Here is a 60,948-nt window from a genome sequence, read left to right on the forward strand (position 1 = left end):
TATCCATGGCAGAGAAAACTAATTACAATAATATAAGACCTTTAAACCTTTAGTATGCTACTCTGTCACCCTATTTAATAATGCATGCACATTGCCAATAAATCTGAAATATTTCCTCCAAGCACTGAATTTGGATTTAAATTCCCTGCATCTGCCAGTACACTAAGCATCTCAGAAATGTGGCTCTTTGAAGGGCATTGACGGGTGCTGAATGGGAAAGCAGTCAGAGGCTGGCTAATCCCACTCTACTCTCCAGAAGCTTCCTTACTGCAGTTACGGATGCAGTGTCCACAGTGAAACCTTCCGCAGAGTACATTCTTTTCTCCAGGCATTGACCTCTTCTAAGGCTTACATATTCTTGGGGACAACCAAAAATCCTGACAATCACACCAAGAAGAAAAATTCACAATGCATCATGTTTCTTCACTCCTCTTCCAGCTTTTTATTTCTGGGTCTCTGATGATTGATCTCCTATCCAGCCCCCGGGTGACATTTTCCTGCAGTGGTTCCTGATTTTCTTTCCTCAGGTCTGAGATGCTCAAGTGGGCCTAGGCAATGGCTGCTGCCCTCCTTCTCTGAGTACTCTTCCACTTCCAGGACTGCTCCTTGGAATGGTATCCTACATGAATCCGCAGCCTGCTTTGGGGGCCCTGCTGGAGCAGGGGTTGGGTGCCCAGAGGTCCTTTCCCCCCTCAACCATTCTGTGAGTCTCTGAAAAGGCTGGTTTCTGCCTCAGTAATCATTAACTGAAATATTCCTGTCAATACAAAGAGGAGTTTTACCGGAATTTAGGTAATGATGATAACAAGATTCTTACCTCTGACTAGGAATATTTTGCAACAGACTCTACTCTGGGTGTATTTACCACTAAGTACCTAGGAAGTCAAGGGACAGCCCAGGCATTTTCTGCTTTCACTGTCACTAATATTTAGTACAACTCACACACTGCTGAAAATAGCACTGGAGGAGAAATATAAATAATTTCCTACCCATTTTTAATTTACTATGTCAAGCTTTATTATGCCAAGACTCAGCCAAAGTAACCTTGCCTGAGCTAATTGAACATAATGTCAGTGAACAGAGTGGCAATTTTAGAAATGCAGAATAGAATATTTCTGCTGGGGAGCTGTATAATTTTTGACATTTAAATTAGAAAGCAATTACTTTTGCACTGACGTAATTTGTCGTGCTGTACATCCCCAGATCAAAATCAGTCATCTTCCAATAAATTATCACTATTTCATTTACTTCCAGGTAGTATTTTGAGACTGTGAGCGCAAGCAATCCACACCAAAAAGACAGCAGATATTAATTGATTTTGCTCATCTTCTTTGAAGTGTTGATTATCTTTTATTGGCTTCAGTGTTCAGTTATATTCTACAGCCCATGCGCATGTGTCTTCCATCTCATTTATGTATGAGGATCTCTGTTTTCCTGGGGGATTGAGTAGAAAATAGACATAAACAGGAAAAGATAATAGAATTATGCTCATACAGAACATGTGAGCCATTGTGGCAGGGCTAGGGAGTGAAAGAGGACTCTAGAGCATCAGCAGGTTTACAGCCGGGTTTCCTTGACTTTTTGTGCTTCAGTTTAGTACTTACATTAGGAGACATCTCGGGCATTGGTAAGGATGTCTTTAACTTGCCAGGATTGTTATTCTCTTGGTAAATTGAGGTAGTGATATGTTGATGCTGGTGAGGTCTTTTTGTTTTTCAGAAAAGCTAATGAATACCTATTGATACACATAATCTGTACTGCAGGTATGTTGCCGTGTAGAAATGCTCTTTCTCAAGAAATTTGGAGTGATAAAATGACCGGATTATAAAAGAAAAATCAACTTGCTATAGTTCTGTTAAGCTAGAATGTTTGGACTAGGAATTAACAAAGGTAGCATGGTAAGAATGTTTTGGTATGAGATTGAAAAAAGTCTTGTCTACCCTAATGTATTAACTGATGTTGTGTCATGAAGGAATGTGTAAAACAGATGAAATGAAAGGCACACTTGAAAGAGAGGCTGCCTGAATCTTTCCTGCAGCTGAATATTTTGACCACAGAGCCCCCCCCACTTCTGCTAGTGCACATTAGAGTAACAACTGATTTGTTTTTCAGTAGTAAAGAATCTGCCTCTCAAGTTTGCTCCAAGCAACCTGTGACTTTCTGTAACCATGTTGCTATGACTCATCAGCAATAAACCCAACAAAAGGAAGGACGGAATTTCAATCTAGCTATGTCAATCTAGCCCAATAATTAGCATACTACAGGGGATATAAGATGTCTCTTTGCACTGCAAGAAGAATAATAAAGAATGTGAGAGGGTGAAGTAAAAAGTCACTAATTCTAGCAAACATATTATCCTATGTTTAAAAAGTTTGATCTCTTTAATTCACACACACACACACACACACACACAAAAAAAAAAAAAAAAAGAGTGAGAAGTGTCTGGATGGAGAATTCCTTTCATCAGAGAAGCTACCATTCCCCAGAACTCTAATTCCCCAGAATCTTCAGCACAGGATACAAAAAGAAGTTGCCGGAACATGAATATTGGCAAAGTTCAGATTAATTTTCAATAATGAAGCTGAGTAACAAGCTACTATGGGAAGAGTGGGTACTTCATTGACTGACGTTATCAGCGAGCATGAGGTTACCGGCCTTCCTGGAAAGGATGCATCAGCCTAGTGCACAATTCCAGGACAGAACAGAGCCATGATAGGATGAAACTGAAAAGCTGAAGCATTTGTAAGATCAGCTGAGAGACTATGATGACCCTCATGACTGTAAAATTTAAAAATATGATCTTATCATTCCTCCCATTCCAGGTAGGACATCTCAAATCTGGAGGTTAAATTGTTTGCCCAATGCCAAACAGCAATTCCCTAATAGGCATAGAGATGAATTAATACCTGCACAGTGCATTCGATACAGCTCAAAGGAAAAGGCAGTTCATTAATGAAAAAAGGATCATCAGTCCCAGAATTTGGTTAAACTTATAAAGACATTTGTTATTCTTTTACTTCTTCAAATGTCTGACAGTACTCATGAAAATTATGAGCTTCTGACAAAAAAATTGTGGAAACTGGCACTGTTTTCCTGGTTCCTGTTTTTAGCAATATTTTCGTGCAGGAACTGTTATCCTTATTGCTGTTTTGTTTATTTCTGTAGTCTGTGTTTGCCAAAACCACTGCTCAGTCCTTTCACATTGTTTGCCTGCCATATACCAAGCACATAGCCACACACTGGTGTTACCGAACGTCTGCCCTCAGGGGAAGCAAGGCTGATCTTTTTGGTCACCTACCATTGTATGCAGCACGTTATAGCACAAAAATATGGATCTTTATAAAGCATCATGATGAATAAATGTACTACCTATCCCAGTGACTGTTAGCCAGTTATATATCCCCTTTGTGCCTGACCCACAGTGTGATTTTGCTGATAGACAGGAGACCTTTAGCTCTAATTCCTACAGCCTCAGCTGCAGAAGTCCCGGGCCTGGTTGCAGTGCAGTACCATTGGTTTGGTTAGCATTTCAAGAAGAGTAGGAATGGAAAAAAGTTGTTCCCTGGAGTCTCCCAGTCCTGCGAGAGCTATTGGTGTAGCTCTCCTATCATGTATTTTCTGTGGTTTTGCTCCTGTCATACAGACATACTATTGTTTTTACCTTGTCACCTATCTTTGTGTTCTACATGCAGTGATTTTGTTGGATTAGCCAGTGCATTACTCCTTTCAAACTACTTAATAGGAAAGACCAGTCCGCTAGCACATTTAATTGCCATCTTAAGCCTGTGATATTGTTGTTAACAGTTTCTGAGATGCAGCCTGTTCTCATTATCTTCCTGGCAGGCTTTCCCACCTGAAGGCTGATCTCACTTTTCTACTCGTGCTACAGGACTCTTTAAGGTAAGAAAATGCCTGGGGGTCACTGTTTTGAGTATCAGGGAGTCTTCCCAGGTACATGCATGAAGGGCAGCCCAGATCAGTGGCGGTGAAGGTTCTGCCTCTGGCCGATAGTTCCTGCAGTGCTGCAGCTATGCCCAGAGTCCCATTCAAAACTGGTCCCTTATTGCCAGTTTCTAGGGGGACCCAGATCCACTGCACTATACACTGCCAATATGCACATAAACAAAATCAAAACCCCCTCTTCAAAGACTATAGCTTAGGTCACAGGTACTGCAGTAAGAATTTTGGACTGCAAAAAAGCAGGATAATAACTTTTTTTTTTTTTTTTTTTTTTTTTTTTTTTAATGGCTTTGGGGCTTTGAGAGTAAGATTTATTATCTTTCACATGTTTAAACCTTTGTTTCCAGGTTTTAGCTTTTCCTCTAGACCTGTAAGGGTTGTTGTTTTAAGGGAAAGTCAGCTTCATTTCACTTATGTCCCTATATGTGGGTCTTAGAGAGAGCCCTGCAGGGTGACTGTGGGGAGACTGAGACCCAAGTGAAGGGTGGGGGAGCTACCTGGGGTCAGCCAAGAAGAAACACGAGGCGTAAGGACCCAGCTGGAATTCGGGCTGTTTGCATTCGCTCCTACTGAGCCTCCTAACCCTATGAGAGGCCAAAATGCTTTAAATCAAACACTGTGATTCGTGGTAAATACCTATGGCCAAGCAATGACTGGCAAAGGGAACAGATCTTTGTGTGTTTCATTAGTTTCCTAATCTCCAAAATAAGTGCAAGAATAGCAGGCTCCAGTCAGGTTAAGTACATCAAAGGCTGAGGGAGCACGAATATAGGGGTAGTGGGGTCGCAGAAGTAGCTTGCATGGCACTGTGTGGTTCTGGGAGGGCGCAGCGCCGGTACCACCTTATCACACAATGACTTGGGTGCCTCTTGGGTTTCCGAGCAGTGCTCTTGGCAGTGTTTGCTATGGGCCTGGGGCACGATCTAGTGCATTTATCTTGAACAAGTTGTGACAGAGGCTCACTTCATCAGGTTGAAAGCTTTTTTTTTCAAAATTGGACATGTTTCAAGCTAGATTAGGAAACATTTCTTCCATGTGTTGGAAAAAAAATGCATGCTTATTTTTTCCTTTTATTTAGGTGTCTGTGAATTTGGGACCTTGTATTAGTTTGGGAGTGTTTTGGTTTACATGTTTGCAGCAGAGCAATTGGGTTTGGAATGATACTTGCCTGGTAGGGCATGTCTGTGTGGCATGTCAGATGTGTGAGCGTGGATAACAAAAACTTTTCTCCCTTTGCGAGTGCATATGAGCCATTGGTGTTCTGCCCCCTGCACCCTGTCCCTCCACCTGCAAATCCACAACATTTGCAGCCCCTTTTGGCAGCAGAATAATCAATGTGAGTGAAACCAAGTGATCATCAGGTCAATTATTCTCCTAATGGTAACTGTGGTTTATTGCCAGGTTTTCCTCTGAAAGTGTGGCATTTTACACGCTTTACAATGTGCACTGCCTTTTTCAAAAGCACAGATTGCTTTTTAAAGTTTTATTATGCAACCCCTGATAAGAACAGTAATCTTTCCTAACTAACATGGCTGAGAACACTGTATATATATATATGGATATCAGTGTTCCAGATAACAACAGGATGTTTCACTTTCCACTGCCTACAAATTAAATAACTTCTCTGTACATGATGGAGGAGGAAGGGTGCAGCCTGGCGGGATATGTCATGAGGCCTTTCTCTGCTTTCCTGGGCAAGTATATGCAAAGTTTCATATTTTAAGTGAATTTCTGAGTTATTCTTCCTGTGCATTTCTGGCTGCTGAGTGATACCTAGCTGGTAGTCACAGGGTTACATTTTCTTTTTCTGAGCATACGTCTAACAGGTCTGTGCTGCGGACAGTTCATTGCAACTTGATCAAACCATGACAATCCCAAGCTATTTGTTAATCATCTCCCCTTGCAGCACACCATACACTTCTGGCTTGACATGTATCTCCTGTTCTTGGGTCACGCCCAGAAAGGAACAAACTGCTTTCAGATAGCCAGAGGCATGGGAGGGCCTCCCTCTCAACTCAGATCATCCCCAAGTGAGAGGCAATTGCTGAAGGCCCTGCTGCCCTTGTGCCTCAGCCTTGTCCCTTGCCCCTCTGGTCCCATCCCCACTCCCTGCTGACTGGTATGAAACACATTCTGACAGTAAATAATGCTGCAAGTTTCCATACATCCTCAATTTGGGCTAAGCAGCCACACCACCCCCAAGGAGATGGGAGGGCCATACTCCTTCATTAATGCTTTGAAGCATTAAGGCAGCTTCAAAAAGAGGTAAGTTAAAAAAAAAGGTAAAAACTTTGGGAAGGAAGAACAGAACTAAAGATGAATTCTCCTTGGTTTGCTGAGTTAGTTCTTACTCTCACAGTTAAACATTCTGCAGAAATGCTTGTAAAATTATTCAATTTATTCTTGACTTTTAATTCATGCAAAAATCCCCCTCTTTTTTAGGAAGCAGCTTATTTTCATGTCCAGTCTGAGGTTAAGTAGAACGTGAAACTCAATTAACAGCATTTGCCATTAAAAATTTTATTAGAGATCTTCATTTGACAGTCAACGTTTTATATTACATCAGAAAAGGTACAAAAGTAAGCTACAAGACAGACTCTGTCTTACAGTCAGAAATAGCCTATTTACAAGTATTAAGGTATGTCTGAGTCAATGCATCTAAGCAGTTACATTGCAGAGTGCAAATAAGAATCATTTCAATTCATGTAAACATTATGGGCAAGGGCTTGGGTATGGTCAAGCTATGCCCAGTGCAGGCTCCTGTATTATAGAGCAAAGGTTTATCTAGAGGTGCTCCAAGTTATACTAGCTTGTGTGGTCACTAAAATACACGGCATTACAACCTTCTGCTTGTGAGTCATACACTGCAAGGCCTCACCTTTCGCCTCAGCACCTGAGGTCAGGGAAGACTCCTTGCTGCGGCAGCCTCTGGATGTTTGTCTCTATCCCAGTGGAAGGCCAAGCTCTGGCCTGAGGGGCCCTTTACGAAAGCTGGAAGGCTCACACTTACTGCTATATTAAGAAGAGAATGCAACCTGAACCACAACTATGCTTCCAGTAGGGTTTCAATGGGAATGCCTGAGTCAGTCTTGCTATTTTCTCTCCCCAGCTACCCACCAGATGTGTTCTTACAGATGCTGGCAATGCTCTGAGCAGCTTCTGGTCTCTGCTTGGCTCAGCTCTGCTGTTTCCCCATCAGCCACTTAGTGTGGTGCCCATTAGAAGCTAAGAATTGCTTTATCTCTTCCATCATCTGCTTTGCATGATCAGAGGTGCCACAGTCCCTGGGAGGAAGGGTCAGAGCCCTGCCTGGCTCTGCTTGACTCCAGGGCATTGCCCGATAAATGCAACCTCCAACCTTCAGATGCAGCTAAAGGAGGAGAAATCCCTGCCTCCCTTATTGATTCCCCTGACCTGTACAAATCATTGGTGTCTATAACCTGTGCCACTGGGCAATATTCCCTGCTGGGGGATATTCCATGTGCTCCTGGCATTTCCCTTCCAGCCTTTCTAAGGCAGCACACTGATCACGGCAAGTTGTGTCTGCACTGGAAACTCTTTTTGTGCACGCCCCAGGGAGCCCTGCCCTGATGCTCAGGGCACAATGGGAGTTGCACAAGAGGGAACAAACCAGAACAAAGCTTCTGCCCTCAACCATCGAACAAGTCCCTGGCCCTCCTGAAACAGTATGTTTTTTTGCTCATGTGTGTACAGGAATCACACATAAGGTACCACCTCCTGCTACTTGGCTGTTAGTATCACAGCAAGGACTGCTGGTTATTGGCTCTGTACACCATAGCACTATTTGTCCCTCTAAGCTACGTAGCCACGTCTTTTCCAGTTTTACACACAAATAATAATAAAAAAATCAAATAGTGTGGAGCACCCTGTTTCACGGAGTTTCCATGCTGCTGGGGCAAAGCCTGCAGTCCTGGTGGTCAGGATTATGTACACACTGAAGGAGCTGGACCGGCCTGGGATAAAATATAAAAATAAATATTTAGTCACCACATGCAAGTAAAACAGATAAATTCCACAGGTACTATATGCAACATGAAAGTCAAAGTGCATGTTACCTCTGTGTGTATCAAGTAGATGTCTTTTCTTAAGGTAACTTTTTTAGACACTGCTGCAGAAAGGTAACTTTGGTGTTTATAGGCATCGGGACAAGAGCTACGAGGTGTAGTGAGCTCACTGCATGCCAGCAAAGCTCTCATAGCAAAAATGTATGAAAAAGAAGGTATCTTTCACTGGCTATGGAGTTGCTGCCATGCTGGAAGTTCATCATCCTGCTTATCCTGCGGTAGCTCCTGCTGATACCATGTACACCTGTGACTAAAAATATTATCTAGGATTAGATGTTTTCTTACAAGTACATCCAGTGACTTGGGTTTTTGAGTTACTTGTGGAAAACTCTGCTGACACTGACAAAAACAAGAGGTAATTATCAGCATCAGTTTCTATGTGGCACCAAATACCAGATGCTGAGCTGATACAGATGCACACAGTTCTGTCTGCAGTGATTTCAGAGGAATTATGCTAACTTGTCCTATCCATCCTGAAGAGTTTTACTGCACGTGTAAGTTACTTATTTTATAATTGCTCTATATTCAAAATAATAATTAAAAAAATTGTCCATGTTGCTCTACATAATTGTTTATGCATTTGTTAGTTAAGTGCTGACTAAAAGCCCTACTTCTTATTCTATCTTCAGAAGCGAGGTGTGAGTCACAGCAACATACTCTTCATGAGGTGCTGAAGGTTTCTTTGTGTGCTGAGCCATGGGGATCTAAGTTACCACATATTTCTTCTTTCTCCCTGGTCCCTTAGCTTCTTTAAACTTAGGCTGAAATAATTTGCATTTGCTTGCAAGTCCTGGAAGTATTGGTTAAAGACTGCAGTCACCCAAAGAGAAAGGAAGTCCATGAGCATCAAGATTTGGCAGAAGTATGCACTACACCAGTGTTAGTTTTTTCACAATGTGCAAGAACCCCTTAAATCAGGTTCAGCACTACCTAAACAGAGGTATATTACTCTGCCCTCAAGAGTAACATCCTAGCACCACATAAGGTATTTGCTGGGCAAATGTCTCTTCTGTAGGCAAACTTTCCCTTATTTAAAACCAATGTCATGAACTCACTTATTTATAGAAATGTTTGTTTACTTTGGAACAGTTCTTATCGAAGTATGACTTCTTCATTCTGAAAAGTTGCTCCTAGCAGATAAGATTATAGAGCTTTATGAGTAAAACAACCCTGGCTGCTTTTTTAATATCACTAAAGAACATTCTTCTTCTGTGTGAAGGTCTCTGAACTGACACAGAAGGACAAAGGTTCTTGGGCTTTTGTAACTCCTCAGCAGGCAGAGATTTAAGTCATCAGAACTTGGGCTGTTCTGCTTCCCGGACGCCTGTTTTTATCTCCTGACAGTGGGGAATCACACTAATTAATAATACTTATGTCCTGTGTCTCACTCCCTGACAAAGTATCTGGATGGAAAGGAAGCTCCAACTATAGTGAAGGAAGTAAGGACCATCCTTGACACAATGTTATCTGCATGCAGCCAGGAGGAAAGCTGCCTGTTTGGTTTTGATTATCCTAGGTAAAAACCTGGTCAGATAAAGATCTGTTGAAGGAGGCTGGATTGCTTCTTCTCGGAAGGCAGCTGAGCATGCCCAACAGCAGTGACCTTCTGGAGTGCAGGGCAGAGAGCAAGCTCCAGGTGCAGCCAACAGGAGCTTTGCAGCACGAGTGGAAGGCCCTGAGAAGCACACAGCACAGGGAAGAGGTGTGGGGGAAGCAAAAGGGGAGTCTGCTCTAGTTTGCTGTAAACCAGGAAACTGGTTTACATATCAAGCAGGTTTACATATCAAGCAGAGACGGAGATGCAATATTAGTTTTACGTTAGCAAGTAGACACCAATGAGAATTACCTGTAATTGTCTTCACAGGTGATCGTAAAGTTTCTCTCTTCTAAGATGCGTTTTAACCTCTGTATGGAATGACCTGAGCATGACTCACTGGAGAGAAAAGTCTTCTGTTACTTGTGTTCCTCGAGTGTGCAAGAAGCTCAGCTGAATTCAATGCTACGTCACTTTATTTCAGATAAGATTCTTAAAAAGCAGGTATTAGTCTTATTTGCTAATGTGCTGTAAAGCCCATTTTGGTGTGTGGTGCTTTGGCTGCCATTGGGCATTTGCCTGTAGAAACTTATTTGATGTTCAGTTGTTCAACTTGTGCAAAAAGTTTTTTCAGGAAGCTATCTATGGGAAATAACTCAGTACCACTCACAAGTTCAGTGTACTCTGGAACTGCTCCAGAGGTACCGGTGGCCTCCATCCACAGCAACATGATATAAGGCTCTTTCAACTCCGTGGAAGGACAAAGGGATCAAGTCCTCTGTGCAGTGAGAGAGAAAACTTCAATCACAAAATCCAGCAGCTATGTCCAAAGTAGGACATAAGAACAGTGGAAACAGAGAAAAAACATTGGAGAAAGCAGGATATGATGGTCTCCTGTTTGTTTGGCTCAGTCTGCTGGATTCTGCTACTCTGTTTGGATAAGCGTCTGTTTCAACTACTTTTCCATTATTAGGAACCCCAATTTAGTTACTTCTGCTCTGCTCAGCTAATGGTGTTTCATGAAGCTTCTAGCAATGTCATACCTTGGAGATTTTTATCTTGATTTGCTTGCAATAGCCCAAGGGGCCCTTAAGTTGCAGGGAGAGGATTGCCAAGTGTCAGAGGCAGACAGAACTACTGCAAAGGACTTGTTACCCTGGGCAGAAAATCATCTCTTGGTCATCTCTGTGTCCCTAATGTATGGGACACACATTAGGGCAATAATACAATACTGGGACAAATCAAGGACTGTTCCTAACCCATAGCGTTAGTGGAAAACAGAGCCAGCTTTTCCTTGTTCACAAGACTTAGCATACCTTATCAGTGATTCAACATGAGATAAAATCAGAAGATAAAAGGAATAAAATATTCTTGGAGTCACCCTTCCTCTTCCTTGGAAGTAAGTTGAAAATAAAAAAGAAACTGTTGTGAACTTGGCACAGGAGGAGGATGTGTCAGGAAGGCTGGCAGGGCACCAGCTTGTTGAAGCTGTTGAGAAGCAACAAAGTGATGGCATTTCTGATGCTGGGAAATCATGGCAAAAAGGATCAAGTGCCACATACAGGGGAACTCATGCACAGATTACATATACTATGTCCTTTTCTTCAGCAAAACTGTGTGCAGGGGGACATCAGAATGGGACACCAGAATATGTCTGGCATGCTGACCACATGGTAGATGCGTGCTTTGACAGACACATCAGCTTGTCTGGCAGGGAAACGCTCCTGGGTGTCAGTGCTTATATTAGGGGAGGGCTTGCAACACTGGAGCTGGCACTGTCTGACAGAAACTGCCTGAGCATGGGTCTCTGCTGGGCCCATACTCATTCCTGAGACCACTACAGCCTCCTTCCTGACACACTTTGTCAGAACTGGTGCCTCTGGCATGTGGGGTCCTTGTTAACAGGAGAAACCACAGCAGTGCATTATAACCACATGAACCACAGAACCACAAAGACAGGGTTGAAAGGCACTGAACCTCATGCTTGGTGCTTGCAATGTGATAGCTCTGCAAGGAATCTGAACAGAATGAAAAATGTCACCCAGAAAGGCTCAGATGTGATTTGAAGTCACCGTTCTGGTATCAGTAATTCCATGGTAAGTGTTTCAACTACAGATTTATTACTAAAAACGACAATCACAGAATCATTTAGGTTGGAAGGGATGACTTGAGATCATCTAGTGCAACCACTGTCAGCTAGAACAAGTTGCCCAGTTGGATTTTGAGTATGGCCACAGATGGAGACTCCACAATCTGGGCAACCTGTACCAGTGTTCGAAATTACTTTGTCAAAATGGCTCTGGTCACCTGATCAGCATATTTATACTATTTCTGTGGGGAAAAAAAAAAAAAGGAGAAAAAAAAAAGAGAAAAAATAAAGTATCTTCCAGCTGTTCACCCTTGCAAATTTAACCTGCTTTGTGCCTTAAGTGCTGCACCCATAATAATGGTCTGTAGAGCTCCGTGGATTTTGAGTAATATGGAATTTAAAGGTCATGGGACTTTTTCAAAGCAAGAAGAATATAACTGTATCTTAGCTGTAAGCAACCAGCTGTAACTATGAAAATACTAAAGAAAACAACACTAAAAATGTTATTCTTTCCTGTAAAGTAAGCAGCTAGGAGATTGAATGCGGATCAGTTTTTTCTGAGCAGGTTTAAGACAGTGTCACTATTAGACAGACAGTCATTCACCTCTAGTCATTTTGTATCAGAGTGGTTTACCTTTGGGGTCCACCGATGTCATGCATAAGCCAAATCTGTATTTCAGAGACTTTATCTGGATTTAAGTTAAAGATCTCAATACTTCCAAAAATGCTGCAAGAATGGGACATGAAATATTCTTAGTGATCTAATAAGAAGTTCAGAGTATGTTCCCCAACTACTAACACTTAGTGTTGCTGTCATCCCCAGTGAAAGAATGTTAACTTTTTGCTGGATTTTCATAGACTATTTAATTAATTTGTTTTCCCCATTTTCTCCCCATTTTTATTTCACTTTCTGGAGATCTTCTGAAACTGCCTGCAGACAGAAACAAGCTAAAGTTTTTCCATCTTCAGTGCCTTTTCTCCCATTAGTTTTATTGGCTATGGGTTTGGTTTGGTGCAAGGAAAATGAATGTGGCTGTTCTCCTGACCAGCATAGTCTTCATCTTTCTATGTTATTCAAGACTACACTTCCTTCAGGTAACACAAGGAAGCACAGTCTAGAGAGGAAAAACCCAGTCAGCTCCATAAGCAGCTAGAAGTGTGTCACTCCTATGAGTGTACAAACCCAGATTACATGTGCTACTTTGTGTAGTAAGATCATACTGGAGATCTGACCCATATACCCTCAGAAGCATTTCAGTTAGAGATCCTGTATAGAAGGAATTAACGCAATAAGCATCAGCCAACGGTTTAGATCCCTATATCAATTCACCGAAATCCCACCTGCGCTGGGACTCACTGACAAAGATCTGCTGATCAATGCACACACCCAACAGAAACATGGATGCTGAGTAACTACCTGCTGCTTCTGAAAGCTCCAGCTTCTACCGATCCATTAAGCATCACCTGAACCACACCACATGCCGCTTCTGCAAACTAAACAGAACAAATGGGCATTATAATCTGGCATTGCAGGCAGTGCCACATCAAGATTCCTAGCTAGTAGATACTAGCCTAACTTCTTTGATGTCATCAGAACAGATTGACACAAGCAGAGGATCTGGCCAAGGTTTTTACAGATGTCCGTGCAAACACAAGCCTCTAAACACTACGGTAATACTGCCATAAAGCTGCATTAACCAGGCATTAATTGGCAGTCCGAGCTTGCATGGGAGGGTATAACAACTTTGCTGCCACTATTTTCAGCTTTTAAGGGGGGATGCAGCTTTCCAGAGCACCGGCAGCTACAGCTCTGACGGGGCTGCTTGCTCCCTCAGCAATGCGCAGAAATCCTCCAGCTGCCTTAACTCGAGCAGTGAGGACGAGCCAGAACAGAGGTACACAAGTTTAAGGACATGCAAAGCATGCAGTACTTGTTACTTTGTGACTCACACTCTTTTGCGGCTTGGGATTTTTCCCTCCAGTGGTTTTAGTAAAACTCACCACCAAGTTTTGTTTGATTTTTAAATTACTGGATCATCTAATCACTGTTCTTTCATTCTTTAAAACCTGTGTCCAAATATTTTAAGACTATTAGGTTACAACATAAAGAACCCACAGTACTCCAGATACATAATCCATCGGTAGAATAAATTAATTTTAAAAAGCTTAATATAGAATGACTGTTCTTATCAAATCCTCCAGTTCTTAATTATAAATAATGTGGCTCATACCCAGCTCTCAAGAGTTACAGGAGAGCTTAGTTATGTGTAACTTTCCAATGTAATAAGCATGAGTTCCAGTAGACCTTAAATTTATTTGGAGTAGAAAGCTTGTAGTTGAGCAAGCCTGACTCTGTATGGTGGTTTATCCCTCCCAGACTCTGGAACTGTACATCAAAACTGTTTTGAGCTCAGAAAACTTAAGTACACTAGTTTACCCACAAAACAGTATTTTACAGTGAGTAGACTTTTTCTTACATACACGAAAGCTGAACAATACATTGAGCTTGTTCTGTACCTGGAAATCATCTACTAGTAGTCACATCAAGGCTAAAATCTTCTGAGACATTAAATTAAATGGATCCAGGAGAGTATTTTTTCCTAGCAGGTAAGTGTGAAATGAGCATTCTGTAAAGTGCTGATTCCACAAAGCCAGGCAAACTGCTTAACTTGGATTAGCAAGGTCTCATGCATGTGATGGGAGTTGGCACGTGCGTATGGATGGGCACAGCATAGGAACCTTGGACGGTAACACTGTGGGAAGATGTCCTCTTCAGGCTTATGCTGGGAAGGTGCAAGGGGACTCTTGGCCACTTGGCAAACTTCTGTGCCAATCTGGGAGCTGCTCTCAACACTAACAAACTCTAAGATATTGTATTTTAGCAGTTTTGGCCCTGTGGTTTAATTGAGAGGGTTAGTATTATTACTGTAAGTCTTATTTGTAAAGCTCCAGCTGCCTGCCACGCATTGTTCCAGACACTGGCGTATAGCCTCTGTCTACAATAAGAATGCCCAAACCCTGATGACAACTCCAGTCCAATTTATGTAAAATACCGGACCTTGGAAATACAGATTCCAAACTTACATTTCTTGGCACCTAATACTAAAGCCCATGTGAACTTTTAGTATCCCACTTTTTAAGTCCAATCTGCAAACTCAGATTTTTGACAGTGCCAGCAAGTTAGTGCCTTTCAACATTCTCAGGCTAGGGGAGGTTTATTCTACATCTTACCCTCTTGGACGCTGTTTTCCAGAATACAGAGCCAGGGTTGCTCTCACATTCACTCCGTTTTGGACAAGATTCATAGTTGATTCCTGAGAAAAAGTACATTTATTTATAGAATAGCTAAGACTGGAGTGAGTATTGATACAACACTGATACAGTTTTGAAAGATTTGCCCCGTCAAAGCAAGATGGCTACATGAGGAAATGGCTCTCGACAGAAAGAAAATTTGCATGTGTTCGAAGGTCTTCCTCTTTACTCACACATGTCTCAGTAAGACATTTGGAGACCTGGTATGCAAATAATACTCAGAAAACTGAGTACGGAAAAGATGTATTTCTAAAGATGAGAAACATGATGGCTCTAGGCAAATACTTTCTGATTGTGTTGAAAACTTTAAATTTGCCCAACTTTTCCTGTAATTCCAGCCCAGCTTAGAACTTGCTAGCCTTAAGCACCAAACCAGGAATTGTGTGGGCAGCAGAAACCCAGGGTCCCTCCATACTGCCCCATCACTGTGAGTGGCCTATGGCCAGGACCTGTTTGAATGGGATTCTTATTTTGCAGTTTGTCCTACTGAATTTACAGGAACCTACAAAATGATAAAGACGGCTAGATGTAACCATTAGTCCAAGAAGCAATTTGGCATCTTAGTAGCAGCCCAAAGGTTTTTTTTTTTTTTTTTTTTTTTTTTAAATTAACCTCAGAACTATTATTTTCAGTTTTCCATAACATGGGCTGGTAAAAATAGTTAAGGCTTTAAAATAAATTATGTAAAAAAGAACATGCGAAAAGGGACTTTGCCTAGGTCATATACAAGAGAAAATAATAATCTAGAATTCTAGTACTTGTATTTGGTTTGCAAAAAACAGGGCTTGTTACCTGGGGCTGAAGGGTCTCCACACCATGAAACACCATCAAACATATAACCCAGCAAGGTGTCCTCCAAGGTCAGGAAACCGTGACTGGATTTTGTGTAACGATGAGCGAGGTCATTTGTCTTGCTCCAAAACAGCGACTGTGAAATAAGGTACAATGAGCAATAAGTGATACTTATGCTAGAGCTGGTAAGGACATTTTCCTGGAGAAAAACAGGAAGTTTTCATGCTAGTGAAGGAGTTTTAGTTTTTTACTGAAATGCTGCAAGTTCCCTTTAGTGTGTCAGTTCTTATTTCTGCAGTCCCATTTCCAAAATTCTTGGGGTGCTTATTTTTCATGGAAATGGATGTGCTCAGCCTGGAAAGTATTTTGAAATAAAAGTTTTGACTAGTTCACATAGCATATATATTTGCAATTTGTTGTGTGCTTCTGAACTACAGATGGAAGAGCAGCTTTTTGGCAGCAGCGTCTCTCTACCAGCAGGGTTGCGTACTCCTTACAGAGATCTGCATGCCCAGGGAACAGGGATTAAGCTCTGCAGCTTAACCAGGATGACCCTGGCAAAAATATCAGTCTTGTCAATCTACAAGCACCTATAGTTACCACAGAAAAGATCCTTTGCTCAGAGCACTGTACAGATTTGTCGTTCCACAGCAATCCCCCTTGTGTAGCCCACCCAGTCCACGTCATTACCTTGTTGCAGGGTATGGGATGACTTGCCAATTCCATTAAAGGCTGGTAATCTTCTGCGGTAGTATTACAGGGATTCTTGTAAATGAATGCATACTTTAACGATTCCCATATTTTAAGGCAATCCTTATCCCCGCTGAAATATAAAAACATATATTTTTTTTTAAATTAGTATTTATGAGTATTTATGCTCGTGAAAGGATCTCCTGTTGCATTCAAACACTATGGATAGATTTTAAAAGAGTTCTGATCATGCTCAGGCATCAACATACATCATGCATTAAAAAGTAGAGTAACTTCAGTGAATTAAGCATAAACCGAGGAATGAACAGTTCTAAAACATCTCTCCCCTGCATTTTGTATTACTGGTTATTGCAATACCTGACTGCCCTCTATGTATCTGTCCTTCAAAAGAGTGGTGCTAATAACTAGGAGATCAAATTTCTTAATTATTCATACTAACTCATGAGAAATCTATGTGGCAGAATATAGCAAAATGTGCCTATGAGCCTCCCTGCTGAGTGTTTGACCCTACCGGAACAGTATCTATAGTTTTATCTAAAACATAAGCAGAGGTCTGGATATTTTGGACCTGATGATATTCTCAGTTATGGGCGAGCTTGCAGCTATGGTCTCTGCTGGAGCCACAGGTGATTTACACACGTATGGGTGAGATCTGAATCAGGTGAGATCTGAATCAGGTGCTCAATCCTCCAGTGTTCTTTTTTTCAGTCTCTTTGTGATGCTCCAGCACGTTACCAGCTCTGCCCTTTCTGTTCTCCCTGGTGTGAACCAGGAATCCCCCTGAATTTACATGGGAAGAACCAGTGCATGCCAGGACACAACCGCGGCACCTCAGTCTACATTAACTTCTTAGCATGTTGCTTCATCAGCCCTGGAAATAAAGCACGTGTCTGCTGATGGAACCAGAGCTCCTTTTTGTAATACCGAGAAGAAACTGGTTGCACGCTGCTGACAAGAAGTCACCCTTCTGCACTGAAGTAGAGGCACGCTCCCTTGAAGCTGTAGCATATAAGGCATGGGACTGATCAGGATGTCTGCTTTCTTGTGCTAGTAGGAACAAATGAAAACTTTACATTAAGATTTTTAGGTAATTCCTAACTATTGTCTGCCTACACTGTGTTTTGGAGGCCGTCCCCATGGGTACAGGAGGTGCTGCTGCAAATTCAGGCCCGTTTTGAAAGCCTGCCCCTGTGAGTGACAGCCATCCAGCCATTCTGCAGCTCTCTTCCCGGTTCTTTATGTAAATTCCAGAAGTTGACTGCATCATCCTGCTGTCAGCATGCTTGAATGGAGAATGGAGGTATTCTGGCTACCTGAGACTCATCCTCTCTTTCTTCACTATTTGTAATCACCTCCCAGGGTGTTCCCACTGAAAGCTGTCTAACAATGGCCTTTTGGGAAGACACGGATGTCTTGTAAAAATAGCAGGGATCAGTTAGTAGGTGACACACAGATGCAGGCTTCATTACCCGCTGGCATTCAGGTAACAGGTAGGATGTGGAATTTGATTAGTCTTATGAAGGGATTAAGAGAACAGTTCGGTGGCAGTTCATTGAGAATTTCAGAGCATTTTACAAGTTAATCTTCACTGTAGCTATGTGATCTCATTCGCACTGCTTAACTTGATCCTGACTGCTATCGAGTGCCCGTTTGAGCATCAGAGGGGTGAAGGAAAACAAGCAGCTGAGCCTAGCCTGTGGGACCCAAAACCCCTTCTCAGCTGCCAGCCACTTCCTTGCTGTGCTGGGATGTGTCTGCATGTGAATTGCTGTTGCACTGTCACGTTGGGGAGTGTTCACATGTTTTACAGAGCAAGGAAACCAGCATCTCGTGGGCCTCTCTAAACCCAGGGAGCTGCGTCAGCCCAGAGCAGGGGGCTCAGGCTGGCTGAGGGGTGACAGCACAGAGCAGGCAGCTGCCCCTTTTGCACTGCATGGTCAACAGCACTGTAAAGAGAATTTGTAGGGCTTGGCAGTAAGCACCGCGACAGCTCAAAGACATTTTTATGGCCCATGGTTTCTCATCTGGCAGGTCATTTGTCCTCCTGGCAGGACTCTGTTTATTTTTTTAAAAAGTTACTCCTAAAATCTGACAGATAAAGCAGTGCTAAGAGCCACAGCTGGCCACCTGGCCATTTATTCTTTCATACGGCAAGGTTTTGCAAGCTGGATTTCAGTAGACAAAATATTTCATCTTCACTATCCTTGCACATCAACATAAATATTTTTACATCTGAATAAAAATAATTCATTGGTTTGCTTCTTGAAGGCTATTTCTCTGACATGAAGCACAGGTTTCACCCCACATCTCAAGAGCCTACCAGCCACACAGAGGTTTGGTTTTGGCTGATACATGACAGGCACTGAGAGAGCTTTATGATTTGTTAATCCCAGATCCAGGAAGAGATGGAATTCCTTCCAGCCTCACTGCTGCTAAAAACAAGAGAAATAAAAGAAAGAAAATATATGCCTGGAGTACGGTACTTAACTCATCCAGCAAAGGTAAGGCCAGAGACGTGCTGAAGCTCAAGTCCTCCTGAAAACTGTAAGAGAAGTTCTCTGGCATTTGGTAGGCTAAAAGTTCTAGCAGGAACACCTTCTGGTTGAAACAAGCACATCTTCCTTGCCAAAAAAATGCCTGAGTAATAGACAGTCCTCTGAGGGCTGCTCTGAGCCACAAGGGGTGCTCTCTAGGAGCCAGCTGGACAAGCACAGCTGGCTTTCCCAACATGCCAGGCACAGGGTTTTACCTGCCTGGTGCCTGTAGCCTCCACTTCACTCTCAGAGCATCCCAGAGGAACCAGGCAAGGCTTGGGGCGAGGACCAGGACTTCTCAGCGTACGGATCTAGGAGAAAAGAGGCAGCCAAGTTTTCAGGCTTGACATGGCAAAAGATGCAGAGATGCTTCTGTGCTGCCTGGTGTCATGGGGAACTGGCATGTAACTGGCTGATAGCTACTGAACTTGCACAGAAAAAAGAAAAGCTCATAGAGTGATGGCTGTGATACTTAGGGCTGCTTAGGAATTTTCTAAGAAATGTCTTTACCAGGAAAGTCCCGATCCAGCGCATCTAAGACTGTCATATCAGTGATATCCTCACTGGGAAGTTCTCTCACAGAACAGATTCATTTCCTTTTCTGTTTGCTAAAGAAGAACGGAAGGGTGAGAGCGAGCACCAGGAGCCCGTGGGGAATGTGCTCATGCACCACCCTGCTGCAGGACTCACGTGCTTGTTCTGTTTTGGGAGTTTTTTTGTGTATTTTGGATTGCATAGTAATTCTGCATCAAGCAAATATCATATCTTTATGTATTTATGTTCTTCCCTCAACGCTAACTTTGTTTATACTGAAAATTTTAAGGCCTTTATTCTTTTACAGAATCCAAAAGAAATAAGCTGAGTTCAGTAACAAATAAAATAAATATACAGTAATTTTATGTGCATTTTCCCCCAAATTTTTAAAATTAATATAGTTTGGGAAATGCTAGTAAATGTGAAATAATAATAATTAACAGGGAACACTGTGAAGCCTGCTGCAAGCTCACGAACTGACCCTGTAGGCCTTTCTCTGGAAAGCAGGGACTGCAGAAGTGGGCCTTTTGCAGAGAGAGGGTCTGCATCCGGCAAGAAATGAGAACTGAGATACCAACGCACAACGCCATTAAAATTCCATTTCCTTCTAAAATCCTAATGTTATGCATATGGCAAAGCATATCCTGCATTCTTCCTTGTATTTGGGTAGAAGTTGCATTTTTTCCCAATGAATTTGAGTATTTCTATCCAATTACATTTTATGAATACCATATTAATTTATCAAAAGGAAGCTGAGGCCAAGAATATTTCCATTAGCAGCTGTCCCAGCAGCCAAACTTTAATGCGTGTATTATAAAACTGAACAGCTTCTGCATCACTGTTTCCTGCATGTAAGTACATCGGTCTGGCTAACCTTGAGAGAGCACTCTTGCACTTAAAGGAATGGGATGGCATTGAGCTACCTGGGGAATCTCAATTAATATAATTTTTATTTTCTTTATTGTGCAATTGTATTTTCTTTTTAACCAGACGTGACAGAGCAAATTCATCTGCAATTGAAGTTGATTTAATCGGTGTAACAACAGGGATGATTTTCATCCCTGCTGACTTCAGTTACACCACAAACATCTCATTTTGAGTTCAGCACTGGATGCTAAAAACATCCTACGAAGGGCAGTGTTTCCTTGAGCTGTGTTGCCCCTAGTTTTTCACTCAAAAATTTGAGAGAGGACCCACATTAAATTTACAAGTGAAAATGATCCCCAGGCATTGCTCTGGAGGGCTCAATCAGTTCTGCCAAACCTCCCACAAGGCATGAGGAGCTTCCCTGGTGGGACACTGTCTCCTATGCAGTCAGTGGTGGCTTCCCAAGGTCCTGAGTTTCCTTTCTAACACAGAACGATGTCTTTAGGCCATAAACTGAGATTTTAATCGTGGTCTCTGTGGTGAGGCTCTGAAGGTAGCACTGGAAACTGTCCCCAGAGGTCCCGTCTGTAATTGATCTTCGCAGGGATGAAGCCTCACAGGCCAGGCAATCAACGGTTGCAATTTGCAAAGCTGGTCTGGGAGGCTCTGGCAGGTCATGCTGGGTCTCACCTCTGGCTCTGTGTGGCCTTGTGCATGCACTAACCCCAGAGCTCTCCTCACTTGCTACCACTGCCAGCTAAAGTAATAATGTAGGTATGCACCTGAGTGCTTAGAAACTTGGCTCTTTAACAAGTCAGCGAGAAGTTCTGTGGTTGTATCAAAGCTCCTGAAGTGCATCAGAACAGTTCACACCGTGCTCCAAGTCTAAGGCATCATCTTCATCTGTGAAAGATTGAAACCCAGGCATTTCAGAAGGAGACTGCACGCCTATGGAATTAAATGGGGTGCCAGTATTTCTGCATCAGACTTTCCCTACTTAACTGTTTTCCTGCCTCCTTTAGGTGACTCGCAGCAGCTGGAGACAGCGTGCAATTTATATGTTCATATTCAGTTTATTTTATCATGTGCGCCTATGAGTAGCTATGTATACGTGGCCAGAAATCATGCAAAATACACCTGTATCTAGGGGAAGCCCTCTGTAACCCCAAATCCTTTTGCTTCTGTTTTTTGCCCTAGGTATTTTAGGGCTGCCCCTTTCCTTCTTCCAGCCTCACCGTGTCCCACTTTTTTTGGAGTGGCTGCAAACCCCGGCCCAGGCGGCTGTGGTTGGACCCTCCCGCAGCCCGCGGCAGAGCGGGAGCCCAGGCAGGGTGAACACTGCCATCCAGCGGGAGAACTCCGCCGGAGCAGCTCCGGGTTCAGCTCCGGCCGGGCACATCTGCAGATCCCTGACCAGAAAAGGGGTAGGTGCATACATCGGATCAGATTCGGTACTGCGGTTCGAGCACCTGAAGTCTCCCAGCACGTATCTTGGTGCTACAACTGAGGCAAGTGGGAATGACGAGAGGTCAGCCCACGTACCGTCAGAGCTGGGGATGTGAGGAGGCTACCACCTGCTGCTTTTAGCACGGGGAAAACACCAAGGGGAAAAATTACCAGGGCAAAGAATGAAGGAAAACAATCATGGAAGAGCTGTCAGCCTCCAAGTATCCAGTGACCACTAGCATCCCACTACCCACTTAGCTTAATTATAATTGTCTGTCACCTCAACGTTCGTGCTAATTGCTTTTTTTAAATAAGAGAATGACATCAGGTGGTGGGTTTTTTTTGTTTGTTTGTTTTGTTTTGTTTTTGGCAGCTTGATTTTGTAAGTATTGCTCTCTGTTAATTAAACAGCTCAAAAGCTGGTAAAGAAAGCACTGCAGAAACTGCCTGGGGACAGAGGCAGGCATCCAAAACCCTGCCTCAGAAAGATGACATCTGGAAAGGCTGGAAAGAGAAGGCCGCAAGGGCAGCTGAACTTGTGGCTTTGGTTTGTAGCTCCTGCGTTATTTTGTGCAGTGGGAACTGGTGCTCCTGGACAACACAGCGCCTTGCAACCCTTCCTGAAAGTGCTGAGTCAAGAGGTGGCTGCTATAAACAGTGAAAAGTTCATCTACATTTATATGTATATTTATATATCTACCAGTCAGATTTCAGCCTTCCCAGGTGAAAAAAGCATGCTGCTTAAGCAGGTGATGATTTCAGCGATGCTCAATAGCCAGGATGCTGTCTGTAGAACGGCAAAAGTCTATCCTGGCCTGCATTTTGTCAGAGGGCTGCAGTTACTCCACAGCTGAAGTTTCCAAGTGAGGACCATGCCACCAACATATCCAGAGCCAACAAATGTACGCTGGCATCTTACCCCTTGATTAGAAAGCATATTTTTAGTATTGCTTTAATATTAATCTTGGAAAAACACTTCTATGAGGATCTAAATAAAAGTATGTGATAGCAAGGAAACACTCAATGGTTTAATGCAGCTGCAGAATTGTTTCCTGTAACGTGAATTTGCAGAACATTGGGGTTTTTTATAGCCCTAGAACTGCTGGGATGTGGCATAAATGCAGTAAGTCAGGAGAATTCCCTGCTTTGAGGGTGGCACGTGTCAAGGACAAGGGCACAAACCAGACTTATTACAACAGTGAGTAAGCTCCTTGGTAATATCTTACTTTGCTGTCATCTCCTAGGAAGACTTGCATAGTTAGCATCTCTTTTTACTCTTTGACACTTGAGGAAGCACTCCATTTGACCCCAGAAAGGAAAAGGATCTAATCCTCTTATCTCAACATACATAAACAAACGGGTACTTCCCCACAGTGCTCTGAGGTGTCAAACAGCTCCGGACCACACCTTGGCAGGGACAGCTGAACTGCGCCATCAGGAAGCCACCCCCGAGCTTGGCTCTTCCCACTGGCAGCTCAACAGGTGTAGAGATCCCAAGCACAGAGTGCTGGGAGGGAACAAGGTTTCCCTTTCATCAACAGCAAGGTCTTAGATTGGGTCATCCAAATACACGGTAATTTCAGTCCTAGTGTGTTGCTAGATTCAGAGAGCCCCCAGGCATTGCTCTGCAGCCAACTCTAAAATCGACAAAAAAGGGAGAAGGGAAGGAGCAGGCAGCTGACTCACTGAATAGCTGCATAAAGCTGCAGTAGAAAGCAAAGGTGAACAGCAGTTCATCAACAAACACTGATTCATTTGTAGACGGCTAGAAGAATGATAGCCTCTTCGGTATCAGGAGGGAAAACCAAAGGCTAACACAAACATGAAAAAATATTTGAAATACCAATGACTCTTGCATCAAGAGCCATTAGATATCTCACCAGTGTTAAGTAAGTGTAAGAAGTTCGGGTTTATGAGAGATATATAGTCATTACAACGAATAATGTAACTAGCTTTAGGTATTGACAACAGCCAGATGAGGAAACACACGGCTGCCAAAGCAACAGCTGAACTCAGGTCTCAACAGCACTGCTGTACCTTACAAGCATGTTGGTGGTGGCCCTGGAGAAAAGACACTAAGAAGGCATGAAAACCCAAATGGAGCCCTAATATATGGCCCAGAATAGTCAGGGAAACTTGCCTTAGACAGCAGGACACATTTACAGGATCAACAAGAGAACCAGTAACCCTACCTTTAAGTCTCGAAGTGCTAACAAACACCCATTTGTGCCTATTGCGTGATACATCCCAGTTCCCCAGAAAACTCAGTTGGCCATGTTTCAGTGGAAGTGTACCTCCGACCAGGGCTCAAACAGTTGTTAACCTTTGCAATGATTTTATCTCTGTTACCCAGAAAGGGTCAAAGTCACTCATGTACAAGTTAGGGAACAGCAATTCTAACAGACCTTGTTATAAATACTGAGGGCTGGAAGAAATGAAAAACCAAACTACAACGGCTAACAGAGAACAGGCATTAAAGGCAACACCTTGGCATATGAAATAGGAAGGGATATACTAAAAACATACACCAAAGCACTCTAATAAATGTTCTCACTTACCCATTTTAATGTTAGCCACCTTAACACTGAGAGACAAAGCAGAAGCACCGACAGACACCAACACCATTGCTGCTACAGATGAGCTGAGCTGTTTCTTTTCTTACTTACCTTGCTGACCTCTTGAAAGCCTAAAAGAATTATCAAAGGAATCAAAGAATAGAAGGGCACTCCTTAACATAAACCATGTTTTCTTTATGAAAACCCAAGTCTTGGGTAAGTTTGAATGTAATGTCATGATTACATGAAATAAAGCTAAGAATCTTTGTGACACTGAATCAAATCATAGCTGTTGTGAAGTGCTGTGCTAGACATGAAAGTGTTAACAGTCAGCAAACACAGGGAAATTAAATTAAAAATGCCTAGCGAAGCGTATACACAACACAAAAGTAAGCATACAAAAAAAAAAAAAAAAAAAAGATTCCTCTCTAGAATAAATGATGGTGCCAGTGCACTAGTATCTCACACAAAATCATGGTGCCATGTGTTATTTTTGACAAAACGTATCATCATCTCCACAGCCTGCAAAGGAATGGAAAGGAACAATGCATCCATGCTCATGCAGTCTGAAGACAAAGCTCTCCTGAGCATGCACCAGCTTTTACTAAATGTAATGGAACTGCAGACTGTTAAAGTTTGTTATAAGGGGGATTTGGGACCAAGTTTAGGAACAACATTATTTTTCCAATTGGATTTAAGGGGGATGTCTCTGTTGTACGTCCACACAACATTTCATGAAACTTTCCATTTGCATCTTAACCACAGGGCTCTGCACTGCAGTGCCAGGCGTGCGGGGATGGCTGGGTCTGCACAGCCACATACGCTACCTTCGTGGCTCCTGGTCCACATCCTTGTTGCCCTCTCACTGGCAGAGGTCAGGCAAAAAAATGAGCTGGCTTGCCTCTAGCCATTTTTAAGCAGTAGGTGCTCGCAGGCTTGGCTTAGCTTGATTGAATCAGAGATGGGTAAGTGATGGCAGATCTGAAGGTGGGGTAGTGCTATCTGGGAATGACAAACCTCTTGAACTGCAAATGTAAGCCGAGTTTACTTATAAACTGAAAAAGAAGCATTGTTTGTGTCTCCCAGACCACAACCTCCTTACAGATAAGGCTTTTTCCCCCTCCTTCACAAGGTCACAAAGTGCTAATCATATCTGAACTCAGCCTGCTAATTCAAAGAAGGGGCAAATCAAACCAGTGGGCTTCACAGCAAAAGGTTTTATGCTAGGTCTATAGCTACCTGTTCTCCCCCAGCAAGCAAAAAGGTGCAAAGCTCCTCAAGAACAGCTGGTGAGCTCAGGGTGATGCTGACCAGAGCTGCTCTGCTGGGACCCGGCTCTGCCCAGCTGTGAGGAGGGCTGCACAGAGCACGGCACCACAACGCAGGATCTGCACCAGCTGCTGGAAAACCACTCTGATTTCACCAGAGCTGAAACCCTGGCGATTTAAATGTGTATTCTGTGAAAACTGGAGTTTGAGAATTGTGTTTAGGTAGCCAGAAGAGGGAGCCTGTCTTCCTGGGAAAGGAGCAACTTGAGGTCAAACCCTTCCCTCAGCCAGAACTGCCTTTGGCTGTTACTCAGACCCAACTACAATGCATAGCAGTGGCCGTGGCGGATGAGCATGGGAATTCTGCAAGAGTTGTGGAAACAGAGTTTGCATCTGTTGTTAATGCTGAAAAAAACAAGACTACCGAGCTGTAACAGACTATTGCTTTAGCTGTGCCTTTTGGCAGCAGGCAGTATTTTCAGGGAAGCTGAAGAGAAATACTGCTCTTTAATGGGAACACCTAAATGCACAGCTCTGTGTGCAGGGTGTGAAACCCCTAAAGCCCACCCCTGTACCCCCAGCACTGTTTCCTGGAATTGACCACATGCACGACGAGGAGCGTTTGGTATTCCCTGCCTGCTTCTCCAAACTTTGGCACAACAGCAGTTGTACTTCAGAAGAATAGCTGAGGAAACTCTATGCGTACAAATGACTCTTGAGCACGACCTACACCTCTCTGCCAGGAAGCACGTGCTAGGTAAGCATCATCAGCACAGCAGCAGCAGAAATTGTGAGGATTTTATCGCACACAGGCAGTTACACAGCCTTATCACCAAGAGGTGCTGTATGAAGTACTTAGGAGTGGCTCTTTAGCAAGCAACTGCAATAAATACAGTGCCTGAATGTTTTTATGGTTCTGGAGAATATGCAAATCAATGGGATAAAATCTGATTGCGTATGAGGTGCTTATAAACCCATACCACAGACAGCAACAGTCCTTCCAGGAACCTCACTGACGTTGGCTCCAGGCCCGGCTTCTAATCAGAAAAGACAAGAGCACAAAGGGAGCCAGCTGACTGTGCTGTGTCCAGAGCTCCACCAATGTGAGAGGCTGTGCAAAAGGCACCTCTAGGATTAAAGCAGCCCCAGTGGTGCAGGTGTCATTCCTTGGTGGCATGTCCATGGCCCTGCCACATTATAGCACGCGTTTGCAAAAGCAGAGCCAAGTGGTGACTATAGACTCATGGCCCCCATCTGTGAAGCCCAGAAATTATAAAACCCATCTTACTCTGTCAACAATGCCCCTTTTTTTCCAAAACCAAACAGCTATTACAATTTCAGAATACAGCACTCCAAAATATAGCAATAGCCACGCTTTCTAACTACTCCAATGAACAGACTGCTACTTTCAAAAAACTGAGAACGTTGTCAAAGACGTAACTTAGATGTCAATGGCTCTGGTATAAAAAAGTTAAAGCATGAAAAAACATACACGAGTTTACTAAAAGCAGAGCTTTTTAAAGAAATGTGCATGTTGGTGTTAGATTAAAAGGGCACGAACCGACTATGAACAGATTTACAAGGAAAACAGATTTCTAACCATGGCAGTGAGGTTCCCGTAGCAGAAGTAGCCTAAGGCTACAAAACACCTAGCTGAGTACAGGACACAGCTTGAGCAGCTTACAAGTGTGCCCGAGCTTCTTCAGTTCCATGTTCCTACTCCGTTTCTTTGATTAAGTGCACCAAAGATCCCACGCAACGGAAGATCCAAGGCCTACATTAGTGATGAAAGAGCATGGGATGAAAGACAGAGGGCTCTCTGATGTGTCCTAAAGGCACTGGCTTTATTATCAGGAAGTGCCAGCGATAAAAGCAGCTAGTTACATTACAACATACACTGAGCAGGACCAGAAACGGGGAATATGAGGTTAGGTACCCAGAAAAGGCAGCACCTAGGTTTTACTTCTCTGTTCCTCCTGAGTTCTGGGTGCATGTAAATGAACATATTTTTTCAATTTTCAGTGCTCTCTCGGACAGATTTTACATTGTTTCTTTAATAAAGTGAAAGAAAAAAAATCCTACTCTAGAGAAGCCACTGAAACTATTAAGCATTGTTGGATTAAGCACAGCACAAAATGTTATGCCTTGAACAAAACACCTTTTAGAAAACTTACAGTCATGCGTTTGCAATTTTTTCAGAAGTGTTCTTGAAAACAAATTTAAACAAACAATTCCCTTGTGGTTCAGACTTAGACTGTTTTGTGAATGAAAACAGTAATTTCAATTTTAAAGAGAGTCTATCCTTTAATAAGTTAATGTGCACTTTTAGAAACCTTTATGTGGCTTTGCAAAGACTTCAGGAGGTTTTACATTTTATTTTACAAGAGAAGCCGCCTCACCTACACTGCAGCTACTCTGGTGTTTAACATAAAGCATGCACTGAAATCTCTGTGTGCTCAGGCCATGATTTTCCACCTGCCCATTCCCCTCCAAATTCTGAAAATCAGTTTTTTTGTACAGCCCTGAACAGAGGAACCGAAGAGGAGACCAAATCCAACAAGTTACGTAAAGCTTTGTTTCCATCAGCTCAGTGTCACAAGCACAAGAAGTGGCATTGATGTTTTGGAGCCCAAGACCAGGATGGTTTTGTCACTGGGCTCACAGTGGTGGAAACATCTACCAGAGGCTTACTGAAGATACAAACGGGGTGGCTGGTGCTACAAGAAACGATGAGAAGCCCTGGCTGCTCTGGAACCTGTCCCGAGGTGTTCAGCGTCCCCACTGCCCACAGGGGACCCAGGGCTCTCCTTACCTCGTGCTCTGCCTTTCCCTGCGGGACTGGCGAGCAGAAAATCAGCTCTCAGCCCTAAATGCTGGCTGGGACCAAGGAATGCTCTTCCATGAGCAGCTCAGGGTGTGAGGGCACCTGGGGCTGCCCGCGCTGGCCGTCCTGCTCCCAGCACTCCTCGTGAAGCTGTGCCGGAGGCTTTGCCCCATGCCAAAAGCATCTGTTTCTAATATCCCTAATACATTTCCCAGCACTCTTCTAACATCTCCGTCCATCCCAGAAGTATGTGACAAACCTCCTCCTTCCTGGGTAGCTCTGGCTGTGTGAATGCAGCATTACACGCTACAGGACCTTGGGCAGGTCAGATGTACAGCGAATTGCCTTTTCCTCCAAACTCCAACCTGTTACAACCCAGCTTCAGTTTCAGCTGGCTTTAAAGGGGTGCCAGTACATGTCCGTGGGCGCCTCCTGACCCGGGATAATTACAAATACCGTCCCTTCTGCAGCTCCCCACCACCCCAGCCCGTCGGGGTTGGCTCCGCGCCACCACCACTCACCCCAGCGCCGGGTGCCGCTCGGCCAGGTAGCTGTAGCACCTCCCCAGCACGATCTCCCGCAGGTTCCTGGTGGTGCCCCTGTCCTGCCACCTGAGCAGCCGCCCGCCGGCCGCCTCCCTCCCTGGCATGAAGACGGAGGCCAGCACGACGGCCAGGACGAGGGCGGCCAGCAGCAGGGCGATGCCCGCCAGCAGCACGCCGCGCTGCCGCCTCCGCGACCCGGGCATGGCGGCGGGAGGCCGGCCCTGAGGGGCAGCGGCGTGGAGGCCCTGAGGGGCAGCGGCAGCTGCGGGAAGCCGCCGGCCAAAGCCTCCCCTCCCGGCCGGCTCCCCCTGGGAAGCGAGGCTGGAGCCCCCCCGGCCCCGTCCCGCTGGTTTTAAGGGCGTTGTTGCCGGCCCCCGCCTCGCCTCTCGCCGCCCTCTGCGCGGCTCGCCCCCGGAGGTCGCCGGGGTGTGGGGCCCGAAGTCCTCTCCCCGGGGCGTCCCCCGAGCCCTTGTGGCGGTGCAGAGCCTCTTGCGGCCACCCGCCCTGGGCTGGTGTGCGAGTAAAAAGTGAAATAAGTGTGTTTCTAAACGCTAGGCTTTTACAGGAGGCGATTACTGTCTTTTCGATAGGCATAAAAGTACGGGGTAGCTCATCAGCAACCAACGGGACGCTTTCTCGGTGTCCCTACAGAGAGCCTGGGCTCAGCTGGCACACAAATTTCTGCCGGTGTGTGCGCTGGGGTGTCTGAGGTTTAGGGAATAATCCACCAGAGCAGCCAGCGCTCAGCCCTTATTCCCCCCTCCACACAACTCTGCTTCCCTGCTCAAAAACCAACATTAAAAGGCTAAAATCTCTACATCTAAACAAAGTAAAGTACTGGATGTCAGCATAATGTTAACTGCAAATCCTTAATCATTGAGAACAAAGCATCGACTTTAATGCAAGAAGGGGCTTTTGGGACACGGCTCAGCTAGGACCAGGCAGTTCCAAAAGACCTGAGAAATGCTCTGACCAAGCCCTTCACTCTTAAACAACATTTAAATATATCAGCTGATTTTGTATTTTTTATTATTTTCTATTTTTGACCCATCCAGTTTTCAGAGAAATGATGCAAACCTTGGGAGGGTTTTTCTCAGAACTGAAATTTCAGTTTTGGGGCTGCATACCTCTTCCTAACAGTGATGGCTAGAAAAGAAGTGGCCAAGAAAATGCTTCCAGTCAGCCACACACCTTCCTTCATCTGAAAACAAGATTGCCAGCCGATAATTAGAGAGAAAAGTTAAATAGCTATTGTGAATGTTTATTTTGGTAACTTTATAAAAACATACGAACAATCTGATTTATGAATAGGAAAATGGAATTTATTTCTCTGTAAAGTTGCCAGGATATGACCCATGGCCCATCCACCAACTGCTTGTGTGCCCTCAGTGGACCCTATTGCAGGTTCTGGGAAAAGGGCAGGAAGCTCTATATGAGACAATTAAGTACAAACGAGCTCATAAAGGAAGTTTTTCACCCATAATCCTTTCAGTAAGCACATGGCTTTTGCTTTGGCAGTCTCAAGTTATTATTCTTTTTTGTTCCTTGTTTACACTGATGATAATGTAAACACGAATGCCAGATATTCACATTTGAACTTTCTGACATTTTAATAAATTATTATACACGAGAGGTTATTCAACTGCTTTTATTTTCCTCTTCATGTTTCTGTGCATATGTTTCCAGCTTGTTGCTCTTCAGTTTCATTAGCTAAGGAAATGCCACACTGGAAAAACAAAACAGAGCAAAACAACTAGTTATCCTGAACAGTTTATGCAATAAAATTGCAGTCTCTGCTTGTTCAGGGTGTTGGAGATACTCATCTTCAAGAAGTCTAAAATCAGAATATTTTTTAGAGTAGAACAAATGGGACAGTTAAGCAGGTTTAAAACTGTTTAAAACAATATGAAAAAACTTTTCCTTCTGTTTGGATGTGATGCTGATTCATTAAGAATAAATAAATAAGGCAAGTGGAGGCCCAGTTTCTCTGGAAGCTGTCCTTGCTGTTGGTTTTGTGACACCTCGAGCTACAGGAGGGCTGGAACAGAGGAGGAAATGCCAAGCCTCCTTTCAGCAAGCCTTCGCAGCCTGATCAGCCTGAGTAAAGCGACAAACAGACGGGGGGGCAGCAGGAAGGCCAGTGAAGTGCTTGTGGTGTTTCAGAAAATGGTAGTTTCTTTCTCGGTATGAACATGAGAATGTACTCGCGCCTTGCAGATGTCCTGGCACAAGAGGGTTTCCACAGTAAGTAAGACGATAATGGTGCCTTAGCAAAGGAGGGGTAAAATGGTATTTCCTGAACAGGACGGCATGAGAGGAGCACAGAGAATGTGAGGTGAGGGAGGAGGAAGGGATGTGAACAGCAGTGTGTTTTACAAGGGCCTTGCATCCCCTCAGGTTTGTGGGTACCCACCTGGAGCTCAAAAAGCTCAAAACAGCTTCCTCAAGATGACCACCTTAACCTGCCTTTATCCCACCAGGGCATCAGGAGGTGAGCACCCCCAGCACAACTGTAAGGAAATGCACATTTAGGATTTCCCCTGAGATTGCAGTGAAGTGACCATGGATCTGCATCCTTCTTGAACTGGTGTGCTAGAGGCTATTTGTGTCTTCTGTAAGGAAAATTAATTACAGCTGTAGATAGTCCTAGCACCCAAAACATGGCTGAGGACACAAATAATCCTTCACAGCAGAAATATCATTTGCTGATAAAAGGTGGTGTGCAGTAGGTGGACAGAACCAGTCCAAAGCAACATTAACCTGCAAACATCAGTAAGAAAAAATATGTTGTACATCTTTTTGGTGCCAGGGGTTAAAACCTGCTTCCAGAACTTGTTTCTTCCACAGTGAGTAAAAAGTTTGATAGAAATATCTTATGATTGTGTGGTTTGCCTGTGTCCTGGCTGTTCCTCACCAGCTTCCATTTCTCGTCTAGGTGTGCTCTGGTAGAAATAGAAACAATGCCACTGCCTTTAGTGGGATTGAGCTTAGCTATATACTAGCAGTAAATTTTTCCATATGATAGGAAAAAGGCTCCTTCAAAGGCTACACAGTTTATGAATCATGAAGAATCATTTCAACATAATGCACTGGATGAGGATGATAGCGTGGTATGCAGTGCCACTAATCACTGTGGACACCTGTAATTGCTAGCTGCCAGTGCTCAGCAGAAATTAGGAATAAGGGAATTTGAACTGAAAAGAGCAGAAGCTGTTACAATAATTAAAGAAATCATTCCTTTCACGGCTTTTGTGGGAATAGCAATGATTAGTCTTATAGCTTCCCGTTTCACAGGGTAACTGCTGTCATAACATTTAGGGAAGGTTTGAGATGAACACTGAAAATAAAACGATAAATGGGCTGGGACAAGAAGAACAGCGAGTACAAAGTGACAGCTGTGAAGAGCGGCGTGCCATCCAACCACACACCCGCTGCTGCAAAAAAGGCATTTGTAACTCGGTGTCTCAGCACCCAGATGCCTCAGTCATGTCTTCTGCAAAGGCCATATCCACTACCAGGAATGACTCGTGAGCTTGTTTATTGGGTGAGCAGTCTGAAGATGGTTTGAACACCCGCACTCCCTTATCCCAAATGTTTTTTTTTTTTTTTTTTTTTTTTTTTTTTTTTCTCAGCAGATTGCCATTATCCAGCTGCCTTGTTCAGCCTGTTGCTATTGTCTTGCTCAGTTTGTTGTTACTTGACACAAATTTCTACTGACTGCATTTGCTTCTGCTGGAAGTTCTTTAAGATTTGTTATGATGACAAAATACTTTTTTGGGTGTTAAAGTCTGAGTATCAGACAATAGGGAGTTAATCTTCTCTGAACAGGATGGTGTAGCTCTCATTCACAGGAACAGGTACCTTATCTGTGCAGGAAAAAATCAACAACAACAACAACAACAACAACAAATACATCCAAATTAGATGAATGTGCATGAGTAAAATAACAAGAACAGAAGTTCTGCAGCCCACTCCATTAGACTTTGGTTGAAAATGGCCCATAAATTCACAAGTCTTTGGGAGGGAAGGGACTGACAGATGGAGGAATGGACAAGCAAAGGAAGTGATTGCATAGGCCTCCTTTCATTTGTAAACCAGGCTCAAGATAAATTATCTTCCCACTTCCCACTTGTAAGGTTGCAAAACCATTCTGCAATAGCATCTTTGCATCTTTACAAGCGATGCAGAGCTCAGTGTGGAGGTACAGAACAGTGTCCTGGCATTGCTAACTCTGCAGGTCAGTTCACTACAAGGCTCCTCCTGAAGTGCAATATAAAATCTAGCTGATGAACCAGATAACTGGATTTCATACCTTAGTCAGCCAATCTGATATTGCAATGGTTCATCTTTTTTTTTTTTTTTTTTTTTTTTTTTTTTATCTTCAGCATTTTTTTTCAATTATTTGAAAACAAATTGCATGCATTTATCTACCTACTTTGTTGCACACAGAAGATACTTGAAAATTCTTAAGGCCTTTCTGGCTTTCCGGTGTGGTTTGCATGCAGAACGCAGGGCTCTGAGGACATACAGCAACAACACTGTCCTACTTTAAATCGTGTAGCGTGTGTAGAGATGGACTTTGCTTCCTCTAAGCAACTGAAGCTGAGGGTTTGATTCATTTATCTTATGACCTTGTTCCAATGTGTTAAATAGCTGCCTTCTTTGAATGATGATCTAATTCGTACCTGACCTAGGAAGATCACTTGAACAATTGCTAACACAGATGGACAACTGACCTCTGCATTTAAAGACACGTGCATTTAGTTGCATTTTCACCTTTTTATTTTAGACACTTGTAGTTTTTCAAATCTATAAAGTTTCAGACCTGACCCTTCTTCTGATCATCCTGAACAATCATACAGAAATTAGTAGGCCTGGAAAGTGACAATGTTGTGTGTATGGGCGGATTTATTCATTGCTACTGAATTTTGTTTGAGGAGGTGCCCCTGAACTATTTAGTTGGAAAAATCAGTTACGTCTTAATTGTAACCTATCTCTGAGTTGCTAATGGACACCTCTGAGTTTGCTAATTCACTCATGTTTGAGCACCCAGGGGACACCAGTTCAAACGGAAACACCATTGGATCTTAGGCATCCTTACGTTTAAGAAACATCGGACAGAAAGCACTTTGAAGTTGCTCTCCCAAGCCCAGACTCCTGCATTTTTCATAAAACTGACTTTGCACTCCGTGGGTGTTCTGAATATGTCTGTTTCACTCTCATTTTTGCTGTAAATAAGGATACGATCTCACGATCAGTATACCCTCAAGCACTTTTCCTAGGAAGGCTGAGAGGTGTGCAGGGACACCACTGGCATCACCTGCTGTGGTACATGTTTTCGTGGGAGGGGAGGGAGTGCCATGTCCCATCACCGTAACAGCTGTGGATTTGTACACATTCTTCCATACTGATGGCATGTTTGGGGGGTTAGTCCCCCTGCAGCATGTAAGTTTGAAACTGCAAAGTCACCTGGCCTGCTTCAAACACAAGTGGTACCCTGGGTTCTGCAAGCCCATCGGTGCAAGCTGCTATACCTGGAGTGTGATAAATTACCCTGTAAAAAGACATCACCTAGTAATTATTTGCACTCTGCACACTGAGGAACCTTCTGTCTCTTTCATCTCTATCACTTCTAAGCAGCCTGTTTTTCCAATGGAAGTTACTCGTTTTGTTTCATACGCTGCTGAGGGCTTTAAATGGGGGAAATGAGAATACTAGATCAGCCATGCTGACAAGCACGATGCCTGCCTCTCCTCAATAAAGCATTCTGCTCTCTCGACCGGAATGTACTATTTATTCCCTATGTGTTCTCATGCGTCGAGAGAGTGTGGGAGGACCAAATGTCACCACTTTGTCTTATTTTGCCAGTGACCTTTTCATCACCCTACACACACACTTGACTAGATGCAGTGTGGCTTCTTCTAATCTCAAGACGCATGTGGGAAGTTGAGGGGAGAAAAGGAAGGAAGGAAGGAAGGAAGGAAGAGAAATAAAGAGAAGGAAAGAGAGAAAGCAGTATCAATAAAATCTATCAAATCAGTTTCTGCTTTTTGTGTAAATAAACATGAAGACACACACACATGAGGGGTTCAGTGCTGAAGGGATCCCAAGACTGATGCACTGTTTTTGAACTGCAGAGCATGAAAGGGCCTACACAACAGCCCAGGACAGAGCAACATCTAAAAGGAGAGGTCTTTAAGACAAAACATTCCTATATTTGCATAGACTCCCAGTCATTTCTCCCTCCTCCTCTTGTTTCTCAGACAAAATACTCATGCGCTCCTGAAGGGTGGGGAGGAGTACGTCTGAAGGCAACCAGCATGAAGCTATTTCATTCCTGTGTGAGCCACGGGACAGTCTGGTCCATCTGTATGTCACCTGTCAGATGTGCAACTGAGAATGAGCTTAGATGGACACAGGACGGTGCAAGAGACCTACTGGGGTTGCTCAGGGAGATCATCCCTCCCTTGTCCCTGTTCCCCACCTTCCTCCAGTCCCTGCGTCAGCCCCACTTGTACATTTTGTCTCTGTCCATGCAAAATCCACCTCCCAGGATACATCAGTCAAATGTTCTAGTGTTGGGCACCAGCACTTGTCCTTCAGTGAGCTGGTGCAGCTGGGGAGTGGAGCTTCACCGTGTTTTGTTAGGGATGAATTGGCCCCACGGAGTCAGAGGCGTGTTTCTAGATGTTAATCAGAATAATCCAGATGTTAATCAGCAGCGCGGCGAATTTTATGACTAGAACTGACAGATAGTCAGAAATGACTACTTAGGAAATGTTGAAAAATGGTCTTGTGAAGGAAAGAAAGATTCAGAACTGGAGATGTGCAGGAAGTTGAGGCTGTGGCAGGAGTCCAGCCTGGCCAAATCGGGAACTCCTAACTAAGCTTAAATCTTGGAAGAAAGTGTGTAGAGGGTGGACGGACTGTCTGTGAGGAATGTAAAATAATTAATTGCCCAGGCTGTTAGGTTATGTGATAAGGCTCATCTGCATGCCCATTGTCTCTTGTCAGAGAGACAATGGTGGGAGGGGAATCCCAAATAATTCCCTTCCCAGCTCCTCCCAAGCCTATCAGCTCATGGAAGGCCCACCTGCACAAGCCTTGGAGGAGCACAGGGACACAAAGGCAGGCAGGAACACAAAGCAGGGACTCCTGAGGATCAACTCCCTTGTTCCTCCCAGGGCTGCCCCAGCAAAGTACGAGTAGGCCTGCAGCCCTGGGGACTCCTATGTCCAGGTGCCAGCAACTGGGGAGACTGGGATCCAAGGGCCAGCTACTGGTTAGCCTTCTGAGGCCTGCTGTTGAAGGAATTCATGTCGTACACATGTACTTGTACACATATTCTCCCTAGCAGGCCGCCATCCTGCACATGCTGACATGGAGTGGCTGCAGCCTCGCCTCTTTGGGGCTGCTGGATCCAGCACTCACCTCTGACACGGACATGCAGGGAAGGCGTTCAGAGAGCCAAACATGAACTGAAGTTAAAACTAGTGAGATGTGGAAGGGTGATGTAAGAAGGGCTTCCACGGGCACATCCGCAGTAGGAGGAACACCAAGGAAAATAGGACCTGCTGCTCAGTGGGGCAGGAGACCTAGCCTCAAAGCAAGGGCAAGCTGGCTTATGTCACCGCAAAGCTGCTATTGCCTTTGAGAGGCCCTGACAAACAGTATGATTCTCTGATTTTGTGATAATACTTGCAGAATACGGCCAGATCTTTATGCTTTATAATGAATATGTAATGGAAGTAAATAACTTTATCAGATAGGTTTCCAAAGATACCAGGATTTAGGGAACAATACCGATGGAAATCTAGCTAATCTTTCCTTGAAGACAATACCTGAAATCAGTTATGTATAAAGGCAGATCTTCAGGTAGCTTAAGGTTGACTGTGAATGCAACATGTTGCGGAATATTATTTGTGCTGCTTAAATTAGAATTTGCAATGTCCTTGATAAACACGTTAGCTGTCAGGTTTTGAAATGAACACACCCAGTATGAGTGATTGCTAAAAATCTACGGACAGCTAAATATGTTATAAAAATAAAGCTGTCTTGCCAGTTAGGCATTTGTATTATGAAAACAAAAAGGGGGTAGTACTATGTATGACAGGCCTTTCCAGAAAAAAAAAACAAAAAACAAAAAAAAACAAAAAAAAAAAAAAAACAAAAAAAAAAAAAAAAAACATTCAGTGACTGCTGTTTTTGGAAAACTCACAGCATCATTGAACAATGGGGGTTGGAAGGGACTTCTGCAGGTCACCTGGTCTCACCATTTGCTCAACTCATGTTTAACCTCAAGCTTGCATTAGATTGCTCAGGGCATTTTCTAGTGGAGCTTTGAAAGCCTCCAGAGATGGAGAATCCAGAACCTCTCTCGGCATGCTGCTCCACTGTTTGATCATCTTCATGGTGATTTTTTTGATGTTTAAAGAGAATTTCGCTTGTTGTGCATTTTAAAATCATCCCTAGTTTTTTCATTGTGCGTTTCTGAAAAAGAGCTTTGCTTTGTCTTCTCTAAAATGCCCCTTTACATGGTGGAAAAAAAATCTATCCTTTCTGAATAGTTTCATCGATCTTGTTTTGGAAGATTTGTTGCTATAGCATACAAAAGTGTCTCACGGACATTCATGACATTCAGACTTGTACAGTAAAGTTTCTGACATCCATCCATCAGTCATTTCAAAAATATTTTAGGAAATATGTCCTCTTAGATAACTATTTTTGGAAGAATTGAGATTAAACAGCTACAGCATGGCTGTGAAAGGATCGATCCCTATCTTCTTTTTTCAATTGATTTCCATTTAAACTGATTTATTAAAGCAGAAATGGTTGTGGGCTCTTCAGTTCCCTTTGAGTCTGAGGATACAATCTCCATCTCACCCTATTCTACCCTTCCAAATGTCCTTACTCTCAGAGGGAAGCTAACAGAAAAATAAAGGAAGCCAAATGTCTTCCCCTCATCACGCATCATGTATTAGTATGGAAGATAAAACTTTTATCAGTAAGTGCTAAATTTTCCTTATTAGCAAATAACTTTTCCAAACCTTTCTAATTGCCCACATAGGTAAGGTTTGTTTGTATGGGAAATCATTGCTGTTTGTTTTCCTGTGAAGTTCTTCTGCAGTTCAAAGTAATAATTCAGGGATGTTTTGAAAGGCTCTTTTAGTTGTGGATATGTTATTTTTTCTAAAAACATTTCTGATAAGGAAACTCCTCCTAAACGCTGCATAGAATACTAGCTCTGATCTTTTCATGTTAGTGTTTCAAAGGAGACTACAGAGATAGCATAAGGGATGAGTGCTTTTCAGGCCTTATAACAGAGCTTAAGATCCTAAATTTAGTGGCCCGCTTTTTCCCTTAGTGTTGTACTCTACCAAAGTGGCACTGGAACTACTCAGTTTTAAGCTGCTTCTTCCTAGGACGTGATTTATGGGCTCTCAGATTTATTCAGCAGCATTAAATATCCGGTGAGATAGACTGACAAGAATGTAGATGTACTCCGCTCTTTCTCAGAAGTCATGGCATCTGTTCTGCAGCTCCATGTTTCAAACTGTGCTACAGTTCTGACTGCCTTACAAATTAACATTGTTACGATGGGAAGTGTATTTAAAGCTGACATTCTGGGGAGGAATGTTTGGGAATAGCTATTCTTTGATAACACAGCATACTCTATTTCCTTCCCAGTGTGTGATCAGTGATCATTTCTTTACTTGTTGCTGCGTGAGTTCGCTTGTAGCCAGTTGGAGTCACGACAGCTGGGGCTGTATGTTCAGGGTGAGGCAGGGTAACAGGCGCTAATGACCAACATTTTTCTTTGTCTATTGCGATCAAAGATTTCAAAGGGTCTAAACAGCTTTCTCCCTTTAGACCAAGCTTCTTCCTCCCATGTCTGTGTTGGTTTCCCTTGCCAGCTCTCCTGAGTGTCAGGCCATCTGCTTCTTCCCCTTCACTTTGAAAGCTTGGCACTTTTACAGGTGCTTCATAAGCTTTTCTGCTGCCTGGAGAATTTCCTGCTGTCACCAGTGCTGCTTTTCGCATTTTTCAGTTTTACAATTTCTTTTGCAGACAAAATGGCAGGTTTGTAACAAAAGAAATTAATAGTTAGGGCTTGTGCAATACACTAAGAAATCCCCTGCATACATACACATTGCTGGTGGAGTGGACACATGACCTGTGGAGTAGCTCCAGAACAGTATGAGGAAACAAATCATTCTTCTGTATCATCTTCACCTCTTTCGATAGAGCTTTCTACTTATCCATATCAGAAAATAATGGTCTAGATTATTTTTTTTGAAAATACATTCAAGAATATAGTGTTTAAAGCACTGGTCTGCAGAGTGGGAGATGCAAGTTTAATGAATTTTCATTCAGCATGAATCAAGCTATTGAGAAAATATTTTTTTACCCAAGAAATGTTTAATTTATACAAAATTGAACAGCTACAATATAAGGGATTTCAAGAAACTGAGAGCTATACCAAAACTATCATCCAGGAGTTAGGGATCTTCTGATTGTGTGAGCAGGCATCTAGCTTGGGGCTACTTAACAGTCTGATGAGCTTGCTGTACTTTTTTCTGCTTTTACTTTTCAAAGTTTAGCTTAGTGCAGAGTGAAGACAAATGGAGCAATCTCACCAACTTTCAAGTGCTTGTTTTCTGACCAGTACTAATTATTATGCTGCTCACACATTCTGGCACAAAGTACCCAGCTGGCTACCATCCACTGAGGCGGCCAACAGAACAAAGTTGATATAAAGGTATGTTAGGCAGGCACAGGATTGTATAAATTGCAGAATTCTCCCCCCAGAAAACTATAGGGAGTAGGTCTGCCACTTGGAAGGGATCCATGTGAAAGAAAAACTTGAAACCTGAAAAACAAGATCTTTACTGGTTGCAAGCTATTTTGTAAAATATGCTTTTGTAAATATGTGTTTAAATATTTGTCCAGGATTTGATGCTGTGCCGTGTTTACTGGTTATTCTTACTGTGTCTTACTGTAGATTCTTTTTGTATAATACATGCCATATACTTTGCTTTTAATCTCTCTTTCCTTCTTTTATTTAAACCCATGCTTATGGGCAGTGGTGACAAAAAGTTCAAGGTGACAGTCAAGTGACTTTATTCTTCGTCAAGGAAACACTAACTCCGGATTTTCTGTCATCTTTCATTAAACTAGAGGGAAAAGTAAGAATGAAGCATGGCATACATAGTCCAGCATGCCTTACAGCTGTGGTTTGAGACTGCAAGACTAAAATTTGGAAGGAATAGCTACTTCTGCTCAGAACAGCAGAGTGTGATGTAAGGAGTTGTTCTACATTGTTACCCTAACTTAGTGAGGAATACACAACACCAGCCATTTTCCTAGCACATCTCTCTTGACTACCTGTTGCAAACAGGAAAAAAAGTCTTCCTACAGTTTGGTGGTCCCGTGTTTGCCAAATTCTTGACTTATCATCCTGGTTTACACCTGCAATACCTGAAATTCCTTGTTAATTATTAATTGAAGCACTTCTCAGTACCTGATATCAGACTATATAATGTATATTCACTAACAGATGCCCAGGCAAACACAATTACTTTGTTAGTTACTGTAACTGATGCCGTAACTCAAGTTACTCCAGACATATGGTTCGGGAGGATCCCTTCTGTCTGCACTTTGGGAGTTTACCAAAGCATCAAGTGGAGGTATTCCTAGTCACAAATAAAGGACTAATTACTTTACTTTAGTAGCTATTACCTAAAGGAAATGCATATTATTATAAAATATAATTTCCTGCTTCTTTTTCCTTTTATTAAATGTCCAATGTCATACTTTTTCACTCATGTTCTGCCAAAAATACGAAGTAACTCATCTGAACTGAGACCAGATTCACCTTTGCTGCAGATGGCAGGAAAGAGAGCAGAAGGCAGGTGATGAGGGGGCTGCCCAGCTAAGGTGGATGCTCTGGCACGGTGTGAGGGCAGGGTCTGTGCTGTGCTCCCAGGCCCCAGTTTCCTCAGCCCCTCTGCCTGCCAGCCTGCCCTTGAGCTGTAGTGGGGTGACGGAGTCTCTTTGTGATTCACAGGGAACTACAGGAACTCAGCTACCTGCAAAAATCAGCAAATTATATTCTTCATTTCTTAAATACAATGACAAGTACATTTAGACTGGGCAGAAGCTGGAATTAGGAAAAACCTGAAAATCAGAAAAACCCTGTAAGCTGCTTGAACCACCCTAGCATTTGCCTAAATTAAGATGCCATGCCTCCCCATACTGAGCTATTTTAAACCAAATTTCTCGTCTGTAAAAAGCGCCCTTCTTCCAACTTACACTCTCTTGTTGAAGCAGAATACATCGGAATTATTTTTAGCAAATCTAGTTTTAAAGAAAACTATCATAGAAGTTACCTTCCTTTGAACAACTGGGTACTATGCAACTTCTTGAGGTTTCAGTGGAAGTTTCACTACATTTGAGATTGCTGATTGAAAGCACAGATGTGTCAGCTGAATATCTTGTCAGGCCAACACGACAAAAATAAACACCCGCAGTATTAAAAGGGCAGAGAGGTGAACAAGTTGTCCTTGCTTTATTCTCATTAACGCATACTCCAAAGCACTCAAGAGTTTGCAAAAGTAGACAGAGTGGGCATGAGTAGATGTATACATGTGCATGCACATACATGCTGAAAAAATAAGTTATTCTGAATCAGAGTTCTGCTTTTGTCAGACACAGTGACATGAACACATGCAGCAGAAACAAAAATAGGTTAGTGAAAGGGAGATTATATTTATTTGCATACAGGGATGAAGAGCGTGACATAACTGAGTTTTTGTGGTCCACAAAATGGGTGAAGATATGAAATATTTAGTATCAGTAGATTCCACAGGTCTGTCTGTGAAAATGCAAAGCACCCCGTAATGCTATTGCGCATGAGGCTTTCATTTGCTAGGAGTAGTTGGGTATTGACACATCTAAACAGAATTGTGGTATCAAACGGGATTCAAAATGAAGTGATACAAACAACGTTTTCATATGAAACATTTCTTCCCTTGAAGCATTTTCCCCCTTGCAGCATTTTCCCCCTTGAAATTCAGTTCCAGACCTGAATTCATGTCTGCAGACAGCTGTATTTGCAGTACTGCTAGTACAAATATCAATGAACAAAACATTTTGAATCTGTCAAAACATTTTGAATCTGTACTTGGTCCACCTTGTTGAGCATTAGCAGGCATTTAGACATGATTCCTCCAAATGTGCCACAGCCTTTACAGGAGACATTGCAAATCACAGCATTTACCAAGTGTTAAGACAAAGCACAGACAGGCCTCATTCTCACCACATACGTGTAAAATATATGTGTAAATAGCACTATTTGCATACTGTGTAGTTGTAGAAACAGAAAAAAAGAGAGAAGGGATTCTCTTGCTTACTTTTTGTTAACAACTGACCTTACTGTTTCTTGTTTTGCTTTTTGCCCTGCTGCTTCAGAGATGCTAGCTGCACTGCTCTTTCACACTAATTAAAAAAATTAAGTTAAACTCAGAACTGATCCATACTCAGCCTGACATCTGCTGCCTTTAAGATCTGAGGAACACTACGTATCTAAAATTTTGCCTTCTTTTCCCAGCTATATTAGTTGGTGAGCTAAAAAACTTTACAGATCTTCCCAAGCTTTTCCTGCAAGCTTGAAGCACTTTATTCAAAAGATATTGGGAAAAGTAAAATGCTGGCTTTGCTGCTGAGTCGATGTAATGGGAAAGGAGGAAAGAATATCAGAAATCAGAAAACACTGTGAGAGCTTTCTGGGTATGTTGGTCTCGATATAGGATTAAACAGTAAATAACCTCAAGTCATTTGCCTTGAATCTATCCTGCTATGCATCCTGCAAGTTTTAAAACAGAATTATTTATCACTTCCTGCAGTGTGTTTGGTACCATGCATAACTGCCAGTCATGTTTGCACTGCTGAAATTGATAGCGTCTGGAGGCTGCAGAGCTCACATGGGCCAGAAGGCAAAAGTTGGCCAGTGGGGACGCTTAGCTTGTGGGTGGCAGTTGCTTTAGAGGCGTATGTCTTGCTAATGATATTTAGTTACTCTCTGAATCCCCTCTACACCAAAGTACACTGGTCAGCGGGCAGGACAACACTAGACCAAAGGTGGCTTGGACGCCTGTGAGTCTCTCATGCACTTTATAGCCTGATGTCAGTCATTTTGCAAGTTTCTGAAACACAAGAATGCTTTGAGCTGGAGCCCTAATCCAACTCTAACACCGGCAAATGCAACTCTGTATGTAGTATAAATGGATTTGCACAGGAACCAATTTAAAGATTATTACGGGAATGGAAACCAGACAAATAAGCAACAGCAACATATTTCAAATAGTATCTTTCAAACATTTAACCTGATATAGTTGTACCAGGGACCAAAAGGATGCAAATCTACTACAAAGTCCTAAATCAGAAACACTGAGATAACAGGAACATTCTATCCCAAGTTCTTAGCAATTAGCTAATACAAACACAAATAAATAACACAGAAGCTAACAGAGAACGTGCAACAAAATTCCAATTATTTTCCAAAATAACAACTATTTTTTTCCAGAGATTTATGTGTCATCTTAATAGCTGGATGTCCTAATTTAGATGAACATCCATCTGGAACACTTGGATAACCCACAGAAGTAACTCAAGAGACCTTCAAGATGACAGCTGCTTTCTTCTCAATCTATTCTAGAACACACTGAGTCCACTGAAAGCAGACAAATATCTGACTTGACAGGTTCTTGTCTGAATTGGATATGCTAATCGCATTGTGCTAGAAAACCTATGGAGCCTTCTAGACCTGGTACTGCTGACCATATTACCCGTTATCCAGTGGCAGGGAGATAGCCAGCTGAGGAACAGCTGTGGGGGTGACAAAGCAATTGACAGTACATAGTAAATGGGTAAACAGAGTATGTGTGGCTTGCATATTCTGTAACTATCACATGTATAACAGTTTCAGTTAAGTTTGGCTCAAATACTAGACTATGAAAATGAGTTTAATTTTTCCACTGTCTCACTTATTATATTTTGTACCAAGTGAGCATCTGAACTCATACTTCCTGCTCCCACTTCCCTTTCTCAAAGCGTAGTTTTCAAGGCCAAAATAGTGGGATTTAGTTGTTTGGGAGATGTATGATAGGCATTGTTTAGGTTTTCTTTGTGAAGTCTATGAACAGAGAGAAAGTATTATTCTCAGTTTCATTCTGGAGGATTGGGATAAGATGAAACAGCAATGGATTTCTTCTGTTCAAGAAAAGGAGATGAAGGGTGAGGCTTTCTAGCAGCAGATTTTTTTTTTTTTATGCTATTAGTAGATGGTATCTAGATAGAATTATGCAGGGTTTTAATATGAAAGTTTGCCAGTCACAGAAGTAGGGTGAAATTGCAGTTAGAAATTAATTAAAGCCAAATTTATAGCCAGCTAAGACCATAGAGAATATGGATTCAGTTGATTATCTCAGTACTCTGAAGCAGATCTGAACAAAAAGCCTACAAGAGAAACAAACATGAGCTTGTTCCAGCTGCCTCCTCTGTCTGAAGATATAGGTCTTCTTTGTGCTGGTGGTGCAGATCTGAAGAAAAGAAAACAAACAGGATGTTCACAGCACAAGGCTGAGTTAGGATTCTTTTAAATACCAGAGGTTTGTTGCCAAAGATGAAGTCTGCAGTCCAAGTGATAAGCTAGAAGTTTCTTTATAAGCGCTTGCCACCAGATTCCCTTTAGCTGTCATGACTTTATAAATAGGGTATCTGTGTGCAGGACCCTGGGAACACTTCTTTCTACATTGTTTGTCCATGCTACCTGAGCCTCCTTATTGCTCCATGTCCATATACCATACCTGGCTTATGCCTGAGAAATGTATAGAGCTCTTCTAGAGAGCAGCAGTCCTAGAAGTCTATATTTTTAGAGTGCTTGATACAACAGGATCTGGATCCATTTCTAAGACTCCTTGCAAAAACGCAAGTAATAAATACCACCACTAATAGTTGCATTACGCTTCCTTTCAGCTTATGTTTGTAAATCATCTCTGCCATCTAGTGGGCGTCGTTTTACTTGCATGTTTTCATCAAATCGGGTGTCAAGTCAAAAAATAAGCCTGAATTTTGGCTCATCAGGAATACAGTTCAAACCTGGAGAGGAGTTAAGGGGCACTATCACCACCCAAGAAGCTCCAAGCAAACCACAGCACCTCCTAGGCCACCCCTCTGCCACAGCACTCTCCTCTGGAACGCCGATGTAACAGGAGCTGTGGTGACAAAAAGTCTCTTGTACAACTGGTGTTTCTTAGCTCAGGACATTAAGCCCTAGAGGATGAGAAGCCAGCTATCAGCATTGTAATAGCAAACAGCCATAGTGAAAGGGGATGCAATGCAGCCTGCATGCCTGCTGTCAGTATTTATTACTGAGGTATGAAAATGTCATATGTGTACACTCAATGCCTTTTCTTAATAGGTATCATGAAACCATAGGATCATAAAGTGATTTGGGTTGGATGGGACCTTAAAGATCATCTTGTTCCAACCCCCAGCCATGGGCAGGGACACCTCTCACCAGACCAGGTTGCCCAAAGCCCCATCCAGCCTGGCCTTGAACACCTCCAGGGATAGGATATCCACAGCTTCTCTGAGCAGCCTGTTCCAGGGCCTCACTGCCCTCATAGTGGATAATTTCTTCCTAATGCCTTATCTAAACCTATCTTCTTTTAGTTTAAAGCCATCACCCCTGACCTATCACTGCACTCCCTGACAAAGAGTCCCTCCCCAGCTTTCCTGTAGCCCCTTTTGGGTACTGGCAGGCCGCTGTAAGGTCTCCCCAGAGCCTTCTCTTTTCCAGGCTGAACAACCCCAACTCCCTCAGCCTGACTTCATGGGACAGGTGCTCCAGCCCCTTGATCATCCTTGTGGCCCTCCTCTGGACTCATTCTCATACGTCCATGTCCTTCTTGTGCTGGGGGCCCCAGAGCTGAATGCAGGGCTCCAGGTAGGGTCTCACGAGAGCAGAGCAGAGGGGGAGAATCACCTCCCTCGACCTGCTGGTCACACTACATTTAATGCAGTTGGCTTTCTAGGCTGCAAGCGCACATTGCCAGCTCACAATGCGTTTATCATCAACCAACATCCCCAGGTCCTTTTCCTCAGCATGGTGCCTCAGCACAGTTTCCAGGAGGATCTGCTCCATGATCTTGCCGAGTACAGAGGTGAGACTGACTGGCCTGTAGATCCCCGTGTCTTCCTTTTTTTCCCCTGTTTAAAAATGGGGGTTATGTTACCCCTCTTCCAGTCAGTGGGAACTTCAACAGATTGCCACAACCTATCACTTATGATGGATAGTGGCTTAGCAACCACATCCACCAGTTCCTTCGGGGCCCACAGATGTATCTCATCAGGTGCCATGGACTTGTGCACTTTTAGATTCCTTAAACATCCTTGTGCTAAGATATATGCTCTTAACAGTAATGCCACTACTGACCAAACTGTCTCCATGTCAGCTAACGGACCATCAGAGAAGGAGAATCCATCTACAAAGAAAACAGATCTAGAAGATAATCATCAAATGACCTATCTAACACCTGTTTAAGGCTCTTTCGGAAAGGGTGGCTAATTTCAATGAAGATGTTATTTGTTGCAGAGAATTAATTTGGGGAAGAGTGTAAGTATTCATTCGTGTTAAGTATTTCAGATATTTAAATTTCAGAGAGCTGCAATAATTTTTAGCATGCAGATTGGGAAGGTCTGTCTTGATCAGGGATAGCATAGATATGAAGCATATTAAACCTATTGCATTGCCATGCATACAAGAGAGAATCTGCGGCTCAGAAAGAAAAGAAGCAAGGAAACTTTTCCTGAGGAGGATGATAACAGCCAAGTCCTTGACACCTATGAACAAATGCCTTATCGTTCACTGACAGAACGAGGAAACCCTGTTTAATCCCCTATGCAAGTGGTATCCAATAACAAACAAATGCCTCAACAAGCCAGGAAGAGGTTGATTTTAGTATCTGCTACCTAAAAGGAGTCTAGAGCTATCAGTGATTTCTAAAATGCCACTGTTTTCATTGCATGTTTATAGGCTGGTGCTGGGAAATAATTTGGATGTAAATGTTGTTACATGACAAGATGTGTAAAAACTTTCAGTGACCTACAGAAACAGAAGAGCACTCCTTTTCTGTAAGGGTGTATTAAAAACTGAACGCATGCTATGGGAAGCAATATACATCTCCTTTTTTGTACTAAGTGAAGCACTACTGCCACACAATGTCAGTTCAGAGGCAGGCAGAATGTATCCAAACCTGAGCACAGGAATTGTGTGCTGCCATAACCAGGGACAGCAAATCAGGCTTTTGATAGCAGAGATGATCATTGCAGCATTACATGGGATTTAACATACAAAAGATTTGCAAGTGCTTGAATTAGGGCAGAAAGGGCAATAGAAGATAAGATGTAGACAAATGTATGGATTGTGAATAAAAATAATAAAACTAGAGAACAACTTCTATACATTTATGTATCCTACAAGTTTCCAAACTCTGATGAAGTTTTCATTTTCACATGTTCAAATATCTTATGTGTACCTATATATGTAACAACATATCATTTAAAACACAAGTGAAAACAGACCTTTCTTGTAATATTAAATGAAATACATCATAAATTAATTTAATACTCTTTACACAATAAATGTATATATATATATAAATATATATAGGAAGGGAAACAATTAAAGCCTAGTGGGGGAGTGATGCTTGCTAATTAAAAAAAAAATATCTTGGATTTAATCTGCATTTTCTGCAGATAATCTACTAATCTACTGGAGCAAAGTAAATGTATTAAAATGTAGAAGTTGAGCTTGCATGCAAAATGGGAGATTAAAAAAAACTTTCTCAAAACTTGGAACCAGAAGTTCCAGTAGTTGGAGAAGTGTTCTTTAGTTTTATTGTCATTTGACATACGATTTCATTATTTTTGGATGAATATTAATGAAAATAATTCAAAATTTTGAGTAGATTTAGCAGTAGAACACTGATATTTACAATCTTCATTCATACCATTAGTGATATGCAGTGTGATTGTGTGATCAAAGAGAAATGATTACCAGCTAATTTGCAACAGCAGTGACTCACTGAGAGTTTTGCGCAATTTGTAGATAGAAATTGTTTACTTAATACAGAGTAAGTAATAAACTTAAGAATAATGCATATTGCTTATGGATGCTATATAGATGGTTGATACGGAATCTGTTATTTGTTGACTTCTGCATTATTCACTTGGCTGTAATGACACTGGTGATGGATTGAACTTCTTTTACTTACGATGACAGAATACAGTTAGAATCATCAGGATAATCCACGCAGAGTAAGAACAGTACAGGGCTGTGAAAAGATTGTTTTATTTGTATCTTTCAGACAGAACACTAAAGAAAACAAATGAAGAAATGAAACAAACACAAAAGTATTATCATGTCTAAAGCTTCCCTTCACTGACACCCTCTGAATAACTAGAACTGTGAATACAATTGTTAATTAGTAATTCTGCAGACATTCAACACTTCTGCAGCTATTGCTTAGATTTTCGGTACACATTTTACTATGAATTGGTACACAAGGCCATCTTCTGTGTCTAACACTGGGTAAGTATAATGTTCCCCTTAATTATACAACTATACAATAAGATGCAGTGTTTTGCTTAATTTGTTGCTGGAAAATGGTAAGTCTGTAGTACTTAGACATTTGTACTTAGGTCTAGTACTTAGACATAGGAAGCTAAGCAATAATTTAAAATAGATCAGTCACTTCTGCAGATACACTGCATTTATGAAGGATTTTCACTTACTTGTAATTGTCAGTGCAGGTGACATCATAACCAAGGGTTTTCAGTCGGTCTTCTAATATCTTTACTGTATTTTTTCCACAGGAATCTCTGTGAGAAAATATTGTAATATTATTGCATGCCTCTCATCATGTAACTGCCTTTCACTGGACTTGATGGAATTAGTAATGTAAATCCCCATTACTTTGTCTCTTCTATACTCCTTAACACACACAGAAAACTGATGCACATTGCTATTTATAATGCTTCATTTGCTTATAGATATTTAACATTTTATATTCAGTTTGCAGAGACTGGAGATTGGTTTCAGATTCTATAGCATTTCCAGATTCCATTAACCAATACTCCCACGTTTCTGAGATTTCACTACAGAAACAAGAAAAGATATATAAGTTTGAAAAATAATAAAAAAGACTTTCATTTTTAATGTTCTTTGGCAGGTGTTTAGCAGGTGATGGAGTTGATGTTGTCTTTACAGAATAAGCTGGTTATAACAAATTAGAATTATGTTGCTAGAAGCTTGTCCTCTTTCTTGAATATAAATACTAAAACAGGAGACAGAAAAAAAAAACAACCATAAACAAACAGAAATAATCCTAAATGCTGCTTCTATATCTAGCATTGCTTTTTTTTTTTTTTTTTTTTTTTTTTTTTTTAATTTGGTCCAATTAGTAAAGAAAGCTTGGAATAGTACAGAAGATACTGAGACCTCTAAAATGTGAACCAATGTCAAGTATTAAGGTTTGTCACCTACCCATTGGTTAGTAAATACTCATTACTAAAGAAATCTTATGTGGATCAACAAAATCACTGTGAAAAGCAATTAATAAGATACACAAATACACCTCTGCATCCAGACAAGGACAAACATAAATTCCATAGCACTACAGTAAAATATGTGGTCTGGATTGGCCATGCCAAAATGTTATGAGAAGCAAAAGGAGATAGGAAAGAGAACAGAAGAAATGTAAAAGGGAAACAAGATGTATGTATGCAACTACAAGTTGTGAGATGCAAGAAGAGCAACTTCACATGAGGCTGCTGGTATATCCAGATGACACCAGGGACTTAGTGGTGGATAAGGTGACATCTGAGGCTGTTTTTCTCGTTCTCTTCAGCCAGGGCAGCTTTAAAGCTGACAAAGAGCCACCATATGTTATATTAAATTGCAGGGACAGTTCAGATTGGAGTAAAACTTACTGCCTCTACTCTACCCTCAATTCATCTGTGAAGGATGACCTCTTCTCTCACTTATGGAGAAACAGCAGGACCAAGAACTTTCCCTATATATGCTTAGGGACCATTGCAAAAGTTATAATAAATAGATAACTATATTTTTACCATTAATAAGTCCCAAAACAGGCCTAATTTCTGCCCTCATGACTTTATTTTGTTAACTTCATAGCCCTTTTTCCACCATGTTTCTTTTGAAAATCTCTTGGTCTTTGGCTATTTACCAACAGACTGTTCTGCTTGGGCTTCTTTTTTTCTTCTTTATTGGTATATTTTTAAAAATAAAATTAGAAGCAGACTGAGACCTGTTAAAGCCTACTGCATTGATTTTAAGTATTGAGACAAGACGAGCCCTGTTGTGGTATTTCCTAACTTCCAGAACAGTTGAGATAGATGAAAATGAAAACAATGTTTTGGCAAGGCAAAAGAACTATTTCACATCGGCACTTATTTTCAAAGTCAGTTTCACTCTCATGCAAAACTGCATGTGCTATATCATCACTTAAGGTTTGAGATCCACACACACATACCTCAAACAAACTGAGTGGACTCCAGAACTAATACTACAATTTATTTTTATTTTCTCTAATTCTCCTATTTATACAGTCTTTGGGAATGTCTGATTGTGCATTCTATGTTAGTGAGAACATCTAAAATATTTTCAGTTTAATTGCTATGCAATTGTAATAAAAGAGAAAACTAGGGTAAAATTTTAAAGACTGGTTGAAAAAGGAGAAGTGAATTGTTTTTAGATGATACAACTTACCTATCTGGTCCTTGAATATCATCCACAACCCAGATGACAATTTTTGAGATCTTATCTTTCTGGAGATTAGGTATTTCATAATCTGCAAAAAATCTGATTAAATATATATATATATATTAGAACTATACAAAACAGGAAAAAAAAATCCCTTTGCAGTCAAATCTCTTTTGCAATCAAGCCGCTGATCCTGCTGTAGCATATGAGCTTCCTTGATTTTACATTTATATCTTCTGATTACAATCAGACTCAACACAGAGCTGAAAAAATCTGGTTCACATTCTGAATGTCCACAAAGTCAAACATTTAATCAGAAGTTTCATTTTTATATTCTTATTCTCAGAGGGTCTCAGCTGATTAAAGTTGTAACTTAAAGGTGAACCAGAGTGAACCGAACTTTAAAGTGCAAAACCAAAACAAAAAGCATTTGATACTTAGTCAGAAAAGATCATTGGTGTAGTTAATGCTTTTAGAGACAATAGATTCTGTCTTAAATAAAATGTAACAACAGCCATGAGACAAATATATTTTTAGACATGAAATCACAGCAATAATAACAAAGTATTTGGTCTAGGAATACAAAACACTATAAGGTAGAAACTTCTAGTGTCTCCCTGGCAGGAAGAATCTTCCACTTTATTGCCTTATGTAATAAAATGGCAACTAAATTTTCTGACATCAAACGGAAGATGCCAAGTCCAAGGGATTATTTATGTGTCTTCACTGCATGTTTGGTGCAAGGCTGAGCCTAGGTGTGTGCTCTAATTTGCCTGCCATGTTAGCCTGTTAATTTAAACTTCCAGAGAAGTGGAAGGTGGTTACAAGAGTTGCCATCCCTGGTCACATCCACGTATGGCTTTGGCTAACCAGAGGTCTGTAGCAGCAACGGTAGGCTTGTCCGTCCAAGGTGTTCAAGCCTGTCTAAAATACATCGGGAAAATATACCCCCCTCCCCCCCGAAAAAAGTTTCCAGTTATTTTTTTAACTGTTTTGCTCATCCATGCATATGTGATTGACAGAAAAAAATGCATCTAATGAAGTGAGAAACACATCTTAATTTAAAATGGTTACAGGTCACTTAATGGTGACCTAAAATGATTTAAGTGTACAAACTAATGCAGCATGAGCTTTGGAAGTGCCTTTGAAATAACTGATTGCAAATAGCCCAGAGTGATATTTAGCAAGACAGGCTGATTTATTTATTTATTTTTTTTTCCAAATTACCACCTGCTATTAATTATTCAACTTTAAACCTCTTTCAAAAAACATCTCTTAAAGAAATTCAGTCATAAACGGGCCAGATAATACATAGCAAAGAAAACAGATGGAGTAACTGGCTGTGTTTGTTACTTTTTTTCTTGGCAGGCTGTGTTTCAGTGGTGGAGATTTCACTGGTCAGAATACCATCAGACAGGTAACTCAGGGAACTGATAGGAAGAATTAATTCACATGTTAAGAGATTTCTGAAATAAGGACAGCATCTATAATGGAATCTGGGCATTGTCCTGCTGCCAGCTAATATCATCTGCAGAAGATTCAGTTAGAGCTGACCACCTGACCAACCCAAGGAGACCATACAAGTCTTGAAAGCTGTATGCAGAGGTGGTCCCTTTGGGGGAATGGGATAAGTAGAGAGTAGGTGTTCTGGAGCAGATAGTAGCTTTTAGGAACTTCTTGTTTCTCTCCTACCTGGAAATATGATTAACTTTGCAATGAAGGGAAGTGGTGGAGTCACCGTCCCTGTGGGTGTTTAAGAAAAGGTTGAACCTGGTGCTTAGGGACATGGTTTAGTGGGTGACACTGGTGGTAGGGGGATGGTTGGACCAGATGATCTTGAAGGTCTCTTCCAACCTTAATGATTCTATGATTCACTGAGTAAACAGGAGTAGGATATGTTCTGTGCTTTAAGGTATTTTTTGATCAGCCTTGTACAGAATGGCTGCTGAGGTAAGGAAAGATGTATATTTCACCAAAGACAGGCAGCCATTACATCCATATAATTGGTAAAAGTTCCTAGGGACTTTACAATAGATCTTAAATACAAGCTTAGATGAACTTCTGCATAATGATAAACCTGTAAATCAGGTAAAATACATCAATTCCTAATATAAAAAGGGAATAAGAAGAGGGAGTTAATGTTTTCCATCATCCTTCTTATTTTTTCTTTCTTCAAACATAAGGAATCTCAAACTACCTTCTCTCTCAGTCATGGACCAAGCACTTTCCCTATAGAACTCAGCAAGTTTGCTCCTAGCCCTGACAATGGCTACGCTCCCTATAACAATGTCCTCTCCTAGAAGATGTCCCTAAATAAAAAATTTGTAATGCTCATTTTTCTGAAGACACGCAGAGGCTATAATTTTGCTGCAGTAAGTTGTCTGACTTGATTGTGGCTTTCAAAGAGAATTTATCCTACTTGCCATACCAGCTTGTAAAATGCAAGAGGATTGCTTTCATCCACTTCATAGGAATCTACAGCTGGGGACAATTAACAGTTGTCCCCACAACTTAACAGACTTCCAATCATTGTTGCAGCAGAAGACTCAGATAACTGGTTGACCTTTCTTTGCATGCATCAGACCTTGAATACATTGTTTTGGGTTCACACACAGTTTTCTTACCCTTTGACTGGATAAGCTCCTCCTTCTGCAGAACCATTCAACAGGACATGTATCACCCCAGAACTGTGCTGTGCATACTGCAATACATAACCATTTTTTTCAGAACTCATCTACTGATTGGTTATATGTCTTGGTATTGTCTTGCAAGCAAGTAATGACCAAGTAGAGCATTTTACCAAGGAAAATACTCAAATTGTGAATATAATATCAAACTAGCATCCTAGCCTGCTCACTTCAGTAGAGAAGACAAGAACTAAACAGCCAATGCATTAATGCAATGTATCTTCTCAAACTATTTTCTCAAACCTATAAACAACTTCTTCAGTATAAGAATAAAGCATTTTGCCACTCTTTGTTGGGTTTAATCTATGAAAAATGGGTTTCCTTCAAAGCTGTCACATGTCACTTCAGACCTGTATGCCTTAGACATTTAGCATGCTTACTGTGTTTAGTATATGCTTAATACACATTAGGACAGCTAACACTGAATGTGAACACATTAGCTAGATAAAATGAAAGAGCTGGGTTCCTCTTGCTCAATTATACCCAGCCTAGAAAAGCTTATTTTTACCAGAGGAAATAACCTAGACCTACTATAACTTTAAATCTTTTTTGATCCAGCACTGTTTTCTTGAACTTCCCAGGACATACTCACTAATGCACAAAGTGAGCATTAATGCACTATTTACAGTGATCGAAGCCATCCTCCAGAAAGAATCCACTGTGTTGTTTTCACATTCTTCCATGGTAGGGCAAGATTCATAGTCCAGTCCTGTAGGAAGGCATGTGACATGTACTGTTAAAGAAATGATAATGACCATAAAAAGTGACCTTAGAAAGTAATTATTGATAGTCCTGCATTACTCACTGAACATACACGATGGTCTGACATAACACAGGAAGCTGACAATAATATTTTTTCTAGCATTTTCCATCCTTTGCAGTTTACACAAACTATGACTCAATAATTTGGTTAAAGTGACTAACTCCATGCCTGGGATGCAATGAGCTCCACCAAAGGACCAACGTTTATGTCCTCTGCAGCACTGCTTAGATTTATCTGTGTTAAATACTCATACCAAAAAAGGCAAGAATGAGACAGTGAAGCTACTCTGATTTTTCATGGGGTAAAATTACCTCCTTCAAAACACAGCAGTCAGTCTCCATTACGGTTATATGGAAAGGCGTTTAATACAATATTAATTGTCTTACCCGTGCTGTTGGTCTGCCCACACCAGATTAGAAAATCTACAACGAAGCCAAAGAGAGTATCACTCAGAGACATGTAGCGACGAGCTCCGCTAGTAAAGCTCTTGACTAGCAGCTGATTATTTTCCCAGAAGAGAGACTAAATAACAAAGGAAAACAAAATACAGAAGAAATGAACCATCACTTAGGTGTGGAAACAATGAGATTACACTGCTGAAAGCATTTTAAAACACATTTTAGTATTTCTTTCAAAATCAAGCTAATAATTATAAATGCTATTTCTCTCTTTAAAGGAATGAAGTTTGTTTTTACAGTGGTGTAAGTTCTGATCATCAGAGGCTTCAGGGACATTCTCACCATGCTGAGAATGGAAATAGACGCATATAAAATATAATCAGGCCTAGCTTTGACCTCCTCCCCAGACCTTTAGGAAAATGAAGAAAAGGAGGAAACATTCATAATCCAGATATATCTTAGAGAATTCTCTCATATTACTATGCTGAATTATGATGTGAAAAAAATCAATGTCTACCTGCTATTCTTGTGTTTGCAAAATGAGCTCATGAATGAAGTTATGTTGACAGGAGCATTTGTTAGTTTAGCTCGTATCACTTAGAGATAAGGAATAATTGTGTGTGCAGAAAAAACTGCTTTGAAATACAATCTTTTGGAGAAGGCTAAAGCACACGTTTAGATGGGATATGATGGCACTGTATCTCAGTTCTGGTTATGCTAGTTTTAATATGCTCAACATGTCAAAGTTTAACATTCAGTGCCCTGAGACCTGGTGTGTGAGGAGTGGGAGGAGAAGGAAGCAGCCAGAAGAGCACCTAAATTGAGGAAAAGTAGCTGTGCAAGTTCAGGGACTGCAACAGAGCTCCTGGCACGGCAGAAAAAACAGGGGACCTTTGTAGCATGAGAAGGAAATAACACTGGTAAGAAAGGCACACAAATGCCAAGTTTTCACTGCAAAATGAGTGAGGATGAAGAAATGCTAACATGCAGACACAGCCAATGCACACAAAGGTGGAGCTGCTGGTACAGCAGAAGGAAGAGACAAAAACCATCCAGAACCTCTGGGGACAGCACTGACACGGGAGTAGGGTCTCCTGCACAAAGGCAGGGAGTTGTAAAGTACTACAGAGGGATACAAAGATTGCTGCATAGCCTACTGCGTAAAATAAACAGAGAAACATAATGAAGAGTGCCATCCAGCTTGAGCTTAGTTTGCAAACTACAGATGGGTCAAAATAATGAATCCTCATTCAGCCACAGAATGACTTGTGCTCCATTTTGAACTATGTGATGGAGGATCTGCTGGATGTCACAGAACTGTTAACATTAATAATCATTACCTTGCTAGCTGGAATTGTGTGAAATGCCAGTTTGATAAATAATTCATAGTCCTTAGGTACAACGTTGCAAGGATCCTTGTTAACAAAAGCATTTCTGAAAGCTTCCCATAACTCTGAGCAATTCTTCTCACTGCAATCATTGAAACAAACAAATAGCAGAACTGTTTTTTTTTTGTTTTTTTTTTTTTTTCAAAGCACAGCAAGAAAGTTATTTGTTGCCAATCTCAATCCCCAGATGAAAACCTTCACAAGGCTAAGATAGAAAATTCACAGCTCAGGAAGAGCCTGCATCTCTTTTCTTTTCCCTATTTCTTACAGCAGCACATATCCAAAGAGATTAGGAAGAAGTAAAATGCAAGGAAAATACTACGATTTACAGTGTGGGATCAGAGTTATATGCAATTCCTAAAAAATCTTATATGGTATTCATAGTGAGGTCTGATATACAGCACAGTAGAAATGCAGCATTCTTAGAAATTCTGGGGACTTGAAAAGCCATTTCAATTAAAACATAGCTGAACATGCAAAGCTACAGGAATGTAAATTTAACTCTTCAAGGCAGGAAATACCAAAAAGTTTTGATGGCAGAATAATGGTTTTGATGAAGAAACACCTTCAGTGTAAGCAGGCCCTAGAATTACGGAGCTGAAACTTGCTGGAGTGAGTACAGTGGCTGTATGGGACAAGTACTGTCACTGTGTAGGAGCTGCAAGAATACTGTAAGGATTCAACAGTTAAACTGCTTGTCGAGAGGTGGTGTGAAATGAGATGCTAGGCTGTGCACTTAGTTCTCTTCTGCCACTTCTGCCTTGGGGACAGTCATCTGCAGAAGGACAGGACTGGCCACCTAAGGATGGAAGTGTCCTAAATCTCTGGATTGGCAGGAGCTCATCTGTGAAAGCTCTGAGCCTGCCTGGAGGAATTAAAAAGTGAGCTGCTACTTTCATCACTTTCCCACTGTGCCTTCCCCACTTACACTGTGACAATGTCTATGCTGGGAACACTCTGCAGAACACAATAATGTGTTTTATTTGCATAAAGCATTCCTTGTGTGAGTGGTTGTAATTGCAAAGCTGCAGCTTGAACAGGTTATAGTAGTTCCTATAAGTAAACTAAACCTTGCAATTAGCATTTTGTGCACTGAATGTCATCCATACACAGCAGGGTTTCTGCTGGCACTTCTCCTCACGAGATTCTTTAAGCAGCTGTTTTGCGATGCTGCATGTCCCAGATTATTTAAAGCTAGAGGACCCCTAATGATGAGCTAAACAGCTCCCATGCAGGAAAGAAACCATTGAACTGCTCACAGTAATCTCTGCTCATGCTTCTGACACCTAGTTAAAAAACAGCTTTCCGGCAACTATTTACAAAACAACTTATCTTAAGCAAATAAGGGATCTTGATCTGAAAATATTCAGTGATGCAATATGACCCTTGATCACTGGTTCCAATATTTAAATAGTCTCGATAACAATATTTGCACCCGATTTCTAATTTCAAGCTCTTAAACTTTAGCTTCTGACAACTGTATATATTTATGTCTTGTTCTGCTAAAGAGCTGTTTACTGTAAGCACACTCTTCTTCATGTTCGTACTTGTAAATTATCATCAGCTGAAATTTTTGTTGACAGTTGAAACCAGGAGTAATTTTCTGGCTAATTCACTAGCATTTTTTTCTTCATGTCATCTCATCTCAGGTTTGAACAGCTTGTAAATCAAAAGGATCATTTCTTAGCTGGCAAAAATACTTTTTAATCTACTGAGTGGGAAAGGACTGTAGTTCAGGACAATTCCTTCCAATCTTAACAGACACTAGTGAGTTGTATTAGATTTATTTCATAGTAGTCAGTTATTTTACCCAAAAAACTTTCATTATATACTACCTGTTAAAAATATAGAAGAAATGCATGATAGGAACAGCTGTGTTTGTGTAATATAGCATAGTTCTATTAAAAAACTTCAAATATGATTTTAATTCAAGTCCCTCACTTTTGTAAAATACCTCTCTTGCAATTTAGGATGTTCTGTTTTAATGTAAGGTTTTCCTTATTTTTATATAAACATTTTTATGTTTTAATGTTACTGCAGTGTAAAGAGACATTTTGCCAGCTTCTTTTTTGTTAGTAAAGGTTTTTTTTTTTTTTTTTAATTATTCTATTTGTTTATAAATTCAGAAGTAAAACCTATCCAGGTGGCTATGCCTCTGTAAAAGCTACCCTGGGGGCAATTAAGAAAGAGACAGTGAACAGAAAGGATAATAAATAATTAGAATATCTGGATTGCACCTGTGCTATATGAAATTTCAATTTTGTTTAGATTACAGTATTTGCTTATAGACCTAAGGGAAAGAGAGCAAAAACACATATCATGAAATTAATTGTGCAGCAGTTCTTTTTATAAAGCCAATCTGGACCTTAACTCAGGAAAGCAATGCTAATGTTCTGCCTTGCTTTATGCTGTTCTGAGGAAGAATATTTTGATTAATGTGTTCAGACTCCTCGACTTTAGAATTACACCATGAAAATGTCACCGAAATTAGACCACAAAACTGTCATATATAAAAACTTTATTTACTATTGTGGTTACATTTTTAAAAGCTCCAAACAGTTCACGATAAAGTTAACATTTCCACAATAACCATCCTTTAAGTTGCTCATTTTAGAGTATTGTGTATTATTAGTTATGCCTTTCTTCTGATAAAAATTAAACAACATCTATTAACTGTAACGGGAACTTTACCTATCTAGAGTATACTGCAAGATAAGACTACAGATATGTAAACAACTGTTAACTGACTTAAGTTTTTGTAGTTTATATTATATTGTAGGTGTGTAGAAATGTATAGTTAAGGTTTACTGGCACCTTCCACTCTGACGTGTTTATATATTTGCCAAGTTTGAGTTGTTTAGATGAACTTGTGTTATTTGCATTAGGATGATGGATTCTTTCATGCAGAACTTGGAGCAAAATGGTTCTGATAGGGTAAGAATGTTATTAAGAGGAAACATGTCATTTTGCCTTCATTAAAGGTCATAAACCTGTTCTCATGACAAGTCCTACATCTTCCTGTTTTGCAGGAGGAACTGAGAATGGGAGCTTAGGGGAAGGTGGTGACATTTGTAATTATTATGCAACATAATCTAACTTTGTGTAAGACTACAATTCAACACTGCAGAAACACAGCCATCCCCTTTCTCCAAATACCTTCAAACCATCAGGAAAAATTTTAGTGACAGAAAAAAGGAGAGACCTCAGTGAGACTGCCCTTAGACCTTTCCTTTTTACCAAAGCCAAAACAATGTAAAGAAGAATTAAAAAGTGGTCATTTTAGCAAAGTGTGTTACCTCCATTTCTCTGCAGTTGACGTAGATGATGGAAACTACGACTATTGACAAGATGATGAACAGGTAATAACAATTCACCAGTTGATTTCTCATTGAATTCTCAAGTGGATAAACTAAACAGTTTATTTCAGTAGCACACGATAGCTATGAAGTGCAGTCCTTTCCCTCTTACTTGACCTGACCTACAACACATGCAAAGTGAAGCTGGTCTTCCCAGGAGTGTTGCCAGATTTGGTGTTTTAGAAGTAACATCCCCACAGTTTCTGAGCACCACTCTCCTCACAGAACACTGTATTACCAGGGTGAAAATGTGCAATAAGAAGTTGAAGCATTAAAAATCTTGCCTTATTTACACTGCTTGTTATTACAACATCCATCAAAGTTCAATTTTTGTTTCTAGAAAGCTAGAATGTTGGCTTCAATCCTTTCATGGCTAAGAATGAAACATCAGACTTTTCATTACTGATCATTTTGTACAGAACATAAAAACTAATCCAGAAACATGCCAAAACTTACCCAACAGCAGGATTCACGATTCTGATATAGTCATAACACCTTCCAATGAAAATGCTTTCCAAGTTTTTTGTCGTACCTTCACCTTTCCATTTCCTTCCTTGCACTTCTGAAAAGCTGTTCATAAACAGAATAGAGACTAGTAAGAGAGACAAGAAAAGGCTCTTCATCGTGAATTCTTGACAACGCAAGTTCTTAAAAAAATAATAATAATAAAAAAGGAGAGTTAAATGATACAAGTTCAGTGGAAAACAGGAGGCTTAACATTTAATGTCTTCAATAGTGGCGGTAGTTCTCTACACAAATGACAAAGTTGGGCAGAAGTCTGAACCTTGTCGGAGAATGTAATTTTACTGTTTCCTGGAATGAACGCAGCCACGGGATACATCACTTCCTTATTATCTAAATGTTCTCTACTTCGGACAAAAACAACTTTTAAGGTTATGATGTTGCCACCTGGTGGTAACTGGGGAGAATTAAATTATATTTCAGTATTCATGTGGTGGTTTTACTCAGGTGGGCAGCCGAGCTCCACCACAACCGCTCTCTCACTCCCCCTCCTCAAAGAGGAACAGGGTGAAAATACGATGAAAGGGGCTCAAGGGTTGAGATAAGGATGAGGAGATCGCGCAGTAATTATTGTGACGGGCAAAACAGACTCAGCATAGGGAGATAGTAAGATTTATTGCCTTTTACTAATGAGCTAGAGAAGCGAGAAACAAAGGAAAGAAACGAAAAGCACCTTCCCCCCCCTGCCCCCTCCCCCATCCACCCTCTTCCACCTCCTCCCCCCGAGTGGCGCAGGAGAATGGGGGAATGGGGGTTATGGTCAGTCTATAGCAATTCTTTGCCCCCGCTCCTTCTCGGTCACTCTCGTCCCCTGTGCTGTGGGGTCCCTCCCACGGGATGCAGTCCTTGCTGAACTGATCCGGCGTAGGCTTCCCACAGGCAGCAGCTCTTCAAGAACTGCTCCAGATATGGGTCCGTACCACGGGGTCCA

General features: G+C 41.6%; 1 protein-coding gene across 3 annotated transcripts; it reads right to left on the minus strand.

Annotated features, from left to right (window-relative positions):
* Window positions 1-6,455: 6,455 nt before the first annotated feature.
* LOC118166157 (ADP-ribosyl cyclase/cyclic ADP-ribose hydrolase 2-like) lies at window positions 6,456-60,349 on the minus strand. 3 transcript variants are annotated; one of them, XM_035324823.1, is made up of 15 exons: window positions 59,952-60,349; window positions 56,092-56,221; window positions 54,740-54,875; window positions 54,217-54,299; window positions 53,528-53,604; window positions 50,910-51,002; window positions 48,914-49,000; window positions 48,394-48,453; window positions 16,463-16,595; window positions 15,773-15,908; window positions 14,900-14,982; window positions 13,086-13,162; window positions 12,303-12,395; window positions 9,892-9,978; window positions 6,456-7,934 (listed from the first exon to the last, which is right to left on the minus strand). In XM_035324823.1, the coding sequence occupies exons 1-15, from the start codon at window positions 60,116-60,118 to the stop codon at window positions 7,853-7,855; spliced, it is 1,524 nt and encodes a 507-aa protein (XP_035180714.1). In that variant the 5' UTR covers window positions 60,119-60,349; the 3' UTR covers window positions 6,456-7,852. The 3 variants fall into 3 exon arrangements, with proteins under 3 accessions (XP_035180714.1, XP_035180715.1, XP_035180716.1); XM_035324824.1 differs by lacking the exon at window positions 9,892-9,978; XM_035324825.1 differs by lacking the exons at window positions 48,394-48,453; window positions 48,914-49,000; window positions 50,910-51,002; ... (3 more) ...; window positions 56,092-56,221; window positions 59,952-60,349 and adding an exon at window positions 29,033-29,582.
* Window positions 60,350-60,948: the final 599 nt, after the last annotated feature.

This window comes from Oxyura jamaicensis, chromosome 4 (assembly GCF_011077185.1).
Source record: "Oxyura jamaicensis isolate SHBP4307 breed ruddy duck chromosome 4, BPBGC_Ojam_1.0, whole genome shotgun sequence".
Classification (NCBI taxonomy): domain Eukaryota; kingdom Metazoa; phylum Chordata; class Aves; order Anseriformes; family Anatidae; genus Oxyura; species Oxyura jamaicensis.

Excerpts from the sequence above, each read along its gene's own strand:
- LOC118166157 (XM_035324823.1), bottom strand. The coding sequence starts at position 60,118 with ATGAAGAGCCTTTTCTTGTCTCTCTTACTAGTCTCTATTCTGTTTATG. Across the intron at positions 16,596-48,393 it reads TCTAACTGTATTCTGTCATC|CGGGGATAAGGATTGCCTTA; the intron begins GTAAGTAAAAGA and ends TTTATATTTCAG. Across the intron at positions 13,163-14,899 it reads GGAAAACAGCGTCCAAGAGG|TTTGCAGAAGCGGCATGTGG; the intron begins GTAAGATGTAGA and ends TGTTCTGTTTAG.